At 37.9% G+C, this 72,089-nt stretch overlaps 1 long non-coding RNA gene across 1 annotated transcript; it reads right to left on the bottom strand.

Moving 5' to 3' along the window:
* Nucleotides 1-49,767: 49,767 nt before the first annotated feature.
* On the bottom strand, nucleotides 49,768-70,802 carry LOC140600282 (uncharacterized). Its single transcript, XR_012003518.1, has 3 exons — nucleotides 70,695-70,802; nucleotides 62,669-62,817; nucleotides 49,768-50,140 (listed from the first exon to the last, which is right to left on the bottom strand). It is a non-coding gene; the product is annotated as an uncharacterized lncRNA (long non-coding RNA).
* Nucleotides 70,803-72,089: the final 1,287 nt, after the last annotated feature.

Below are 72,089 nucleotides of genomic sequence, written 5' to 3'. Positions count from 1 at the left end.
AGAGAGTGAATCTGTCAACCTAGTTTAGCAACCAAAAATCAAGGAAAAATTATCCTTCAGGATAGTAGCCCCTGAACATTTTTAAAAAGTTAATCAGCTCCAAGAATCAAAACTGCAAAATGTTCTGAATTCTTGGAAACATGAAAATTTCTAAATTCAAAGAAGTAAACTTGTGGTTATTTTATTACCATGGAGAGCATAACATTTCAGACATGACAGCTCCATTACCAACAAGTATCATAGCAAGGTTTTTAAAAGCATGGAAAAAGAAATTCTTTTTGAAAGTCATGAAAAAGGAACATAGTTATATATGATCAAGAGTCAAGATCATTTAGAGGACAGTAGAGTCCAGTACAATCAAGGTGTGGGTTTGACTCTCACCATTTGCTAATTATGTGACCATGATCAAGTCATACAACTTCTCTGAAACACAATTCAGTAAAATGGGATTAATTTTACAGGCAAAGATATAGTTACCTAGAGTTTCCATCTCAGATCTGTTCAGGGGAGAAAGTTAGTCCTTGGGATTCAAGTTATTTCTTAGCCCAATGCCATAAATATTCTTAAAGTAGAAATATATGCAGGGAATTTCAAAGAACAAGCATCGAGTATTTTTGGTGCATAAGATAAGACCATGTCTATGTGTGTATGAATATATTAAATATACATTAAAAATTTCCCAAAGTCTACATATGAAATGATTGGTAGTATTTCTTTCTGGGAAGTGAGACTGGGAGTTTTAAGTGGAGGAAGAGCTCAGCAGTGAGATTTTAACTTTCATTTTATTCCCTTCTGTAATGTTTAAGTCTTTAACAATGTCATATATTATTATATGATTCAAAAAATAATTTGGAAGACAAACGAATTATCTCAAACATCAGCAGGAGGTAATACATCTTTTTCAGTATATGAAAGTAATTAATCCATGCTCCTTTTCTCACAGACTAAATGCTCTATGAAACTTAAAGTATAAAAAAATTACCAAAAATAATTCATTTTTAATAGGAGATTAAAATGACAATAAATGATTTTTTTAACAATGCCTTGTAGTACATGATACCTTTGGGCTAATTACTAACATTTACATAGTAAATAGTACAAAATGTTCTCAACATTTGGTCCTTAAGACATAATCAACCAACACTATCACCATCATGATGAAGACTGTAAACATCTTAGAAACAATGGAGCCATTTTTAGGATTAGGGAACACAATCATTCGTATTCATCTTCATATCTCCCTTGTGTACTACAATGCCTGACACATGACAGATCTTCAATAATTAATTGTCGAGTAGATACACAAATGAAAAAATGAAACTAATTGATGACACAGAAGTACGTCCATTCAATACTTGCCCATCTCCATAATTGGTGTTGGAGATGTCCACCTTTTCATTCTTAGCTCCACCCTGCTTAGAGAACCTGCCCTAGCCCCTTAGAGTAAATCTTCCCTGCTAACTGGCTAGTTAGTGGCTCCTTCCTCTGATCTAAGTTGATTGGACCAGCAGTGGAGAGTGACATAAGCTAATAGATTCCTTTGTAATTAGCTTCTCTCTGTTGGACACTTGAACAGGGAAGTTGAATTTGAGCCATGTGAAAATAGAGGAAAGAAAGTCAGTCCTCAGAGGTAGAAAAGAGGATTTCTAAAATTCAAGAAAGAAGAGACAAGTTCCTGTCATGAAGCTCAACTGCAATTAGCTTCACTGGGTTTTCTGAGATACTACTATATTCTTCCAAAATTTTGCTATTTTTTTTTTTAACTTTAAGTAGGTTTCTGTTTCATGCAACTGAGCATAGAGACTATTCAACCACAACTATCTACAGTCTTCACTATATGCCCTGGCTTTTTCCACTATTAATATAGATGAACTGTATATATTTTTATCTAAAGCCAATCCCCCTACTTGTGCACCGGATTACATTCCTTCTCACCTACTCTGGAATATTTAATGCAGCAACTCACTCCTTTCTTGACTACATCAGCAATTTTCAGCTATTCACTGGATTAGACCCTTCAGAGTATACAAAGTAGCTGCCATTTTTCATCTTAAAGCAACATTTCTGTTGACCCAGTGGTGTGCTAGGGTTGGCTCATGCCAGCTTTCAACAGCCATCTCCTTCCATCTCAGTGAAATCATCCATGATGGGAGTATTTACACTACTGAAATTGGCAAAAGCTACAAATCAGAACTGTTTTTTTTCCCAGAGAACTAGACTCATGGCTTCAAAGACTACCTAAAGGCTCTATGTTGCTGGCCGACTTGTCTACTGAATTCCACAGTCTTAGATCCAACTGACTACATCCCCACTTGGATATTGAAAAGATATTTCAAACTCAACAAGTTCAAAACCAAACTTCCGATCTTTCTTCTCAAACCTGGCTCACCAGCACTCGTACATCTAAGATGATGGCAACATCACTTTTTGAGTTGCTCAAGCAAAAAACCTTGGAGCCATCTTTGATAACCGTCTCAGTCTCACACTAGACACCCAATCCATTAGGAAATCCTGTTGGTTCTACCTTCAAACTAGTTCCAAAACATGACGTTTCTCACCCTATTGCACTGCTGCTAGCCTGGTTCAAGTGTATAGTCTGGATTATTCTAAGAGACTCCAATAAGGACCTGTACTGTACTGTTACCATCATCTTCTCCATATTGTTTATTCTCAAAATTATTCTCAAAATCAAAAACAAAAGCCAGAATGACCCTTTTACAAATAAAGTCAGATCATGTCACTTCTCTGTTCAAAACAATAGCACTGTACCATAGTTTGCTCAGAATAATAGTCAAACCCCAGATAATGACCTATAGGCCCTTTATGAACCACCCTCCCATTGACTTTATGATCCCATCTCCTAGATGATCCCTCATCCTCTTCCAGCCACACTGAGGCTGCATCTTGAATATCCTAGACATGGCTCTGCCTTCAGGCATTAGCTCCAACTGTTTGCTTTGCCTGGAACCATCTTCTCCTACCTATGAACCTGGCTGACTCCCTTACTACTTTCCAGTCTTTTCTGTCATCTTCCCCTATTTAATATATTGCAAATTATCCACCAACCTCCTACACTCTTACCCTATTCTTCTTTTTTTATTTTTTATTGCACTTTCCACCTCTCAATCTACTTTATAATTTACTAATGTGTTATATTTGCTGTCTGCCCTTCCCTACAGAATGTAAACATCATGATGGCAAGGATTATCATCTGGCTTGCTGATGAACCAGATATTTTGGGTAGTCTGGCTCCTAGTAAATTCGTAACACATACTTGTTGAAAAAATTAACAAACAGCCAATAAAGACCCTAAATGTCAAGATCTTAATGAATTTATAATAGAGGAGCAAATCTATGGTTATAAAAATTAGAAGTTTTAGAATTGTTTCTCTAATGAAATTTTTGCTTCTACAGTTTCCTGGTTAAAATTTAAAATTTACAGAAGAAATGTAGCAGTATTCCCACAACTGTACCTAAACCTCTCTCATATCTGGGACTCAAATCCTGGCTCTTATAAGAGCTCACAGCTCCTATAGGAGTTGTGCATTTATCAGTGGTGACACAAATGAGCCCGTGTAGTATTTTGTACATATGGTGTTAACTTTTATGCTTTAATATATATGTGCAATATGTCTGAATTATACTTGCTCTAGGAACCATCACTTTTATTTTACTGACTTTTGTGTATTTAAAACCTCAGGCATAATACAGTATTGAATTAAAGTTTTTTCATCTGCTTAATTTCCACAGAAGTAAGGGAAATAAAAGAAAAAGAACAATTGTTTTAACATTTAAATTTCTTCACGGCTTGTACAACGCAAAATTCTCCCAAGTTTAGGAAGTACCCGAGAACCAAGTATTGGAAAATGGATGTGAGATCCCTCAACATCTCTGCATTGACTTCAGTTAGGTTTCAAGCACATGCTTACTAGGCTTAATTCATTAAAAGTATGTTAAATAAAGGAATAATGTATGAAACTATAAAAATACTGATGAAATGTGAATTAAAACCTCATTGTCATAGGTTGCAGTTGTTTCAAACTGAATCTCATTTTATCCTCCTCAGTTTAATCTGATTACAATGCAAAAAATTTCTAAAAAAAGAGGGCTTAATTAATTTTAAATGTCATATGTTCATTCCAACAACAACAAAGAATGACCACAAATATAATGAGGCTAAAACACTGATTTTGAAAAGAAACATAAAAGTCCCCAACACAAAATAATAAAAATTAAGAGTATTGTGAATGTATCATGATTGATTTGTAATAACTAAATAAATAACTAGGTGGAATAATTTTTAAAAACATGTATAATTGTTATGTAAATATTATATAAGCCCATAGATATATCTAAGGAAGACTTTGAAAAAGTTAGCAAATATATCAAAGTGAAACATAATTCTACAAAATAGGGAGATTGAATAAATAAAACATTTTCCACTGTTGGGAGTAGATTGTATTCAAACTTACTTTTGACTCTAACAGAAAATTTATCATAATTGAACTACATCATGTCCCTGGCCTCAGTTTCTATGCCTGAGGACATGAAGAAGTCAGCCCCGGCTATAACCAACCTCAAGCTTTATAGTCAGTGTAGTGGCATGGCCCAGATTTTCTAAAACAGTTTCAATTTCAAATATTTTCTCCCCATTTTTTATAGGAACCAATGGGATGTTCCAGTATGTAGTTTAAAAATTCTCTTTGCCTACTGTAATTCTAAACTTGTAAAAATTAAGAAATAGCTTGGATTAACATGTATCAATCCCCAAAATAAGATTTTAGGGAAAACATATATATTAACCTCCTTAATTAAACACAGCTTCTTTTTTTAGTCCTTTGGCATCATCATTTGTATAGAAAAAATATACAAATTGTTATCTTTAATATAATAAATTATTCTTGTTATAACAATAACCAATTCATATCTCTTGTATCTGGCGGACTCTTTCCTTGAAAAATATTATTAGCTTCAAGTTTTCGTGAGTGAAAATAAATTTCATTTTTATTATTATTTTTTTTAATTCCATTTTTAAAGAAAATGTTCACAGTTCATTTTCATGAACTCGGAATGGCCTCTCCACCAACCCCTCACATTAGTTTGAATTAAATAAAGATTGGTTTTTAAAATGTAGACAGTTACTTCATCAAATAGCAAATACCTGAGCAGGCTGCTTGAAATCAAGTTCACTGGTGCTCCCCAAGGAAGGAACAGTTTCTCTAGAACTTATCAAGGTCCACTTGATAATATTTACAACTCTCTTTAGAGAAAGTCCTAATAGCAAATAAACACAAAGCATAAGCAAAACATCAGGAAAAAATTGACCCTAAAGATATGATTATTTTAGTTGTTGCAATTTACTTGTACCCTGGGGGACAAAACCAAAAGAATGTACTACAATGACTTGTCCATCAGTTCAGAACCCAGCACAGGAAGAAAGTGAGACGACAGCAGGTGAAGTGGGGATAGGGGGAGACCAGCTGGGAGCCAGGAATCTCGTCTGTGGTTGTTGGAACACTAATACTTGGGCAGCTCACCCCTGTCCTACCATCTTGCTTTCCTTTCTCACTTGATTTTTTTTATCTCCATGATTTTCTGTTAACTTTCTATTAACATCCTGTAGAGACCTAGCTCCAGTTCTGACCAGCCTAAGGGCAATAGGTTGAATTGGGTCATGGAAAATATGAAATAACTGATCTAGTTTCCACAAGGTTCATGGACCAAATGGAAATTATTCAGAAGGCACTGAAGGATATAAATATTCATATTCTGTCTTTCTGTCTGTATTTCTCTCCTTTGTGGTCTTTTTGTATTTGGTTTGATGGGAATTTGAGTCTCTAAGGAAATCTTTTTTTTTTTTTTTAAATTGCTGCCAGTATCTAAATTATCTTGAGCTAATGATCATATGCCAGGCAGCGAGTATGAATGGGATGAGATTTATAATTTCCAGTGAATATCTTCAAAGTTTCTCTAGATCATCTATATTGCTTTCTGGTTAATGTAACTTTTTAAAAAGTCACCTTCAATAGGGCATGTAGTGTGGTTGAAATATGACAATATGAGGAAACCAGAAATAGAGAAAACAAGGGACATAAGAAATTAAGTAAGATCAGGTGTCAGGTTGCCTGGGTGGCTGAGTCAGTTAAGCAGCTCACTCTTGGTTTTGGCTAGGGTCGTGATCTCGGGGTCATGAGATCCAGCCCCATGTCGGACTCTGCACTCAGCATACAGTCTGCTTGAGATTCTCTCCCTCTCCCTCTGTCCCACTCCCTCTCACTCTCTCTCTGATAAATAATTCTTTATAAATAAATAATATCAGGCTTAACAAATAATTTATATTTGTTATAATATTCGCTTGCTCAATACTGAGTGCTTACCATGTGCTGGGAACAGGGAAGTAAACAAATAAATCCCTGCCTTCATATGATAGTAGCAAGAGAGAAAATAGACCAAAAAAAAAAAAAAAAAGTGGTGGTAACTGGTATGGTGAAAAACGAAGCTGGTGAAGAGAGCAGTGTGGGGTGCTGGTTTCAACAGGGCAGGCAGGGATGTTGTCTCTGAGGCAGTGACCTGAAAGTAGAGGAGGGGATAAAGGGAGGGAGCAAGTCATGGGCCAGGGTGAGAGGGGAGCAATTCCACGAAGAGGGAGCAGCAAGTATAAAGCCTGCAAGGGGCCTGAGGAGCTGCAGAGAAACCAGTTGGATGGGGCAGGGGTGTTGACAGGAGGAGAAATAAGCAGTGAGGTTGGAGAAAGAATCAAAGACCATATCATATGTGGGCCATGACAGGTCTTTGGGTTTATTCTATACGTGATGGGAGCTCATTGGAAAATGTGCCATTATTTGCATCACCCTCTTACCATGTCACTGGTTTGATGGGTTAGAATACCCTGTAAGGGGACATGTTGGAAGCAGAAATACCTGATAGGGGGCTAATGCAGGTAGATAGCCAAGAGATGGTGGTGACTGGGACTAGAACAGAAGGCAGAGAGTTGATAGGTTTGGACGTGCACTCTGAAAGAAAGACAGGAGTCAAGGATGAAGGAAGGATTTGGGGGCCTGAGGAACCCACAAGTGGTGAGGTGCTGGCATTAACTGAGATGAGGAACACTAGAGGAGGCCTGCAGACGTGAGCCTAAATGGAAACCAAGTGTTCTGTCTTAAACATGTTAATTTGGGGTTGCCTATTAGGTGATGATGCGCAGTTGGAGCTGAGAGGAGAAGCAGGTGCTAGAGATAAACATTTGGGGTCATTGGTACATAAATGGGATCTGAGCCGCCGGCATTAAAGCAATTGCTTCATGAGTAAGTGATAATCCAGACAATGAGACACGAATGAAGACTGAGCCCCAGGACATATCGGTATTTTGAGGTAGAAATGAGAAGGGAGATCCAGCAAAGAAAACTCTGGAAATGCAGTGAGGTAGGAGGGCACCAGAGGTGTGATGTCCAGGAACACTAGCCAAGAAAGTGTTTCAAGTGTATCAAACACTATTAATATGTCAAAGAGGAGCACGGGAAATTTCAATGAAATGACAACTGTAAAAGCCCGGCTGGAGTGTGGTCAAGAAAGAACAAGAGGTGAGCGTGCAGAGAAAACTAGCGCCGTAGCAACAGGCTCTTGCCAAATGAGCAAAGCACCACTTGGAATTGTAGTTCATGTTCTTCCTTAGTTCTTTGTGGTTTAATTTTCGTCATGGCCTCCAGTCATTTTAGTATTGAACTTCTGAGTTCAGTGTTTGGTGTTGCAGTAAAGCTTCATTTTGAGCAGTTTAAGTAAGAAATAAAAGGAGGCAGAAACCATGCAGACATTTCAATTTAGGATTCTTCTCTAAACTAAACTATGTTGTTAGCACTATATTACACTAGTTAATCATCTGATGTTAATATCTATGTAGCTTTTTTCCCTCTAAATCTGTCAAAGAGAAGTTAAACGGCAAAACATCCAAATGACAGATTTTTTTTTTTTTAAAGCCTATGTTGGATTTAATGAATGTTTAGTTAAATAGAAGTAGGCTTTGAGGACATCAGGTCTCCGAGATCATTTTGAAAGGGAGAGAGGGAAACGATAGACTTCGTGTGATTGCTGCAATGATTTTTCCTTTATTTTTCCTTTTGGTCTGGAGAGAATAGATCACAAAACGAAATGAGCCATTACCCAGGTGAAAAGTATACTCTCCTACCAAAAATAACTTCACAGCAGTTTCCCTATTTCTCTATGCACTTTCTTTCTTTAATGTGACTCTTCACACCTTTAACAACAGTATTATGAATAAGAGTTATAAGACAATATTAAAACAATGAGTAAGAGTTTTATCTAAATGTATTTGATGTATCCAAATCTTACTCCAATGTAAGAACCAGCTCCAATAAACCTTCAATGACTTTTCCAAGCTTGTCCTCTTAGAAAAAAATCTTTCACCTACAAATGTAATATTCCATCTGTAAATCTTATTCATTTTTAAAAAATTATTTAATGAATATTCACTGAGCGTTTATAATGGGCTGGCACCCTTCTAGGTGCTTCAGATGCATTAGTGAACAAAACAAAGATCCCGGCCTCCTGGAGCTGAGATTCTAATGTGGAACAGAGCCCAAACCATAGACCTCATAAACAATCACCTAGTGTTTAGAAGGTGATTGATTCCTTGGTAAAATGAAATGCAGAGCAGAGAAGGGGGGGGAGGGGATTCCAGTTACTAAAAATAGAGGTTAAGGTAGGGCTTCCTAAGAAGGCAAAATCTATGCAAATCTGAGGACTTGGAGGGGAGGGAATTAGCAAAATGGTTAGTGGGTGAGAGCATTCCAGGCAACAGGAGGAGCCAATAGAAAGAGCTAGAAGATACACACCTGACTCTTTTAAGGATTAGGAAAGAAGTCAGAGTGGCTTGAGGGAAGTGAGGGAGAGGAAGATCAGTAGGAGACAGGTCCCAAGTTCATAGTGTGGAGCTTGAGGGGCAGATTATGACTGTGAAATGGGGGGCCATTTCAGAGCTTTGAGCTGAGGAGTGACATGATCTGACTTCCTGTTTAAAAGGATCTTCTGGCTGCTGAGAATCTAGCTCAGAGGGGGTTAGATGTGAGTGGGGAGAGCAATTAGCAGACCCAGGCAGTTACTTGAGCAAGAGATGAGGGTGACTCAGGCTCCATGCAGATGGTGGAGCTAGTAAGAAGTAGTTGGATTCCTTTAACATAGGACTTTAAAATTTTTGTTCTATTTATGTACACCTCTTACCACCTTTTCTAGACTATACACTCCTTGAAGCCAGGATTTGCGTTCGTGTTTAGGTTTCCAACAAGGGGTGCTCAGTAGTATTCTTAATGACTACATGGTTACTAGACAAAGAATCTAGCTTATCGATATCTCTGGAACATACCCTGTATTTCAAGGCATATTTATGAATGGACAATAGCACCACCAAGAGCATCAACTTTGAATAAGAAGAGAAAAATATCTACATACTGCTTAACTGGGCAGAATAATGTGAAGAGAAAGATGTCCTTCCTATATATGGGTTTTATTTAATTGCTTACAGGTTTCTAGAAGTAATCTACTGCTTCTCAATTTTCTCTGCTTTCTCCTTGATGTAAAATAGTAGCTAAGGGAGAGAGAAATTTCTAGAGAATTCAGGTTCATAGTAGGTTTTGTCACGGAAATATTTATTATAACAGCCAGTTGAATCACATTCTATAATGCTAACCCTTACTATAGTTAACCCTGCAGGGAAGAAATCTCTCTCTGTCTTCAAATTCCATTATAATAAAAAAAATGCATATAAAATAAATAACTTCTCTAATACATACATATTTGACATTATAATAGCCAAGCGATGCAATCTTTTGCTAGTCAATTACAAATTTCCGAAACTTCAATATAGCAAGAGGGAAATTCCTTCAGGAAGAAAGTACCCACAATGATGTCCATTCCCAGCTATGGAATACAGCTAAAGACCTCTTCTTAAATGGATTCAGGTTTTTAAAATGCAACATCCAATGCGGGTAAAGAGTTCAAGAAAGCTGCTACATGCAATGTGGAAATAATTTGTGTGCATATAAAAAATCCAGGAAGGGAGCAGATTTCAATCTCTCAAAAATACAATGTCAGTCTGGGTTCTAGGCTGATACAGTTCCTAATTGGATCTGTAATCTGAAGGGGACATTCCATCTCTAAGAAGTGACTCCTATTTCCTGTGTCCCCTACTTCCACTTTCTTTAGTTGCCATTGAGAAGATTAAACTCAGCTTAGAATCTAATTGAAAAACACCAGCCTGAATTGGACATTACTATTTGAGACAGTGGTTCTTCCATCGAATCACATCACAGGTATAGATTGAGCACTTCATACTTCCTGGCAAAAAGTTTAGTAATTATGTTCTGAGAAATTAAAATTTTACGAGGAAGAGAGGCAAACATGCAGTAAAACAGTTTGACCATGCTCAGATAGAGCTGGGCCTAAGGCGAAGATGCCCTGACCACGCCAGCGGAGCTGGGCAGCCATACTACGGTGCGGGGAAGGATGGGCAAAGCTGGCCAGAGAAAGCAAAGGGAGGGGGAATCTTCAGCAGAGGGCAGGCGTGATCATAGTCTGATGTTTAGAACAACAGGTCCAGCAGCAGTGTCAAAGACGAAGTGATAGAGGTGGTCTGGAGGTAGGAAGATTATTCCAGAGACTTAAAGGAACTAATATAGTAAATAATGAGGGTCTGAGCATAGAAATGGCAGTGAGGATGGAAAGGAAGGGAAAAATTGAAATCTATATAGGAAAGAGGCCATAAAAAACATGGTCTTGACTGACCAGGGAGAATGAAGGAGAGCGAGAGGCTAAGGACAACTGCTAGCTCTCCAGTCTGAGAGGCTTGGGGGATGGAGGGCTGTGCTCTAAAGAATGCAAGAGAAAAAGCAAATAAGGCATAGGGAATTGTTCTTAAAAATGAGAAATAGTGGGCAGCCTGGGTGGCTCAGCAGTTTAACGCCCCCTTCAGCCCAGGGCCTGATCCTGGAGACCAGGGATCGAGTCCCGCATCAGGCTCGCCCCATGGAGAGCCTGCTTCTCTTTCTCTCTGCCTGTGTCTCTGCCTCTCTCTCTCTTTCTGTGTCTCTCATAAATAAATAAATAAATAAATAATAAATAAATAAAATCTTTTTAAAAAATCAGAATTAGCTATCTGACATGGTGCATATTTGAAATTATGACTAAAGTTACAGATCTATACTGGTGGTCTGGAGGTCATTACCTATTGAGCTTATCCAAAGTCCTGAAAATCAGAGAGATCATTGAGGAATACTTACACAAATTTCCTTCATTCTCCCTTCTCTAATGTCAAGTATCAACAAGGTAGAAACTTGTATCCAAAGTATCAGTTTTGGATATTTGTGTCTGGTGAATATTTACCCATGTTAGACCTTCCATTACATAGTTAAAAGCATGGCTTCTCCTGAGCACTTCTTTCTTCCCTATATTCCACAACAAAATCTTAGCATACTGTATTTTAGTGAACATTGACACAAAAGGAGAATTAAAGAACAATTTTCTAAATACTTAAGTTTATTTACAAATTAATAGTGGTGACTTTTTCATTTGGGATCCTAATTTCAAAGTAATTCACTAATTAGAATTCCAATACATTTCAATACCCTAGGAAATTTCATTTTTCAAGGGCTTCCTTTCCATAAAAAGAAGATGAAACTCTTTCTGATCCTTTGTCACATTTGCAGTGGTATATCCCTTTCTGCTTCCAAATCGTCACTGGGACCATCAACAATGCCCAGAAGGGGTGCTTGGGTGGCTCAGCTGGTTAACTCATGGTTTTGGCTCAGGTCATGAGCTTGGGGTTGTGAGATCGACCCCTGAGCCCCATGTTGGGTTCCATGCTCAGCAGGGAGTCTGTTTGAGATTCTCTTTCTCTCTCTCTCTCTCTCTCTCTCTCTCTCTCTCTGCCTCTCCCCCACTTGTGCATGTGCTTGCTCTCATTCTTTCTCACTCTCATTCTAAAATAAAATATTTAAAAGATGAAAACAATATCTACAAAATGAATCCCTTCTAAAACAAGACCTTCTGAGACAAATCTGTTGTATCTCCCTGCAGAGCTTGCATTAAATAATTTTTTTAGTTTCACCAATAACCAAAGCTCTTGACTAATGTACTCTAGGATGCTCTATTTCAAGATCTTTAACCTAGAGACGCAAGTGAGAAAACTTTATATCTTTATTATGTATTTCTATGCTCATAAATAATGAGTCAACATTTCACTATAATCCACCAGTAGAATGCTTCCATTCCAAATATAACCAGATTTTATCTATCTTCTATAAAGTAAGAAAGCCCTGTGTACCCTAGCAATAAAAAGCATTGTCTGAATCCATGTTTTTCAAATTGCAGGTCATGACCCATCTGTGGATCATGAAATCAATTTGGTGAGTCACAATCAGTATTTTTACAAAATAAAATAGAAAACAGTGGAGTACATAATATCAGAGTGCATTACATTTGCTAAGGGTATGTGTGGCTTTGTGAAGGTTTTGTATGTGTGTGTATACTAGGTCCTAATGTAAATTATTTCTTACAAGAGTTGCATTCAAAGAAATTTGAAAGCCAGTAGTTTAACCTCATCGGTGGATGTTGTTGAGAAATGTCAGGAGTTTGTAGCTCAAATATGAAGTGAAAATAAATTTTATGAAATGTGAAGATTTATTTTTGTACAACAGCTCTCTATCGAGCACTCACTTATTTCAAGCTGTCAAATATCTTACAGAATAATACCTAACAAATAGGATCAAAGGTTTCTCCCATACTGTGTTTTGTTACTAAGAATATATGGTACAACATCACTAAATGACAGATTCTCACTTGATTGATTTAGCCTTGTTATTTAGTAGTAATTATGGACAGAAGTCTCATTTAGTTGCATTGATCTTGTATTTAACTTAAGAATAAAATCAGAAGTTGAGAGATAAAATGCACTGTATGAGTCCTTAATCCACGAAAGGACTTAAAAGATAAGAAATTGAAAACCTACAAATGTGTATGTTATCATTATGTATAACCTATGTACACACTCCCAAACATCATATTAGTATGTACAAACTAAAAGATATTCTAAATTTAAAGAATAAATGAGAGACATAAATACAGAACTAATGACTGGGCTTCACTAGGATTTTATAAGAAGCCTAACTAACATAAAAGTTACATACAGTGCTTTATTTATGCCACCAGGATTAACTTCTATCCAAGGAAATAGTGGAAAAATTAGATCTAATATCACACTACTTAGTTATTCCTCACCCCGTGATGCCTAACTTATATTTTGGCAAATATATTTTAAGACCGTAGTTTCAATAAAAGTATCAGTCATGAGTTTACTTGAACTTGAAATAGTCCTCTTTTGAGACAGCTATAGTAACTGTGAGTTTATATTTTATTTCATTTCTATCATTCCATTCCTTAGGTTCTTTATGGTGTTTTTAAAAATCCATAATATAATTCTATGAGAGTTAACATAATAGACTGTAACAGCTGTTATGGTCTATTGTGTAAATAAGTAATTACAGAATTTACAGACTATCATGTAAATATGTAATTATGGACTTTTTAAAATGTGCATTATTTACTCGATAGTCTATCGTTTACATATGTAATTATGGACTTTAAAACATGTATTATTTACTCAGTCTGTAACAGCTCCTTGGGACAGAGTCGTTCTGGCCTATCGGGTAAACATGTAATTACAGAAATTTTTTAAATATGTATTATTTATCTGATAGTGCTGCTACAGATTATCACATCCATACGTAATCACAGATTCAAAAAAAATGGTTATCATTACTTTGTATAATGCTTCCACAAGTCAACTCAGAGATTTTCGGTTTGTGGTTCAGTTATGGAAAACGATGCAGTGATTCCGTCACGTAGGAGGTTTGCAGAGTATAGTGGTTTTCTTCAAGTCACCCAAGTAAATTTTCAAGTTTCCTAAAGAAGTTAAAGAACTGATCCCAAAAATAACAAGTCATTTTGAGAGAAAGGATGCTTTTAAAGCAGCCTCTAGCTTAAGGTTCTAGATTTCATTTTTTCCATAGTTATCAACATTACCATGGTATCTATTGTAAAATGCCAGAACTTCTTAACATACCTGGTTTCTTTAAAGCAGCATATCTGGCATGCATTTTACCTGTTGTCTTCTTTCACATTCAATTATGCATAACTCCTCAGGAGGACAATTTAAACCACTTGCCAATTTCTGTGGTGTAAATACACCCACCAAAACTGATTTCAAGCTACCAGAGGGATATCACTTAACTTGGACTGTCACTTAATTACCAAACCATAATTGCAGATAGGAACCTGTTTCAGCATACCACTGCACTGCCTTTTAGGTCATTTCAAATTTCAATTGCTGATTGTGGTATCTGAATCTTATGTGAGGTAGATTCCAAACAAGTCAGAAAAAAAAGCCAATTGCTAAAGGCACACGTCAAGTGTTTAAAACAATGAGTCACTAAGTGACCCCATAGAGACCTATCCCTGGGCCAGAAAATGCTGCAATCATGAGTGTATTACACAGCAATTTGAGGATGAGAAGGCATTGTTTGGTATTTTGAATAGGAAACCAATCTTGGGGTGACTCATTACAATTGAGGTGCACCTATGAAAATCGGTTTAGCAATAATGTTCTAGAAGTGATTAAAGTATCAGAAAGGTAAAAAAAAAAAAAAAAAAAAAAAAGTATCAGAAAGGTGATTGGGCTGGAGAACTTTAATATCTGTTCTAATTCTATGATGCTGTGCTTTGTGATATAATAAATAAGTAAAGGTTAAATATATCACATTTCAAGAAGCCATCCATAGTTCCACAGTTGTTACTATCAGATTTAATTGCCATTTTTAACTGAGTAATAAGTTGTAAGCTCAGCTGGACAACTCTGGAAGACTGAACCTTCAGAGAAATGCTATAAAAATGAATGTCAGGTACTGAAAATAACAAAACTAGGGATGCTACAGTATGTCTTTATCTTTGAGTTGTGTCTTTTAGCAAGAGACTTAAACATTGTTCTGAATTGAAATTTATTAATTAAAAAAATTATTTGAGAGACAGAGTGCTCACAAGTAGGGGGAGGGGAAGAGGGAGAGCAGGGGATGGGGGAAAGAATCCTCGAGCAGACTCTCTGCTGATCTTGGAGCCAGAAGTGGGACTTGATCCCAAGATCTTGAGGTCATGACCTGAACAGAAATCAAGGGTCGGCAGCCTAACTCACTGAGCCACTTCAGTGCCCCCTAAATTGAAATTTCCATTTGCCTTATTTGTTCCAGTTTTTTTTAAAAATCTGATGAATATCTACAGATAAATTGTAAAGATGAGCAGTAGTATATCCAGTGGTTATTAATTATTTTAAATATCCCTAATTTCAAATTTAGGGAGAATATACTGGTGTCCTTATAGAACACAGACAGGGGATCGGTACACATACATATGATAAATTCTCTACACAATGGGTAATCATATTGTGTGGTCAGTTTAATAGACTGCCGCAGTGAGAGAGATTTCAAGTAATTCCATCCAAAGGGAATAAGTTCTTATATACATTTGTCTAAGAATGCTCATAAGATTTTGTTTCATTTTACCACTTGCGACACCCTGCGGAATACACATTAAATTTTAGTTGTGTGGAGCCTTTATCAAGACTTGACACCATGGGTTGCGTACCTTCAGGGAGAGATTGTGTTCCCAAATGTTTAAATCCCCACGTAGAGCAAAACACAAAATATACATTACATTAGAGTATCACATGGCCAACAACTGACTAGAGCATGCCCGGAAGAGGGCAGGTGCTACCTGCCAGAGGCTGCAATTTAATATCCTGCTATAAAAGCAATAGGAGGCTCCTGTTCATCTGAAACCTAGAACCTATAATAAAAACAGTGAACAATTCAAAATTGGCACGTTAGTCCTACTGGCTGTTTATGTGCCAGGATTTTTTTTTTTTTTTTTTTTTTTTACCACGCCAGAGCTGCAAACTGTGTACAGTACCCTGAAACAACTGAGCTCTTCTTATGTGTAAGGTGGAATTATGGGTAGTGAGGGATTTACTATATAGGAAATTCTGTTTTCTTTGTTTTAAGGAAATCAGTGTAATATATGTCCTAATGGCTAGTTAGGGAAATCACTTATTCTGGGTTTATTAAAAGGCTGAACTACATAATTTTACCTAAAGTAAGACTTGCAACAGTTAATCTGAGACACAGGAATGGCAAAGGTAAGCCAGAGCTTATAAATGTTCATTTCATCCAGGTGCACCTCACTTTAAACAATAAATGCATCCCAGGAGTGAAGTGAAAATAAAGTACTTATAAATTGAATCATATTTTAAATTAACTAGGGATACGGTTACTTAAAAGAGGCTTCATCTGGTTCTTTAGGAATGTGGATGACCGATTTGCAATTTATCAGTTTATGAAATATGAATTTTCAGATGTCAAATTTGAAAGCAGAGTACATACATACACATAGTTACATGCGGGTATATATACTTACAACTATATGTCCTTAGAAATATTCTAAAAGTCACACAGTTAAAATCAAAGTAGAGCAAAGACACTAATGTTTAGCTTGATCCGTATGGATTTTCTGGGTTTAAAGGAACATATAAAATATTTGCTTGAATAAGGCTGTGTTAGAAAATGAAAAACAAAGGTTTCTGGAATTGCAGTTAGTTATCTGTGAAGTGGGAGTGCCGAGCAGTAAAACTCTGTGTCCACTTGGCTGCGACAATTAATATGGAGCTATTTTCAAGGTGGGATTATGGGCAATGGAACCTCTAGGGATGGGCTGTTTTGCCCATGCGTTAAATCCTCATTTTGTGTGAACTTAATGAAAAGATTGCAATATGTTCTGTCAATGGTTCCTAGAGCATGGAGATGTCTCTTTCTTTTTCCCCTGAGTAAATGTAGTGAGATTTGTGCAGCATTTTATGGATGGAAATGTAAAGAAAGTGTGTGCTTTTTACTTTGTTTAGAAGTCCTGAAGATAGACTTAAAATCATGTAGGGAAATGCAGTTGGTCTAAGGATGTAATATTGACTGGATGCACAATCAGTGGATTTGTAAACTTTGCTGTGTTTGGGGAAAACCTCTAACATTATAAAATATCAAGAAGAAAGAGTTGAGTTTTTCTATAGCATTTTAAATTAGGCATAGCTATTTTCAACAGAAGCTTGTTGGTCTGCTCTAAAAAAGTTTTTATTTATTATTCTAACTAATTTGAATTCACAAGTGTGGTGTGCTATAGCCAGAATAAAGACTTGCTTTGCACAGAAATGCTCAGATGCTGTAATACAGTCAAGCATATGCTTATCTTCTTTCGATAAAAGAGAGACTATTGAGGATAGCAAATGCACAATATTGCTAATAACAAAAAGCCCAGGGTAGAGTGGAAAGGAACACAAACCAACAGGTGAGGCACATTTGGCGTACCTGCCACTAGGTGCCCAGTCAGCTTCCAGGCGACGCTGGAAGCCCATATACCTTAGGTCCATCAGTGAGGAGGATCTGACTGGACCTAAACTATGTGAGGACATCTGCATGAAGCCAAAGGCTACTCAGAGGGTATACATGGCTCAGAGGTCTCACTCCCTTCACACCTCCCCAGTCCATAGCTTAGACAGGACCAAATTTGTTTTTCTTCAAGATTGTTGAAAGACACAGCACCTTGGGATTCCTGGGACCATAGAATTTCCAGGGTCTTAGCAAACAACTCAGAGGCTCTTCATAATTTGTACCAATGACCCAGCTACCTCACTGAATTCTGTTCTTATGTGGAATCCAGATTCTGAAATTTTGGAATTAAGTGGGTCTTGATTCAGTAGACCAGAGTTTGTTTTTGTTTTTAACACCATAGAATTCTTTAGGTAGAAGGAGATCTTAGAGATAAGCCAAATCCCTTCACATGAAGGTTAAGAAAGCTAAGGCCCAGAAAACTGATTTGACAGACCGCTGGCCAGTGGCCCAGCTATCGGTGGATCTTCATTCCAAGAGAAAGTAAATAACACAGTTAAGCTAAATGTTAGGTGCTGTACACGTTACCTCATTTCATCCTCACAAAACCCCCAAGAGGAGTTTATCATCCCCATTCAGAGTAACACAAGTGAGATTTAAAACAGTTGACTACCTTGCCCCACATCCCATATCTTTAGGGCAGTTTGCTGAAAAATCCAGTCATCAAAATGGCCAATTTACCAAATGATGAATTTGAAGAATGGCCAGTTTTCTGAATTTACCAAGAACTTATTTCCTTTATTATTTTTACAGTAATTAATATTATCTGTAGTAGTTAAAGTTTTAGTCAACTGTTTGTTTTTACTTTGTCTTCATGACATTTTTTTAAATTTAAGTTTATATTTGTAACTGATATAGATCAAATTCGAGATCCTAACTACCCAATTCCTTATAAAATCCCTTCTGGGAATTTGTACTCCTTTCTACTGCTTATGATCTCTGCTTTCATCCTGAATCTTCCTGCAAACTAGTATTGAGTCAACATAACTTTCTGCATTCGATGAAATTTCTAGCAAACTGAGTTGCATGAAATGGTTCAACAGTCTGTGACGATGCCTCCAAGATTTCATTTGTTTAGTTTTAGCTTGGGTTTACTAGTTTGCTATATCATTTATGTCCCTGCAGTCCTGCAGCTCATTCATCAGCCAGACCTGCCAAATATCTTCCTGTTTGTTGCACATCTCAAGGACTTTAAAAATATTTAAACTACATGGCAAGTAATCCATTTAATTTATCTAGGTAGCAAATTTGTGAATCAAAAAGGGCAAAAAGCAATGGATCCAATTAAGTAAGTTGGGTGATAGAAACTTATCCTCATGATTTATAAAAATTCTTGAATTTAGAATAAGCACAACACTCTGATATGAAATAAATGAATGATAATTCCCCAAAGTCAGGGACCATATGAAAGAAAACATGGAGTACATTGAATTTTCAGAGCCTATCAAAGAATACAATGAAATGGCCCTGGTGAAAACAAAAATGAAGAGTTCAGACTGGAACTAAAACTATGAAATGGCCTCTCAAGCTGCTGTGGTCATCTCACTCCATGAGATCTGTGATAAACTTTAGAGAAACTTCATTGAAGGAAAGTGTTGATAAATCTGTGATTTTATAAATTGGTCATTCTGTGAACTATTTGATAGGGGAATTGGATTGTGGTGAAGAAATGGTTTGGGGGGAAATAGCAATTCAAGGAATTAGTCCTTTAAAATGTGGTGTTTTGGGGGGACACACTGATATGCTTCTGATCACTGGATGGTAAATCATGGAAATGGAGTTTTGACTCCAAAACTAACATTCTAACCTCCATAGCCTTTCCAATTAACCACATAATTGGATATAAAGTGGAAAGATTTTTGAAGTTCCTTAAAGCCAAAGAAAAGAAATGTGGACTGAAAATTTTACATCACTGAAGAAGTTCTCTTGAAAAGTATTATAATAAGTATATTAAATCAAATCTCATAGTTGAGTTCAATGCAAATCCTGTACTATAGGTCCCAATAGTAGAGTGAGATATGGTGATTTTTGACTTGCCTAGTGAGAAAGCATTTTCCTTGATACCAAGAACCTTAATTTGAGCAAGACTCAAACATTTATATTCATATCATGTGGATCTGTCTGGCCACAGTTAATTTGAGCATGTCACTTTATTCCCTGTACAGAATATCTAAAGCTTTAAGGCAGATTCAGGGAGCCTTTTCTTCCTGAAACACAAACACTACACAACTCTCTCATTAACTGGAACTTTCACATCTGCACTGAAGTGAAAATAGAACCTAAAGCTCTGTCCTACCTCATGTATGTCAAACAGCACAGATTAGAGAAGGTGTGTTTGACAATGGCATTTTATTCGGGCTTGAGAGGGAAAGAGTTGGACAAGTGACAAATCTGCATAACCATGCAATAAAAATAATTGCAATGATGTTTAAAAGACACATGAATACTGATAAAGGTAAAATTTTGCCTGTTATTCATTTGACTTCACCCCAATTTGTCACAACCATTGAAAAGGTATGTCTCTACAACTTTAAGGATAAAACCAATTCCAAGTCTTCTGGAGCCACAGGTGGAATTGGGGGTGTGTTTCCAGGGGTAAGGGGAAGAGAAAAATAACTATTTGGTAGTATTTTTCAGGTTGAAAGGGTCTAGGCCAGTTCTGCTCACAGAAATATAATGTGAGCCACATATATATTTTTGAATTTTCTAGCTACATTTCAAAAAGTAAAGAACAGGTGAAATGTTAACCCCCAATGTAAGCAAAATATTAGCATTTTAACCTTATAATCAATGTAAAATATTAGTGAGCTATTTTACATGTTTTGCAGTAAGTCTTCAGAAATCCAGTATTTTACACTTATAGCACCACTCAATTTGGACTAACTACATTTCAAGCACTCAGTAGCCACATGTGGCTGTACAGTTACTGTATTGAACTGCGTGGGTCTGAATCCACAGTCTCACCTGAAAAGGGAAGATAGTGGTATTGGGTGATTCGGTCTGAATTGGACAGTGGTTTGTTTATTGCTGACTCTGAATGTTAGACTGCTGGAGGCTATAGACCAAGAGAGCACAATTACAGGACCCCTGAACTCTGGGCTCTAATGCAGACCTCGGTTAACTTGGAATTAACATTGCCAAGTTGTAAAATGTTTGGGCTATCCCCTAGTTTTTCTAAATACTTTCCTTTATATCTGAAGCCAAGTAGACAAGAAATAAAGGAACCTTCTTCTCTTCCCTGTACCCCAACTTTGGTCATCCTTAGTATTCTGCTATCTATCTGCCAGATTGTCCAGAACTGCCATTCCTGAGTGTGGTTATTTGCCTTTGTATTTTGACACACAGGGTAGAGGTGTCTCTACTCCAAACCTCTTGCTAGGCAGCTCTCCTCATAATACCCACTGAACAGTACTCCCTGCGTCCCCACACCTCCACCACCTGGCTGACTCCTGATTGCTGTGCGGAGTCCACTTCACTTTTACTTGCCCTGAAAATCCCAAGGCCACACCAAAAACCATCCAAGACTATCTCAGAGACCCAGACCCACTGCTTTTTCACCATGTCCTCATAACAAACACTGTGAGCTCTTATGCCACAATATTTGACTGTGGCTCTTACCCCCACAGTATTATCACATCTGCTTATTGTCCCTCTCCTTCCCCAAACTAGACAGTGAAAAAAAAGCATCTCCTTTACCTTTGTAGTTACACTGCCCAGTACAGAACCAGGTACTCAATAAAAGATGAAATATTGGAGAGTATATAGAAAATATAATCAAGTTCATTTATTCAAAGAATGTTATTTAAAAATGTACATCTAACATATTTTACAGCAAAAATGAATGTAAAGTGCAACAGTTGCCTTCAAGTTCCAGGTGATGCACTAGTCGTTGAGGCCACAGAAGTGTGATACTGCAGACTCTCAGAGATGGCAGTGAAGTAATGGTTAAGATGAAGGCTTCTCAAAGCCCTTACCTGGGGACAATATCAAGCAGCTGGGGAAGTTATTTTAAAAGCAGACTCTGATTCTGGTGGTCAGGGGCATGGCCTCAGATTCTGCATTCCTAACAAGCTCCCAAGTGCACTTCTAGTCCAAGGATCCCACTTTATTTATTTATTTATTTATTTATTTATTTATTTATTTATTTTTTAAGGATCCCACTTTAAATAGGAATGGATTATGGCCTAGGAGTCAGGAGACCTGAAATTTAACTCTGACTCCTACTGTATGGATATGAGTCATTACTCTCAATATTGCCAGATCTGCTTGTTCAACTCTTAAAGTGCCTGGGAGTAGAGAGTAGATGATTCCTGTCATAATAAACTCTGCATTCCACAATATCCTTAGTTTGGTCTGCCTGCAGAGGATGACACGGTCTAAAGTAGTAGTTCTCAGTTTGGGTTGCTCCTGAAAATCACCTGGAGCTAATTTCAAAATGCTGACGCCCAGATCACCACCCAAACCTATCACCTTAGAATCTGGCAGGCAGGGGCCAGGCATCAGTATTTTTAAATTCCCAGGGCTGAGAACTACTAAGGTTAGTTACTAGCGGTATGTTGATTATTAACTCAATTGATTGGTGTTAATGAGGTCAGAGATAAGCAAATGATGCTCCCTTGCCAGATAACTTTTTCTGTTGGCAGTACTCCATGCCATTATTGGTACAAATACTATTTCCAACACTAAAAAGGCAACACCGAACACAGGCCTTGATGTGTATAATTGTGCATAGAAGAAAAGCTGGGCCAATACCATAAAGAAGCCAAACTTCCCAACCTCTGCAGTCACCCCCTTGACCCATGAGATCAAAATGAAAACAGGATTTTTTTCCAATGGAAAATAGCAAAACCAGTGTCCAAGAAGCCACTGGATATTTTTGCCTTGCTAATGCAGTCCTATCCTAGGTTCTTTTCAAATTAGTTTTTAGATTTGAAAGTTTTAAATGAAAAACACTTTAAAACTATACTTAGTCAAAAAAAAAAAATCCTTTATAATTCTCACCACATCTCTTTGGGCTAGGTTAAGAGAGAAACATCCAAACTTGTAGTCTATACTTTTAAGATATCTTAGTTTCAAACCTGTTGGTGTCTTTAATTTTTTTTAGATTGGTTGAAGTAAGAAAGAAAAAAAGAACTGGATTCTTTTATTCAACTCAAGTAATGAGTTGCTTTGTAGCACAGCAGTAGCATTTGTCACTAAAATACTGATTTTTTTTTTCCCCCTTTAATTAGTTTTTTGCTTTGGTCAAAGTATGTTGCTCATATTAAAAAAAAAAGATTATTTGTTTAAGAAATTTATCAACAAATAGCTAAGGGGTACATACTACATCCAAAACATTCTTGGACTTGAGAGGCAAAAATATATGATGTCCTATTATCTTCAAAGGCCTGAGAACCTGAGGGGATTAAACTTACATTCTATGAAAAAGATAGCAAAAATTATGGACAAAAAAATAAGAAAAGCTAAAATAGTAGCTTTTAAGTGTTCAGAGAAGAGAGATTCCCTCACTTCCAGCAGGGATGGGCTATTGCAAAGCTAAATAGAGAAGGGAAAGATTTTACCTAAACCTTGAAGGATGAGCAGAGATTAGATCATTAGTCCAGGAAAAGAAAATCTGTGACCAAGAGCATGAAGAAAGGAAAGTATAAGATGGGCTTAAAAATAGTAATGAAAAAAAAAAAAAAAAAGTAATGAGACCAGTAAAGAGATTAATGAGACAAGAGTGTTTGACCTGGATCAGGTGAAAAGTTCCACATTATCTAGGCTTAGACTGAAAGGGTTAAAAAGACTATCAATTAAGCAAAAACATAGTTAAGCAAATTGGATTAGTTCTTCTGTTCTCAAGGGACGGGGTTAAGTTGGTATGAGTTGACAAAGGTGAGGTGATAAGGGGCCACAATGAAGGCACCTAAAGGCTAGAGTAGGGATTTTTATTTTAAAATTTTCCTATAGGTAATGGGAAATTGATAAAGACTTTTGTCTGTTTGCTTGCTTACTTGTCTGTTTTAAGTAACACAACAAAAGCCATGCTTTCCGGAAGATGAACTTTGAAGCCATAGACAGCGCAAACTGGAGTGGAACAGAACTTGAGGTGGAAGAGTGGGTTAGGAGTAGCAATGTGGAGAAGCTGATCTGAATTGTAGCAATAGAAAGGGGGAGGTACCGGGGAAATTATGGAGAAATGATAAAAAGTAGAACTTGCTGACGAATAAATCTGACAGGTGCCCCTTGGTGTTCCATACATAAACTCCCAACATTCACTTCACTCTGAAGCCTGCTTGCTGTGAACACCTGTGATCCTGCTTGAGGTCTTCAGCCTGGCTGGGAGAACATGGGTCCCCCATGTGATGGACGTGCCAGGAGCAAAGAGAGAATATGACGGATGTGGTGGATGAGTGCTACAGATTCCTCACCCCTCCACTGGAATAATTCCTAGGTCTACACTATCCTTCAGAGTAGCCCCAATGGGATTAAACTTCAATTCCCCAGTAGCAACTTGCTTGAGAAGGTACCATTTCTTGCCTTTCTTTCATTCCTTATCCCCTTTCCCCACTCCCTCCTGGGCATTTCTTGGTGTCACTCCCGGATAAACTTGTGGCACTGACAGCCTTGCCTTGGTTTCTGTTGCAGAGGTCCCTAAATTAACAGTTAAGAAGAAATAGAATTAAAAACTGGCAGATTGATGCCCCCCACCCCGCAAAGATGTTCACACCCTAATCCTAAGAATCTGTGAATGTGATCCTTTTTGTGGCAAAGGGAACTTTGCAAATGTCTATGAAATGGAGACTAGCCAGGCATGCCCAATCCAATCACCTGGATCCTTACAAGCAGAGAACTTTTCCCAGCTGGGGTTAGAGGGAGATGTGACTTTGGAAGAACAGTCAGAATGATGCAACATTGCTGGCTTTGAAGATGGTAAAAGGAAGCCAGGAGCCAATGAATGCGGGTGCCTGTAGAAGCTGGAAAAGGCAAGGAAATAGATGTTCCCCTAGAGCCCTGAGAAAGGAATGTAACCCTACTGACCCCTTTGACCGTGGTCCAGTGAGACCCATGTCAGAATTCTGACCTATAGAACTTTGAGAAAAAAGGGACGCCTGGGTTGAGCATCTGCCTTTGGCTCAGGTCGTCATCCCAAGGTCCTGGATTCAAGTTCCATACCAGGCTCCCCGCAGGGAGCCTGCTTCTCCCTCTGCCTATGTCTCTGCCTCTCTGTGTCCCTCGTGAATAAATAAATAAAATTTAAAAAGGAACTGTAAGATAATAAATTTGGGTCATCCTAAGCAATGAAGTTTGTAGTCATTTTTAGGAATAGCAATAGAAAATTAATTTTAAATTACCGGCTACTGAAATTTTGAAGTAGTCCTAAAAAGTGAAATAAAACAGAAGACATTGATATTTTTTAAGAGATGCTTGTTTGAATGTTCAATATGTTGAGTTCTCTGTGTGTTCTTGATACTATGATATTCTTAGATATTCACAGAGACTCTTGTATATATGTAGTATCACTCTTCCACTAATTATGAGAGGGGAAAGATGTTTGATATTTGTTGTGGGGTTTTTTTTAGCCAGGAAGTTGTCATTTAATCAGTTCTATTAAATTGTATGTGATGCCTTCAAGAAGATATAATTTTCAAAATGTGTTGGTAATAGGAGAAATGCTGGCAATTGATAATAAAATATCATTGTCAACCTCACTTTCCAGGGCTCAGTTTCACCTGGGCTAAATTTAGAAGCTTTCATTTGGAAAGGATGATTTCCGTGACAAATGTGTTATATGAGTACATTCTTTGAATTTAAAAATTTCATTGAGTTGTGGCAACACACACAAGGGCTTGAATTATGAATTTTGACACATTAATTCAGAGCCACTTAAAGTAGCTTCCAGTGCATTGTTCAAAATGCATAACCCCGGACACACAGTTTTATTTGAGCATATAGTTCTTGCTTTCAAATGCTACACCTTTGGAATATTATGGATGTTTTATTACATTCTAATCCTGTAGTTTCTTTGGGTCACTCCATGTTTTAACAGCCCTTGCCTTTTCCCACTCTGTCCCATCCAGTCTTTGCAGCCGCATCCAATCCTTAGCCCTCCCCACAAGACGTGCATAACAGGGACACGATTGATTGTTAAAAACTCTTAAGCCACTGGTGAACTGGATTTGGCAAGGGGGTTGGGTCTGCCTCTACACAGAGTTCTGGGGTAATGTCCACACCTTCACCTGGTGTCCTTCACATAAAACCTACCTACTTTCTGATTCATCTTCTGGCTGAAGGCTGGTACTAATGGAGCCCAGTGGTGACCCAGGCTGGAGCCTGGGTTGCTCCGAAGAGTTCCTCCAGCCTCTTCCCCTGACAAGATTCTGCTTCCACTAGCTCTTCTACTAACTGGCACAGAGCTTTCTGGTATGTGCATCTGGAAGTCCAGAGATGATGAGCCCTGCTGCTGCTTTGAAACCCTGCCTTCCCTTGATGCAGGGTTAGGCTTGCTCTGTGGCCTTGGTTGCTTACATTGCTGCTGCTTCGGAGGTGAGTGGGTGTGAAAATGGGGAAAGGATCTTTTCTGCTGCCCTACTTTGCTTTCCACAGCCTCTGACTCATCACAGCAGCCCCCCCCCACTCCAGCTCCAAGCACAGAGCATACCTCCAATCCACCTTAATTAAATTAAATTCTTAGTTTCTTTTTTTAAAACCTTATCTATCTACAGATTGTCAATGCCAAATGTTTTGCTTTTACTTCTCCCTTGCTCACAATATACCATTCATAATAAAAATAAGCTCTTGCCAAACAAATTTTAAATAACTCACTTTATATGTATATGTTACAAGGGCAAAGCCAATCATATTTTTACCTATTACAGATTCAGTTCAATCACTTCAGTGACAGGATAGGACAATAAATGTTGCTGCTCTCTCTGGTGGGCAATGTAGTCCAGTGTTTCAGAGAGGAATCTGCTTTCGAGCACATCCTCTAACTACAGATATGACACCAGATGCACAGCCCCCCTCCAAAAAAAGAAAAAAAAAAATCCTCTAAATACCAAGATAATTTGTAGAAGGGCTATATGGTTACAAAAGCATTTTGGCAGGGCTTAAGAAAATGAAATAAGGGAGAAAGCAAGTGCAAAAGACATTGAATTTCAAGTAAGAATGGGCGCAAACACTTTAAAGCCAAAAATAATCTGTGTACCCTGGAGCTTGGGGACCGTCTGCCTCGGCAGATCACAATCCTATAGCCATGTGTCCCCAGACGACTAAAAAAGATGATTCAAGAGGATTACCTATTGGTGCAGGCTTTTAATGCTGACAAATGTGGCTCATTTTGGAGGCAGGTGCCCTCCACGGCTTTTATTTGCAATGGAGTTTCTAAGGTAGTTAATGCTACTTTAATTCCATTTCTACTAGGATCCTATTTTCTCAGGGACTTGGTCTTGCAAACCAAAGATATGCCAACCATGGTGCCTTTCAAGAATGTCATTTCTGAGACATTCTTCTTTAAAATTATCTGCGACACCCTCTTCTTCCTTCTTCACCCTCCTACAAGCTTGCCTTTCATTCCTAACCCCTGATCAATGCTACCCACCTAAGGTCATCAGTGATCTCCTCTTTTCCAAATTCAGTGGCCTCTCGATTCAGGGGACCAATGCTTTGATTTTGAAACTATCAGGCTTCCTTGAGCCTTCTTAGCATTGATTTTAGAGATTAGAGAGATAGATAGATATCTCTATATATATCTCCTAATTCTCCTATTTTATCTATAGAATAACTCTTGGGTTTAAGTCTTTTGGTTTTTTATTTCATTTCAATAAATGTTTACCAAGTATTCAATTCAAAAACCTCTACCAGAAAGTACTGCTCCTTTTGCGACAGCTGACAGGACACTGAGTTTTGAATAAAGTACCACATGAAAGAAACAATCTATACAACTCCTAATCTGGCATGGGATTGGGAGTATCAATTTTGCAAGCGTTTTAAGCAGTTTTCCCAGCATTACTGACACACTGATTACCAAATAGATTAAAGAGTAATCACTGATTCACTGATGATACCCCATTCTATCAGGATTCCAGCTACATTGGAATATTCTAGAAATTTCAGGAAGGTCAAGGAAAAAGAAACAGCAGGGATTTAAAAATGCAAATTTTAGACTGATTTCTAACATATACCAATTACGGATGCGTGCCTCCTGGGGGGCCTAATATTCACACTTTCCAGTAGGTAAAGTCTAGGCTTAGGCATTGCCTACAGAGAGAGCTATTCCTAGCCTGCAAGTTATGAAAATCATCACTGGAAGTCTAAATATCATGTGTTAAATTTGACCGTCACTCAAATGCACAAAGAAGAATAAGAGGGTCACGGTCCTAGCTACTAACGAGAAGGATGTTGATTTTAAGTCTGTAATGTGTAGATTTATATGTACTTTTCCACTTGGCAATAGTGCTTCTAATTGGATATTTTTGTGTAAGTTGCAAAATCTTTAATCAGATAACGTTTTGCATCCCAAAATCATATACAGTTATGGTATTGAATTTTCTTTTCTCTACAAAAGGGTTTATTTAACCTCTTTAGTTAAAAATAATTTAAGGCCATGATGAATATTGATTAACCTTGGGAACCAAAGAGTAAACATAAAAACAATTCCGTACTCTAAAGTTCAGGTTTAACAATGTGCTAATAGCCCATAATGAAGATAGCAGCCATCAGTTAATCAACCCATTAAGTTGGGATCAGGAGTGTCAACTCAAGTGCAATCTACTAATTTACTGACCCTTAATGGGTCAGCAAGATCTATAACCCAAAGACTGATCTTTCTGCTTCTGTTAAAGTCGCTTTGGAGGCCAATCCACTTCTTTCCATGATTATGATCTCTGACCTGGTTTGGGCAGGAAGTCAACATAAAATCCATTTATGAGAATGTGCCTAGGGTTACTGAGTAATGGAATCTCAAGCTAACTAGTGAGTTCAGTGTCCGGGTAGAAGCTCTTTATGGAAGCACCAACTTTGTTTTTCTAATGTCCACACAAGGGTGAAAATAAACATGTACACTCTTGAGAACTTCTGACTCCAGTAAGTTCTAGGTTCTTCAGTAAGCTAAGTCTTTCCACCCACTCTCCTTGCTGTATTGCTGTGTGAGTAAATTTCAGTTTTTTTGAAATGTCAACAGGTTAAAAAGAACTGAGTAGCGAGATGGCATGGTATCAGGCTATGCCTGCCCAATAATAACTGCAAAAATAAGTACTGCTTTATTAAAGATGTAGTGTGTTGTATTGAAAGTTGCTTTAGTGATCAACAAGCAAAAGATAGGTATGATTTGGCTGATTCTAATATATGAGAATCCATGCTCCAGTGTGCTACTTTCAAGGGGAAGGAGATAAAAAGTAGAACACCTTCTTCTAATTGGACCTTGCAGAGGGTGTAACAATAATTATGAATCAACAAATTCATTCACTTGAATTGTATCTGTACAGAAAAGATAGAATGACTGCTATAATACAAGAAGGGTTTTTTTTTGGCTTCTTTTAAACATCAGCATTTTCTTTCTCAGGTGATAAAGTAATTTATTTTACTACGCATTACAATGTCCATTAGCAACCTGCCAGCCCTGTGATGTCAGAGACTCAAATGGATGTGTGCAAGAGATGCAACTGGGCTAGGTTCTGATGCCCTGGTCCCCAGCCAAGCCTGTGCCCCGGCTGCTTAAATGCGACCAACCCCAGTCCTGCTCTGGCAGTCAGTCCTTGGCTGTGAACTCCGCCCCCCCCCACCCCCCGCCCCCAGTAGGACACAAACATAAAACATGAGATATTCACTGAGGTTCTGGAAAGGGGAAGCAAGAAAAAAAAAAAAAAAAAAAGAAAAAACTGAAATGCACTAAACATTGAAAAAAAAAAAGTTTTATTGAAAGGAAAAGTGAGATGAACTTGGCGACCTAAAGACTGGCTTTTCGCTCTGCAAAGGAAAATGCGTCCGCTGCATGGCTGCAAGCCGGTGATGCTCCAGGGATTCCCGCAAAGGGAAACCATGTTTCCTGGGAGAAGAGGGAGCCTCCTCCGTAGTTGGTGACATTGCCCCCTCCCCCCTCCCCATTTGTTGCCTTTGTTTTCCTCCCCTGTCATTAGCCAACCTCCCCGTACCGCGGTGCCAACCTTAGCACAAAGACACTCTAAAAGCCTCTGTAGGGAAAAGACAGTTCTCCCCGACGGGGGAAAGGGAAGTGCGCCCCGGGCCCGGGGCCGAGGAGCTGGGGCCGCTTGGAGCCCCTGGGGGGGCTCTTCCCCGGCGCGGGAGGCTCCGGCCACTTCAGCCTGCGGAGGTGACCTCTGGCTCGGGGTCCCGACCTCAAGGCCGGCCAGTCAGAGAGACGCAGGGAGAGAGAGATCGAGAGAGGGAGGGAGAGATCGAGAGAGATCGCGAGGTCAAGAGAGAGATCGAGATCGAGAGATCAGGAGAGATCGAGAGATCGAGAGAGAGGTCAAGAGAGATCGAGAGAGATCGAGAGATCAGGAGAGAGCGAGAGAGCGAGAGAGAGCGAGAGAGATCGCGAGGTCAAGAGAGAGATCGAGAGAGATCGAGAGATCAGGAGAGATCGAGAGAGATCAAGAGAGATCGAGAGAGAGGTCGAGAGAGATCGAGAGCGATCGAAAGAGAGAGGTCGAGAGAGATCGGGAGAGATCGAGAGATCAGGAGAGAGCGAGAGAGAGAGCGAGAGAGAGCGAGAGAGATCGAGAGAGATCGAGAGAGATCGAGAGGGAGGTCGAGGGGGAGCGCGAGGGCCGGGGGCCGGGGCGGGAGAGCGAGGGCGCCCGCGGAGGCTGCGCAGGAGGCCCCCGCCCCGGCCCCCGCCCCTGCCCCTGCGGAGCGCCCCGGGGCCGCCCTCCCGCCCGCCCCACCCCTCCCCACCCCTCCCCACCCCTCCCCTCCCCTCCCCTCCGGGCGGCGCGGCGGAGGTGCGGCGGGGCCCGCGGCGGAGGTGCGGGGGCAGGGGCGGGGCGGGGCGGGGGCCGCGGGGGGAGGGGCGGGGGCGGGGGCGGGGGCGGGGGGCGGCGCGCGGCGGGAAGGCGGGCAGGCGGGCGTCACTTACCGGCCGGGGCGCGGGGGCAGCTCGCCGACTCCTCGGGCCGCGGCGGGCGGGGCGGGGCGGGGCGGGGCGGGCGGGGCGGGGGCGGCGGGCGGCGCTGCCAACGTAAACAGTCCGCCATGATCTCTTTGTTTCGCTAATTGAACCTGCCGCCGCCTGCGGTCCCGGCGCTCCGCGTCTCCCTCCCCCCCTTCCCCCCGCGCTCTCCGGCGTTGGCTTACTCGTCGCCCCCCCCCCCCCAGTCTTTCCCTCTTTCTCCGGTCCCCGAAGCGGCCTTGGGGGAGGTCGAGGCGCGGGCCGTGGGCGCGGAGTGCGTGCTGGGCTTTAGGAGCACCGGGGGGCGCCCTCCCGACGCCCGGGCTGCGGCGCCGCCTGGGGGTGCCTCGGTCCCCCCGTCCCCCCCGTCCCCCCCGTTGGGCTCTCCTCCGTGGAAGGCGCCGGACAAACGCGGGCGACCTGCCGGTGACCGTCCTCGCCGCCGGGCCGTCGGGTCCCCAAGTTCGCGGGCGGACTCGGACACCTGCAGCCCGACCGGGGCGCGCGCCTCCAGGGAGCGGGGCCGCCGCCACCCGGGGGGACCCGGGGCCGCCTCAGCTCCCCTAGGGAGACACCTGTGTGACACGCGCACACGCACACGCACACGCTCCGAACTAGCACCAACACGGCGGACAGCTCCCGGGAGGCTGCGGCTCTGCGGCCTGGCCTCTGCGGGAGCCTGTGGTCCCTCTTGGGGGGCGGGGGTTAGACGGGCTCGAAACTGGGACTCCTCCAAGTAGTTGGGTCCCGGCGGGCGGGAAGGCTCGGCACCCCGCTCCTGCGTGTTTCTGTGGGTGCAGCTGCGTTCCGTCGCCAGGTTGCATCATAGTAGGGGCAGGCATCCTTTAAGGTCTGTTCTCAAGGTGGATGGATGTTGAGACTCGGGGGTAATCCAAGACAGAGAAATTCTAGGGTTATGGCTTCACTTATTAAAAAAAACAAAAACACCAAAAACCTACTCCTTCATTCCTATTTATCACCACCATATCGCCGGCACCAAAGATGATTCGATATTTTAATTCATAAAGAGGATCGAAAGGCATCTGCATCTTGCAGTGAAACTGTCTCCTAAGTTATCGTCAGAATTAAGCTCATTAAAAGAAGTTCTTGCCTCACCTGCGCTTATCCCGCGTGGGGAGAGCGCTATTGAATAAAGTAACGTCACCCTCAGAGGTTGGGGCCAACTGTTTACAGGTCACATACTATATCGATTATACGTGGAAAAGGACCACCTGATCCAACCCTAAGAGAAGTGAACTATAGGCCAGTCACTGTGGTGGTTTTAACCACTAGGTCAATGAATAAATAGGAGTTCAAGCATCCTGATCATATAGAAAGAGAAAAAAGAAAGGAATTGTATTGCCAAGCAATGGAAATGACCCCCATCAGACTCCCTATTTACACATGGCTTTAGTCTTATTTCCTCTGGAAAGTTCAACAGAAGTTATAGTCATTTTTTTCATACATGTGTTACTCTCTCTGCCATGCTGAATTTTACAGATTTCCCCCAATTCTAAGTTAAACTTGATCTTATGAAACCCACCTTGATATTTACCCTCTCCCAATGATTGTACCTTCTCTTGGCATCAGATATCAAACTCCTGAGCTTCGGGACTGTGTGATCGAGGCCTTTGAATAGGGGACTCTGATACTAAGTATATGAAAAAATCTTTTTTTAATTGATGTACAAAAATTAGACTTAAGGAGCCATAGTTTCACTTTTAACAGGTCAGATGGAAAAAACAAATATGCTTTGCGTTAATTAATTTAATAATTTTTAAAGAAGTATTGATTGATTAGAGAGCAGCAGCCCCATGAGCAGAATGAGGGGCAGAGGGAGAGGGAGACAGAGAATGTCACGCAGACCCCCTGCTGAGCACAGAGCCTCACAACCCTGAGATCATGACCTGAGCTGAGATCAAGAGTTGGGTGCTTAACCGACTAAGTCACTCAGGTGCCCTGTTTTGCATTAATTTAAAGACCTGGCCTGCTTAGGTAGAATCGTTGATCCTTATTGACATTAATTTTTCCTAATACAGTTGAATTTTGTATATTTGCACTATTTTCCTGTCTCCTCAGATTCATTTCATGGGCTGCTTGCCATGAAGTGAGATTTGCCTGGGAAGTTGGAGGGAGAGGGTCAAGGGGAGCTGTTCTTGAGTCTGTTCCAAATTCTCAGCTCTCTCCTTAACCAGATGTATTAGAAAAACTCAGCCTTCCACTTCCACTTCACTCTCACAAGGCTACCACACTCACAACACTTCACTTCTGACACTTCTGGTCACCAGATATGTATGGGGTTTTCCCATACCAAGCAATGCTTCCGTGACATCAGCTGGGTGTTCTAAAATTTCAGTCAACTCTCATACTGTCTACCTGGAGATAGCATCAGGTTCCCCCACAGATTGAGGGCTCAGTCCCATGAGGCTGCCTCTATCCCATTTCAGATGCCCATTGCAAGTAGTAGGTTCCCTGGTTACTCACAATTTCTCTCTGATTTGGCTACAAATCGGAGGTTCCTGTGACCTCCTTCCCCTTTGGATTCAATTCATTTACTAGAGCAGCTCACAGAACTCAGAAAAATGTTCTCTTACTTTTAGCAGTTTATTAAAGGATCTACATGAATGGCTAGATGAAGAAATACATATGGCAAAGTCCTAATTGTAGTAGTTTCTGTCCTTGTGGAGTTGGGATGTGCCATTTTCCCAGTGTAGTTGTGTTTGCGAACCTAGAAGTTCTCTGAACCCTGTACTTTTGAGATTTTAATGGAAGCTTCATCACAGAGGCGAGGCGGATCATGAACTCCATTTTTTTAAAAAGATTTATTTATTCATGAGAGACACACAGAAAGTGGCAGAGATATAGGCAGAGGGAGAAGCAGGCTCCATGCAGGGAGCTCGACGTGGGACTCGATCCTGCATCCCTGGATCATGCTCCGAAGGCAGACGCTCAACCACTGAGCCACCCAGGAGTCCCGATGAACTCCATTTTCATCCCTTCTCGAGAGAATGAGGGCAGCACTGAATGTTGCAAGTATGTAATCATGGCTTCATCCTTCCAAAGAGTAGCCCCTATGTGTATCCAGGAGCCCACCCAGAATCACCTCCTCAGTAGGAGAGAAGTTGCTCCTAATCCTCTTGTCACTTAGGAATATACAGGTCAGGGACAAAGTCAAAGACCAAATATTTTAAAAAAAGAGATTTTTCCTAGTGCTCTTTTCGCTTAAGGAGTTTAGGTGCCCTGGGTTGGGAACAAGAGTCAGAGACCAATATTTATATTTCTTAATATTTCATCCCAGGTAAGGTCACATTATAGATTTGCACATGTGTGTCTTCACTCCGTTATTAGTTAATAGCATTCTTTAAGTCTTCATGCCTAATAAACAATGGTATACCAGACACTTGTTAAAAATGATGAAATTATTGAAAACTGATACATAGCTGGACTCTTTCGTTTTTTATGGTAGTCTGTTACATTGCTGGCCTCCAATTAATCACATCCTCCCGTATCCACACCCTTGTATAGTCCTGCCTAACTATGGCTTTAGCCATGTGAATTGCTTTGGTCACTGGAAAGTGTGATATAAGTAGAATCTCAATAAGCCCTTGCATGTTGGGGCTTATCCTTTTGGAATGTTCCATTGTGGAATTTTTAAACCTTGAAAGAAACATATTCTGCTAAAGAGAGAGGCCACATGGAAGAGAACCGAGACACCCCAGCCCAGTTACTAGCTAAATTCAGTGACAGGAGTGATCTCAGCCAACAGTACATGGAGCAGAATAATTGTCCAGTCAATTCTTGGAATCATGATGATAAATAATTTTCTTTTCAAGTGACTAAGTTTTGGAGTGGTCTGTTACGCAGCAGTTGATAACTGATTCAGCTCTTACCAGCTTCAAAGACTACAGTCGTGGTCATGTTACTGCTGGAGCAAGAATTTGTCAAAAGAATGTAGGGTGGAGGGACAGAGGCTCTGAACAACTGGTAGAGTTTTACAGAACTAGAACTTCATTTGTCACCTCCTGGAACTCTATGACACCACAATGATGTAATAGCCAACTGGTGACTATCTTCATGTTCTCACTTTAGAATTAAGATCTTTGAGGCATTGAAGCTAAGAGGTCAAAAGGCACAACTCTCCTGCATTCAAATCCCAGCTCTGCCCAAGTGACAAAACAGGGTCAATGAAAAAATAAAAATATACGTTTTTTTCCACCAGGAAATTATTCAGATGAGACCAGGAATGAGAAGAGATAATGAGTAACGTTTGGAAATTTTGGACTGAGACACAAACCAAATACATGCAAGTTTTTGACCTACGTGTCAAATTATCTCCCCATATACGAGAGTCCTTGGTTGTGAATTAGGCACCTAAAGATCTGGGTCCTATCATCTTTGAGTTGGTTTTCTGTGTTTGCTGCTGATGCAAATCCACACATGCCCGTTATCTGGATTACAAATGCAGATGGGATTGAACAAGAGAATAACGATGTCTCAGCATGGCAAATGACCAAGTTTGCTAAGCTTGAGAATTTGGAGCAATGCTTTGTCATCAAAAGATGAATTTTCTCAAACTTCTAGATGCTCAAAATTGTATATAACCATGAAATAATGTGCACTTATAAATTAATCAAATCTATAATGTCAATAAGATCTAAATTGACCTATTAATTTTGTGTGATAATGTTTTGCCTAAACTGACTTTCCTCTAGCCTCCTAAAAATGGTACTGGTGATTACTGGCATTTCTATAGTACGATGGTCAGGTGGTTGAGCCATGAGCCCACCATTCGGGGAATTCAAAGTTCTGTGACACTCTCCTTCGCATGGTGCTCCCTCATCTCATTTGGCTATCACTTGGGATGTATTAAGTTCTTATCTGTTTCAGTCCAAGATAATTAAAGCTGAACTTCTTAGCACCAGCCCTAGACACAAAACAAATATGGACATTAAAATACTCAAGGAAATGCTTATTTTTAGGGTGAACATTAGATTAAAAATCTCATTTTGAGGAAGATCACTATGAGGTAAATAGCACTTGGGTGACACAGCAGAGATCTTGGGTTCAAATTCTGTCTTTGACACTTAATCACAGTGTAACTTGACTAGGACTCTTAGACATTTCAATTGAAAAGAGAAAAGATCTGAGAGCAACAAAGGGACTTTTGGTAGAAATCATAAAGTAATAGATTTTTATGGTGGAATCAACAATGTGGCAGAGATAAGGATACTTTTTGTGGCAGAGTGGCTCTGCAGTATCTCTCCTGCAACGTCTACCTTCTAATACCTCCTGATCCTCACCTCTCTGTCTTTGGTTTAATGTTTCCCTCCTCTCATTTTAATTCTATTAAATATTTTTTCCTAAAAATGTAGGCATTTAGTAGTACTTTCATGGTTTCCTTAAACTGTTTACTTCCAAAATATGTCCACTAGAGATAAAACAGCTCTTCTATTATGGCTCCTAAATGGTCATTAGGTTTTCAGGAAATTTATTTTCTATTTCCTAGTCTCAGAAAAAGTTTTGGCTTGAAAAAATTATTTTTCAAACCCAAGGAGAATAAAAGTTGGAAAACTCACACATGCTGTAGTTTTTGGAATGAGTGTAAGGTTCTAATATGCAGCAAAGTTATGAAAAGATCAAATTCTCCTAACAGTTTCATTATCCTTTGTTTTTTGGAAGCCTATAACCATAGCCTCCATGGCAAACCCAAAGAGAAGAATTGTAGAGTCTTGACAATGCTTCTCCCTGCACTTGGCGCAGGTAGTCGGGAAACATGAATTTCCCACTTCTAGCCAGGCACTTCTTGGAATGGGTGCAGGATCATCTATGGGCGCAGCTGCTGCTATACTTGAGGGGTCCCAGTACCCAGACACAGCTCTTTGAGCAGCCAAATGAGTATCTTCCCAACCACTACCACCTCATTCACTTTTTTTTAGCTTGAAATATTAAAATTAGCCCAAAGTGTTTTTAAAATTTAATTATGCCCTTTGGAATCCATGCTTTGGAAAACTGTTATTTTTCCTTTAAATAAACCAATATCTGGAATACAAACACACATACGTATATTAAAAATATGATCAGAAAGCATATTTTACTACAGCACAAAGCTTAGTAGGAAAAGGAGAGAAATCCACAGCTCACTCTTTCACATTTTTAAAAAGATTCTAGCAAGCTGTTGTCTGTTCAGTGATGCATACACTCCATCGTAAAGCAAATCTTACCGTAGCTTGTCTTAGTGGTAGTAACCTGTAGGGGGGAGGTGAAAGTGATTGCCACCTTTCTATCCTTACGTTGGATGGTCCTTAAAGGTGGATCTAGTAATGTTCTCCACTTCATACAGAAGTAATAAATACTATCTTGAGAAGATGGTAATTATAATAATGATGCTCCCTTGACAAAAAAAAAAAAAGTAACAAAGGTATTTTAAATTGTATTTTTATTATGATAGGGAGATTTCAAATAATCTAGCTAATTTTGACTAATAACTACTGAGAATTAACATTATTATTTAATGCAATCAGGACTTGAATAGAACATAAATCCAGGAACTAAGCACCAGGGAAGATATACAATGGATAATGCTTAGAGATTTGTAATTCTCCAGGATAGAAAGGGAAGAACCCAAAGGAAATTAAGTGCTGGTTTTCTCAAATACGGAGATTAGATTTTCTTATTTCTTAAAATTACCCTGAAAAGCATATACTTTATGACATATGTATACTCTTGTAATCTTCCCGAATCTGCAGCGTAGATGATAGCATTCTCTATAGCAAGACTTTTAATTTTATTTCTAGTTTCTTTTCCCAAACATCAAAGTAAACTGTTACTTTATCTTGTTTTCATAGATTATTTGAAAACATAAAATATAATTTAAATGTTTGTAGATTATAAATGCTATGTCAACTTTTTCACTGTAATAAAGGCACTTAGCATTGTAGCTGCATCTGAGAAATATACAAGCACAGTAAAACTTCACTTAATATGCTCTAGCATTTCTTCAATAAACCGTGTGAAGTCAAATTCCTATGTAATTTAACAGTTGCTAGTAGCAGCTCTCTGTGATACTAGTTGAAAATAGCTACTCTGAAACATGAAGCACAGCACAGAAAAATAATTCTATGGGTTTGCTCATTTCCCAAGGTTCTGTCCAGATCGAACCAACTGGTGCAGAAGCATGAACTTGAGAAAGAACAGTATGAGCAAGCTCAGGTGTTGAGCTATTTTAGTTGTTTCTCGCTTCCCCTCCTTCTGTTCCTCCCCTAGGGTCACTTGAAAACACAAATAAAAATGACTAGCATTTAAAAATGCCAAATAAAGTAGAAAATTATATAAAACAGGGTGCTGAGAAAAACAACTATTTTGAGTTGCTGCTTAGTTACAGTCTGACAGCCTGCTCACACCCAGAGTCTGGCCATTTGGATTAAGACCTGAGTTTAGGATTTCCCACACCCCCGCACTCCCCTGAGTTCCCACTTTGCTTTTTCTGGGCTACCATTTAAAATAACCACTTAGGCATGAATTGGTAAAAAGTTAGTGACCTCTGCCCCAATCACTTCCTAAGTAATAGGTGCTTGCTGCTTTGCTCTCTATCTCCTGAGGCAGAAGACTGTCCTTCCCCAGCTCATTGCACCCACCCCCCTCCTCCCCTTTGCCAGGATCTGTAACAGGTCTTGTGACTTTAATTCTTTTGTGTGGGTGTATTGAACTGTGCCTTTACAAAAACGAACCACATGGTTTGTGCTTCCCCAGAGTGGGAGTTCTGAAAGTGAAGGAGCTACCTGCCAACCCCCTGTGGGTGGCTTATCCCTCCTCATCCAGCAGGTCAAAGTCCGCTTAATCTTAATGCACCAGCCTCAGCTTCACAACACAAACAACACTCTCCAAAGTAAAGTACAAGAAACAGTTATTGGGACTTCTACCGATAGGCACATGTTACTACTTTATCATTACTTTTTACTATTTTCACCTTAAAATAACAATAAATAATAAATAATGCTTGACCTCTAAGAAATGTATGCACACCGGTGTTCTCAATGATCTGTGTGACCTGTAGTCACCTGTCCAGAACAGTGCCCATAAATCCTCATGGAAGAAATGTGTACACAGACAGACATTGTTTCTACGGACATTGCAACTCTTTTAACTAACTGATACCATGGATTAGCCCTATTCTTTCATTGATTTGAACTAGGAAAAGATGAGAACATAGGGTGCTAAGTCACCTTCAGGAGGAGCCACGTCCTCTTTATTTTTGTTCATGTACCATCTGAATAGATTTCCTTCCTTCTTTACTTCCTTTCCTCTAGCTCTTTCTCACTCTTTCATTCCTCTCATTTGTTTCCCCCTCCAATCTTAGCTTAATCTATTTGAACCATGTCTAAGGAAAAATGAAACCTGCCCGCGTAAGTCACATAAGTCCTTCTGTGACACTATATTAACATGCTTCTATCACAAATTCTCACAGGACATTGCCTGTTGTGGAGATGCTAATGGATCATGAGTTTTGTTCGTATTATGACACCAACTCTATGTATTTTTATAGACTCCAAACTTCTCAAATGAATGCCCCATCAGTAGAGTCTTTGAGAATGAATGTCTTAAAATATATATTTCAAGATATGAACACATTTTTTAAAAGATTTTATTTATTTATTCATGATAGACACAGAGAGAGAGGGAGAGAGAGAGAGGCAGAGACACAGGCAGAGGGAGAAGTAGGCTCCATGCAGGGAGCCCGTCGCGGGACTCGATCCCGGGACTTCAGGATCATGCTCTGGGCCAAAGGCAGGCGCTAAACCACTGAGCCACCCAGGGATCCCCTTTTTTTAAAAAATATTTTATTTCTTTAGATATGAATACATATTTTGTATAATTTGTATATATTATGTATTTATACATGGTACATATAAATGTATACAGTACATAAATACATATCTTACATACTTACAAATGCTACATAAGTACAAATACATTAAATAGATTTCAACGATATATATATAATACCCTATATTGATTCACATGCCACTGCACTAATACAGTATACATTTGCAAAACATAAAGTAATTTTTTAATAAAGAGGAAATAATATTATTAACATGTTTTACTTTGCTTTATTCATCAATGATAAGTTCAACCTTTCCTCTCTCATATGGTGAATATACTATACTTTTCCCTAATATTCTGAGTATACCTGTCAATGTTTAAGCACAAACCGGGAGCCTAGCTAAGACTTTTTTTTTTTTTTTTTAGAAAGGGAATTTAGTACTAGGGGTTGCTTACACAGGAAATAGTAGAGCTGAGGAACTTGGCAAGGGCTGGTGAAGAACTCAGAGGTTAGCAAGTGCAGGACACCTAGCATACCTGGGTTAAGGGATCCGTGGGAGAAGAGGGGGACCAGGGACAGAGTTGTCTGGCAGAAATTGACCAGAAGACCTAGCCACTACCAGGGGCACTGCCACAGACAAGAGTCTGGAAGAAATGCTCTGTGCTGCCTGCTTTCTGGTCTGCAGTGTCTGGCCAGGACTTTCATTGGGCAAACCCAGCCTCCTGCAGATGTCTGGACAACATAGCCCACAGAAGCAGCTCCAGGGAAAATACAGAGTAGAGCAGGGCAAAGGGTGAGAATGGAAACAAGGCAAATAGGCATATTACCTGCCACAGAACTCCCACAGTCCCTAAATAGTCCCTCTTCCTAGCTCCACATCTTGGCATGTCTCCATCCATCTTACCAGGAATGCCCTTCTTTCTTTTCTTTGCCTAATCAAACACCTGTTTTTCCTTCAAGAGCCAAGACATTGATTTCACAAACAGGGAGTTCCTGTCACATGCAATGTACTGAGTGCTGGTTCATCAGAACACAACAGAACAATCCATTTCTTTTGGATAGAAGTCTATTTCTTAAACTTTTCTGATCATTAAATGTACATTGAGTAAGCATAGTCTGGTAGTTCTGAGCAAGGATTCAGGACCCAGACAACCTGGGTCAAATCCTGGCTCTGCCACCTACTAGCTGTGTGAGCATGCCTCAGTTTCTTCATCTGTAAACTGGGAATAATAATAAAAATAATATATAATAATATTAATACAATAATAATATATAATAACATAATAAGTATTTTGTAGTACCTTGCACTGCAAGATTGTTAGATGGATAAATTAATATTTTATAGTATTTGGAATAGTTCCTGGCAAACAGTGATTTCTTTATCTGTGTCCATTAAACTGAATATATGAATACTCCTCTTTCTGTGCTTCCACAGCCCTCCATCCATATTCATTATAGAAATTCATTATATTGAGCTGTAATCTGCACATCTGTCACTTCTGGTAGAACATGAGCTCTTGCTAGGGAGTTCATGATTAATCATCTTTGTATTCCCAACACAAAGAACATAATAGATGCTCAATAAGTGTTTGCTTAATTAATTAATCACTTTATCTAAACCTCCCCAGTGTCACGAATCATAAAATGATGAGTGCCAAAGGAAAGATATTTTTAAGAGTGTAGAAAAAAGACGGATTAGTCTACTGGACTTGACATTCATAGATGAGGTGGCATCTAAGCTTTTAAAAATTGGCTAGGATCGGACATTCAGCTAATTAGAAAAGCTGAGGGACAATATAAACTAAGACCTGGAAGAGGGAAAGAATGGAGGCATGTACAGAGTTTGAGTAGACATGATTCAAAAAGGTAGGTAGGAACTAAATTGTGGAAGGCATGTAGAAAGATCTACTTCCTACTGTAGGCCAAGGACTCTTAATCTCTATTTCAACACGATACTCTTAATAGATAAAAATGACACAAAATTACAGAAAGTGGTGTGTCACTCACCTGAGCTAACTCAAGATTACATATGGCACATGCTCTCTCTCTCTCCTCTCTCTTTTTTGCTATTCAAGAGAGCTCATCTATTTCTTTTTTTATATCTTAATGGTTTTCAGCATGAAGTATACAGATGCCTCGAGTTATTCTATAGTTAAGAATTGTTACGTCAAGTAATGGGTAACAATTGGAAAAATGAATTGAGTATGTTCAGATTAATCTTCAGGGAGATTATTGTAACAAAATCTATAAAATACTTGTTAATAACAACGTCTAGGGTTGTATCATGCATGCAAGTTCTCAAAAATGGATGGATGAAGGAGGACAATCAAGCTAGAGGATAAAGTGCATGGCCAAAGTTCTTAACTCAATAATTCAATAAGTGTAAAAGGATTATTCTGTACTTCATTACAGCTAGAGAACTCATTCTAAAACCTGGGTATTGAAACTCTTCTGTAAGCAGCTTTGTTTTTCTTCTTTTCTATGCATGGTGCACTGCAAAGCTCCTGAGAGCTGTCATTTGGCTCTGACCTACTTTGAAGCACATTTCATTTTTGGCTGGGAGCTGTGAGAATGTACACTTCCTCAGGACAGTAAGAAATGCCCATCTTTGGGATTAAATCAAATTTCCCACAGAGGCACTCAATGGTGAATTGGACTCAAATAGTCTAAATCCCTTGCCTTCTGTGATGAGGTTGTTCTTATTGTTTGGTTTGGTGGTAAGTAGCTTCAGGGATCTCTGGGTGAGTTATCATCTACCTTTTGGTCCCAAATACCTTTCTGCCCTTTTACAAAATTCCTGCATTTCTCTGTCCTTCTGCCTCCTTCATGGAACTTCTCTTCTCTATCCAGCAGTGAAACTTTGTGACCTCCTCTGACTGTGTTATCAGCATCTCTCTGTGAATTGGTCAGCAGGATGGAGATATTTTCAGAACAATTCAGCCAGCATATGTAGTCCCTTCTGGGTACCAATTACTTCAAACCTCAAACATAATATAAGTCCCCTAATACTAGAAGAGAATGTTTTTCTGCATTTTATGTTTTCTTATTGTGCATGGTTTTGCTTGCTTGTTTGCTCAAACCTAAGTTGAGAAATTTTAACAGCTTTTTTTTTTCTTTACAAAAGTATAAACAAACCAGGGTTTTATTCATATGGAGAGCTACTATAAATTAGGTTTTAATTTATAAATTGGGTAATATAGGGACTTTCCTTGCACTCTGATCTTAATGTCTACTTGTTTTCCTCAAACAGCATGTGATTCAGGGTTATTTTGTGGCTAGGTTCCAATATGGTTCCCTCTGAGTCTTGTCTCCTAGTATTTATGCCTTTGCATAATCCCTTTCCTCACTGAATAACATCTAAGAACAAATAATACTAAAATATTTATAGAACCACAAAAGATCCTGTAAAGCCAAAGCAATCTGAGACAAAACAAAGCCAGAGATATTACAATTCCAGATTTCAAGATATACTACAAAGCTGTAGTAATGAAAACAGTACAGTGCTGGTGCAAAAATAGATCAATGGAACAAAATAGAGAGCCCAGAAATAAACCCACCCTTATATGGCCAATTGATCTGTTGCAAAGGAGTCAAGAGTATACCATGGGAAAAAGACAGTCTCCTCAATAAATGGTGCTGGGAAAACTGGACAGCTACATGCAAAAGAATGAAACTTGACCACTTTTTTACAACATGCACAAAAATAAATTTAAAATGGATTAAAGACCTAAATATGAGACCTGAATCTATCAAAATCCTGAAACACAGGCAGTAGTTTCTTTGACATCAACTATAGCAACTCTTCTAGATATGAGACCTAAGGTACAGGATTCCCAGCTCTTTATCTATTAATAATAGCAAAATTTTTATAGATAATGTAAGATATATAATACCCATTGATCAATGACATTGTGGATGAGACCAAAAATAATCTCTAGAGATTACTATTTTTTCTCAGGAGGAAAAAAAATCAACTTTGCAGTAATATATTGTATGTATTATTTTTCCTTTGCAGCAGGCTGAGATTAAATTTCTTCCACATCAATTACCTCCTCATCCTTCATAGAGGTTAGAGTAAAACTTAGTAACCAAGAAAAGTGTGGGGCATGGGTACCAATTACTGTCAATGGACGTTAAAGTTTTTGTAATAGTCAAAAGCAGGGTAATAGGAGGAATATCATTTTCTCAGGTAAAGCAGAAAAGGTTTGGGTAGAAAGTTCATTCACATAGTGGTTTTTTTTTGTTTGTTCCATTTTTGTTTTAATGTAGATACTTTCAAAATAAAACAGTTGCAGCTAAGAATAGAAGCCTTCTGTATTAGTACATGTTTTGCATATGAATGGAAGATATTTGCAAATTATGTAACAGATAAGGAGTTAATATCCAAAATATATAAGGAACTCATACAACTCAACACCAAAAAAAAAAAAAAAAAAAACCCCAAACAGTCTAATTAAAAGATGGACAGAGGAACTGAAAAGACATTTTTCCAAAGAAGACTTACAAATGGCCAACAGACACATGATAAGATGCTCAACATCACAAATCATCAGGGAAATGCAAGTCAAAACCACAATGAGATGTCCCCTTACAACTGTCAGAAAACCTAGAATCAAAAAGATAAGAAATTGCAATGTTGGTGAGGATATGGAGAAAAGAGATCCCTTGTGCACTGTTGGTGGGAAATGTAAATTGGTGCAGCCACTATGGAAAATAGCATAGAGGTTGCTTAAAAAATTAAAAATAGAAACACCATATGATCCAGTAATTCCGCTATTGGGTATTTACCTAAGGAAAATGGAAACACTAATTCAAAAAGACATGTGCACCCCTATGTTAATTGCAGCATTATTTACAATAGTCAAGAATATGAAACAACTCAAGTACCCACTGATAGACAAATGGATAAGGAAGATGTGGTATATATATACACAATGGAATATTACATAGCCATAGAAGGGATGAGATCTTGACATTTGCAACAACACGGATGGACCTAGAGGGTATTATGCTAAGTGAAATAAGTCATACATGAGAAAGACAGATACTATATGATTGCACTCATATGTGTAATCTAAAAACAATAAAAATGAGCAAACAAAAACACAGGATCAGACCTATAAATACAGAGAACAAACTGAGGGTTGTCAGAGGGAAGAAGGTAAGGGAACTGGGCAAAATGGGTGAGGGGGGTTGGGGAACACAGGCTTCTAGTAATAGAATGAATAAATCATGGGAACTAAAAGCACAGCAGAGGAATATAGTCTGTGGTACTGTAACAGTGTTGTATGGTGATAGATGGTAGCTACACTTGAATCACTATGTTATATACCTGAAATTAATGTAACATTGTATATCAAGTATACCCAAATTTAAATTTTTTTTAAAGAGCTGGAAATCCAGTGTTCAAAATTTAATTGTGCTACTTTTAATTGTGCCAATAGAACATCATATGGTTCTACTCTGCTATATGCCAGGTCCTGTGCCAGGGGTGAAAGTCCTTGGGACTTTGCAACTTACATGACTTCATGTTTGGAAACATCACATGACTTCATTTTTGGAAAAAAATTCAGGCTGGGAAAGGGTCTTAAAAGGAGTCAATTTAACACATAATTTTTTTAGCATCTCTGAACTAGATGTTGATACTCAAGAATCATAATCAAATATCCCCAAAATAATAATATGAGATCATATCCGGTTCTTTATACTTTTCATGGCACTTTCATATTATCACATGTGAGCCTCTCTAGAACCATTTGTGATTACTAGATTTTATTACCTGGATTGTCCATTCACCCACCTTGAACATTCTCTTTGATTATATTAGATTCCCCTGCTGTACATTCCCAACTGCATTTCTCCAGTGCATTTACCCCCACCTCTAATTAAATAATGAACCAGGGAATTTATCATGGTCTGCTTTCCCCTCAAGATTGAACCCTAATCTAGCTTATTGCTCTATCCTAGTATTTAGAACAGAGAAAGTATTCAATATATATTTATGGTGTGAATAATGATGAAGAGCTTGAGTTAGCGAAGTTAAGTAACTTGCCTAAAGTCACATCAAATTTCATAAGCACCAGAATTAGGCCAGGACCTACACGGACGGTTTCAGTGCTACTTGGGTTAGACAGAATGGGACTTCACCATTCGTCCTATGCCTTCTACCTTGATTCATTAAAAAACAAAACAAACTCCACTATTTTTTAAAGTTTTATGTTCACAGGAAAAGAGAGGAAGGTACAGAGATTTCCCATACACAGCCCCCCAATACACACATGAATAACCTCCCCAATTATCAACATTCCCAACCAGAGTGGTACAGTTTGTTAAAACTGACGAACCGCATTGACACATCATTATCACCCGAAGTCCATAGTTTACATTATGGTTCACTCTTCCTTGATTCTTTTTTTTGATTTTGGTTGTAGTCACAGCAGGAATAGTAGCACACCATGACACAGGTGTTGAAAGACAAGAAATAATCCGGTACCAAATCCTTATTGTACAGGGGTCCTGTTCCATCTGGCAGAGTTTCACATTAAAAGAAAATTTGTTAGTGATGAGAAAGGAAAATTGAGCCCCAAATTTTAAATTTTCAGATGGAAGTATTTTTAAATTAACTTGGTAGATAATTCCTTTGAAAATGAGTTGTATTAAATTTCTTTTAAAATATTAGAAAATGTGAAAAATGAGATGTTTGTCTTAATATCTTGTAACTTTTATTATTTTTCCCTTTCCCAATTATAGAATCCTAATGAGTAGATTTGTCCAAATGGAAAATATGTCTGTATAATAACAAAATTATATATCTCTTTCCACCTTCAAAAGCAGACTTCTTTGTCAATAAAACTGTATTTACTAACTTGCATTTTGTGTTTTTGCTCAAGTGTCAATTTCCCTGTAAAGTCCAACTCTATTAAAATATATTTGCCTGTGGCCATGCCACCTTTAAATTTTCCTTAATTTGCATGCACTTCATATCTTAATGCAAAGTCTAAAATGTCTGACACAAAGTCTATACATAACAATACTTTTGATTGACAGGAAGGTTTATTATGCATTGATATGACATCACATTTATGTATAACAATGACTTTTTGACTGACAACTAAGCAATGATAGAATTCTGGACACCTCTACACACCATATTTTAAAAAGACAAACTAAAATATCCAGATAATTGGCTGAATTTTTCAGTTTTCATGCCAATAGCTTCACATGGAGTTTGGGAGGACACAGTGAGCCAGTGTCTCATTCTTTACCTTTTCCAGTGGTGAAAGATGATATTTTTGTGCCAGTAGAATATCATATGGCTCCACTCCTTTACTTTTCTTTCAATGATTTTGCGTGTTAGAAGTTGGCAATTCTGATATTAAATAAATTGATTTTTAAAAATAGGCATGCTTGCCACTAGTGTGTGGGATATTTTCAAGAATCTGATGGTGAGGATAGAAAATTTTTGTGGGATTCTACATTCTGGTCTTGTGAGAAGGCTCGGTCAGGAGGCATGATGCACATCAGTGCACATTGATGCCAATCAATTAACACATCTTTCTAGAACATGTACCGTGCAGTCAGCATTTGGCACAAGGTTCAGACACAAAAAAGGACTCAGGGAGTACCACCAGGCAATACATATTTAAGTGTTAAACTGGGGCACCTGGGTGGCTCAGTGGTTAGTATCTGCCTTTGGCTCAGGTAGCAATCCCAGGGTCTTGGGATCAAGTCCCACATCAGGCTCCTCGCAGGGAGCCTGCTTCTCCCTCTACCTACGTCTCTGTCTCTGTGTGTCTTTCATGAATAAATAAATAAAATATTTTTAAAAATAATGTAATAGACTGCAGGAATCCAGAGAAAGACGAAGCCAGAGTGTGGAGGGAAATGCAATGCCTTGCACTGTGAAAGATTTGACCCCCTAACCAGCTGCAAGACCGCAGGCAAGCCGCTCCACAGCTGTGTGTCCCAGTTTCCTCATCGGCAGTAGGAGCTAGAGTGATCTCCCAGTTCTGTTGTTCTACAGCTTTATGTAAGACAGGATTCAGAGAACAAGCAAGGTCTGCACTGAGCCTGGAGAGCAGATGTGAAAAGCCAACCCTGGGGAGTGGGGTGGGAGGCACAAATGAGTGACGGAGGGTGCCCATGCCCGGAAGAGCGTCTGCAATAAAATGAGTCAGCTCTTCACAAAATCAACATTTAATTTATCTCAATGAAAAAGTAGAATAATAGTAGCCCTACAATAGTGAAATGCTTGTTCCTTCTTTCAAATAAACAATACAACTTTTTAAAATAGAAAATCTCTAGCTTTTAAAAACTGAGGTAGGCACTGGTCGGCATCATAATGAAATGATTGGAGTGTCTGTGTGACTCCGTAGTTTTGGATTCTAGTCACCAGATGGGGGCATCTCACTCAATCACTCCTCTAGGAAAAAGTTGCATATAATGTGTTTATGTTGCAGTCATGGGTTGCTGTTTGCCCAATTCTACAGGTTCCCTGAATTATGCACATTTTCCTGTGCTCTTTACAGAAATGAACTAAGACGGCCAACTCTAACAATTTTGGAAATAATGAAGTGGGACATTAGATTTGGCTCTGGCCTTGAGACCATCTGGAAAGGATCAGATTCTCCACTAACTGGAGGCAAAAAACATTAGGATGTAAGCAACAGAAAATTTTTGACCCTCTTACAAAAATGACAACACTGCGCTTTTTTTTATGTTGCCTTTTCTTATACCTTTGATAAGTATAAACTTAGACTCAGGTACTCTGCTTTTACCAGCAACTGTACATGGAGCTAAAAAGAGGCACAGCCAAGCAATTTGTGTTTGGTAGTTACTTATGATGCACAACTTTTTTTACTTTTGCCAAATTAAAGCTACATTAGAATAATTCTGCATTATTCTATTTGGAAACATTGGGCCCTCCCTAACTGTGGCCACTGGCAATCAAAATTCATCTTCAGGGCAGCCCGGGTGGCTCAGCAGTTTAGCGCCACCTTCAGCCCAGGGCATGATCCAAGAGACCCAGGATCAAGTCCCATGGTGGGCTCCCTGCATGGAGCCTGCTTCTCCCTCTCTCTGCTTTTCTCTCTGCCTCTCTCTCTCATGAATAAATAAATAAAATCTTTAAAAAACAAAACAAAACAAAAAAACAAAATTCATCTTCAATGGTAATTAACAAACAAAACAACTCTGACCTTTTTCTGAAGAGAAATTAAGCCCACTGTTATACCCTCAGAAAAGATGACAAAACAGATTCCATATTATGTTTCAAAGAACAATGGATGGATATTTCAGGCAAAATTCATGATATCTATGGCTATTCAAATAGGAAGTAAAATATCAATAAATATTGTAGATTTTAACTTTTTTTCATGAGTCATAATACAGCTTGGGTGGTGCTGGTGCTGGTTTTGATTTTTGTGGGTTTTTTTTTTTGGTTTTTTTTTTTTTTTTTTTTGCATCGGCATTAAGAAAAATCGCTTGGCAATTAAAGTAGCCCTACAATAGTGGAGGGCAATTAAGTTAAAGATGTTACATATAATTATTTATACCCATCAATAGCTGGGGCTAAGATATTTGCAAATCTAGTAGTTCCTAAAGGTAGACGACACTAACTTAGCACCTCAGAAATATATGCTGCCACTGTCTGCAGTTGAAAATTGAACAACTGTAAGCAAAATAATAACATTTTACAAGCCTAAATTTCTGCAACAAGCACCAAGGGGACATCCTGGAAATGCAGGGGCAGAGCACCTGCGTCACTGCTGGCTGTCAGCCAGAGGTAGGAGGCGGGGTTGTGCAGCAGCCAACAGGCACAGACTTGTTTGTGTACCCATGAGACACCCTCTGAGGACTTCCAGAAATACTTCGCAGAAGATCCTTGCCAGGTGCTAGGTCCTGTGTGACCAGGTTTGCTGTTGTTTTTTAGGGAGGCAGGAAGGGGGTGTCAAATGTTCACCAGCAAAATGTGAGCGTACATTCTAATGTAATCTAATGATTTCCACGAGCTGCTGAACTCTGGGTGGGACAAGGGGATAATATCAATGAGGATTAGAATATGTTCTTAGACTTGAAGGACTCCAGTCTACAAGGAGGGTCACTTCAAGAGGGAAAGTCAGAAAAATGCAGAAATCGTGAATGCACACATCATCAGGGAAAGCATAAGAGAAGAGTAGACAACAGCTGAACTGCTCGCATCCCCCTTCCCCAGATTTTCTGCCCATTTTGGAATATGTGAATGATTCACTTTCATTGAAACTGGGGTCTTTTAGGAAGTATATTTAGAAACATGGTCTTGTACTAATGTTGGACACAAGGAGAGAAGCTGGTAGGAGGAAGGAGGTGGCTCAAACAACTTGCAGGTAGAAATAATCTTAAGGTTACATACATGGAACTCGTGCTCAGACTCCCCCCAAAAAGATGAAGTTGGGAGAAGTGGAAATGAAGGTCACGGAAATACTGGCCTTGGGAAATCCTAGAAGTATTCACTCTCCATATTTCCATCCAAACCTCCATTCTTGGCCGCCATACAACAATGGGCAAGCTCCCACGCCGCACTGCCTTCCAGTCAGGGAATGGAAGGTCTTGAGAAGGTTAGACATTGTGTCATCTCCAGTCAGCACAGTGTCCGGGCACTTCAAAGAGACTCAATACCTATTTAGGGAACCAATGGCAAATGAAAGAGGAAATGGCACTATTCCATTTTCTTTCAAATTGTTTTTTCTCTTATACCTAAGCTTTTCACTATAAAACAATCTGTGTAACATTTTTGTTTTTCATAATTTGCTGACTTTTTTTATTATATGCATACGGAGTAAGACTGTATTTGGTTTCCCGCTTTCCTGCCCCCCTCTACCCCATCTGCCTTCATTAGGTTTAAACTAAGAATGACCCTGCCCTCAGTTTGTGGTCTTCTCATTCCTCTGTTTCTATTCTCTCTTAACTTAATATAAACCCAGTTCTTCAGTGTCTTTTTATTCCAGTGAGGTAACCTGGTTATTTTATACACACAAGTGCACACATAACCACATGCATGTGTATGCATGCACACACTTTGAAATGAGTTCTTTTTTTCAACAAGGCAAATTAGAATCACATCAAATTTAAACTCAAGTATATTTCTATAAAAATTGAAAAATGAATATGTCATTCTGAGTTCCAGAAAATGCAGAAATGGTTGAAATATGGAAAAAAATCTGTAGCTCCCAAGAGGCTAAAATATTATGATAATAATTTTTGTAATTCAAATGAATACATAATTACTAGACATCAACAGGGAAGATTTACAATTTGCTAAACTAAGCCAAAAAAATTATTAACAATCAGTATAGGAAAATGTACCCTCTTATATCTGAGGTAAATTAATTTTGTAACTGAAATATCATTATGTTATATTTCCACTCTTATCACTTATTCAAACATATCCATTTTTCCTTCCTAATGTTTCATTGCTAAGATAATTGAACTTTTCAGTTTTTATCTCAAGCTTATATTACTTAAAAATCTCCGTGTGCATTATTACAACGAAAGGGCAAAGGTAGAGATAGGAGTTATTTAGCTCTCATGGTTTATGATTGCATTGAAGCTCACAATTGATTATACCTTCCTAACCTCTCTTTTCCTACTCATTACCCTCTTCATTTTATACCAGTATTTCCAGCTATCAGACTGTCTTTATTTAGGAGGCACAAAAGGAAAAACCAAGAAGAATTTGAAAAATAATATATTTTTGTTTTGATGTGTCAATTTAATGCAGGGTTGAAAATGCTGAACTGTCTAAGGTATACTAAATATTCATTAGGCAGTTTAGCTTTTACTAAGTTCTAAATGAAAATGACCCAGCAAAATCAAATTGAAATTTCATAGAGTACTTTTCAAGTATGGTTCTAAAACATGCATTAAACAAAATGCATTCATTTGAATGCAAGTCTCTCTCTTTCTCTAGAATACATACACACCCTAGGGTCTATTATGCTTTCAGTTCAATGCTTCCAAAATGTGTGTGGTGTGGATCAAATAAATAGTTCAACAGCTTTCGTAAGCAAACAATCTTATGGTCTGGTATATCTACAAACCTCTTGTGCTATTTCTTTATGCTTCCCCACTTACAAAGGTTAATGCAAATTTCATTTGAATTCAAGCAAAATATTCTGCATTATTTTCTACATAGACAAATCTGTTCAGAAAGAGCCCATCAGAATTTATCCATGTGAATCCAATAGCCCTTTATGGACTTGTAGACGCAGAGCAAGATGTGCTCACTCTTAGAAATCAGACTTGCCACTGGCCAGCCCTAGAATCACAATACTTAGAACAGGAAGGATTTTAGAAATCATGTAGCCCAGCCCTCCCTTTAGAAAAAAAAGGACTGTAGAATGTAGCGTATATTTAAGATAGGCTGTTTTGTCACTCCAAAATGTTCTTCTTTCCCTTTGGTAATATTCCCTGCTTTGGGGCATGCTTTATTTCATATTGATATAAACACTCTAGCTTTCTCGTGCTTACAGGTTTCATGATATATCTTTTCCCATCTTTTTACTTTCAATCTATTGGTATCCATATGGTTAAAATGTACCAATTTTAGAGAACCTAAGTTGAATCCTACTCTTTGATCTAGTCTGACAATCTCTGCCTCTTAACTAGAGTTCGTCCTATAAACAATGTAATTATGTTATTTTTGTGCCATTTGTCCATTTCACTTTTTCCAAGTATTTTGTTCTTCCTTTCACCTTCTTCTGGTTTAAAAAAATAATTTTTTAAGTGAACGTTTTTATTTTAGGACAGTTTTAGACTTAGAAAAAAATTGTGAAGATAATTCAGAGAGATTGTAGGTATCTCACACCAATTTTTTTTTATTATGAGCATGTAACATTAGTATAGCACATTTATTATTAATGAACCAATACTGATATGTTATCAAATCCACACTTTATTCAGATTTCCTAGTATTTAGGAATAACGTCCCTTTTCTGCTCCCCGAATCCGTCTCGGATACCGCATTACATTTAGTCATCATGTCTCCATAAGCTCCTCATGACTGTGACAGTTTCTTAGACTTACACTTTTTGGCATGACCTTGGCAGATTAAAGGAATCAGGTATTCTGTAGAATGTTCCCCAATCGGGATTCATCTAAGGCTTTATACATGGTTACACACGATTAGATGTGTTATATATATTTTGGAAGGAAGATGATAGGGGGAAGGTATTTTTTCATTACATGTATCAAAGGTACATAGTTTCAACATGACTTATCACTGTTGATGTTGACCTTGATAACCTGGCCGAAGCAATGTTTGTCAGTTTTCCCCACCATAAAGTTTCTCTCTACTTTTTTCACACTGTACTCTTCGGAAGAAAGTCAACATATGCAGCTCACTGTTAAGGAGGTAAGAGTTTATGCTCCATCTCCATGCAGGCAGGCAGTCTACACAAATGATTTGGATTTTTTCTTCCCTCCCACTTATTCAATCATTTATATGGTTATGAACTCACAGATAATTATTTTTTACCTCAGATTATAATTCAATACTTTATTATATTGCTCAAATTGTTCCAGTTTTGGCCATTAGGAGCTCTTCCAGATGACTCCTGTTTCCATTTGACATACCCCATCATTGTGGAAGGTTTTATTTTTATTTATTTCATTTTTTAAAAAAGATTTTATTATTTATTCATGAGAGACAGAGAGAGAAAGGCGGAGACACAAGCAGAGGGAGAAGCAGGCTCCATGCAGGGAGCCCGATGTGGAACTTGATCCCTGGACTCCAGGATCATGCCCTGGGCTGAAAGCAGGCGCTAAACCTCTGGGCCACCCACGGATCCCTTGTAGGGGGTTTTATTGTTTGCTTGTAGCATTCCTTTACTCTCTGGCAAAAGAAGATACTCCAGATTCATCTTATTTATTTCCTTTCCCTGACCTAATATCAGCCATTTTCCTAAGAAGCCCTATTTTTTTTTTTTTTTTTTTTTAAATCAGAGAGTGGTATTAGAAACCGAGATCTGGGTATTAGGTATACTCAACTGCTACTGAGGTATCATTGCTTCTAGATCCTCTCAGCTGATACATCAAGGAAATATATGTGTATTCTAACCCAAGTATATAAACACATATTTATACTATTTCTACACACACACACACACACACACACACACACACACACACACTAAACATGAGTTTGTATTGCTGTCCCCAGTTCTAATCAATTATTATGTAGATCACTATACCCTTTTCTTGCAATGCGTAACCTCCTACTCCAAGAGTGAGAAACTTGGCTCCCACCCTCTGCCATCCAGTTACTTAATTTTTGAGTTCCAGTATTTGTGTAGAGTAGTATCAAAAATTTTACACACACCTCCAAGGGAAACAACTTTATCAACTGGAATATAACACTTATTTACAGATTCTTTTGCCTTTTGTTTACAGACTCCATTTATTTCCAAAGTTATTTAGGTCAACAACTCTTTCCCATACTTCCGTCAGTGAAGCTGTTTTTAATATTTATAATAAAGATAAATTGTTTTGTTGCACTCTGCATTCCACACTGGGACTCCATAACGTTCTCAATTTTTTTTAAATATTTAATTAATTTTTTTTATTTTAGAGAGAGAGAGAGGACAGGAGGGAAGGAAACGGAGAGGAAATTTGAAGGCAACTCCGTGCTGAGTGCAGAGCCCCGCATGGGGCTCAATCCCACAACTGTAGGATCACGATCTGAGCTGAAACCAAGAATCCAGTACTCAACTGACTGAGTCACCCAGGCACCCCCTAAAAGATTTTTTTTTAATTTGCATATCTTAAAATTTATTTTCTGTGCTATGAAGTTCTACAGGGTTTTTTTTTTCTTCTCCTTAAATTGAAATATAATTAACATACAGTATTATATTAGTTTCAGGTGTGCAATATAATGATTCAGCAATTCTTTATATTACTCAGTGCTCATCAAGATAAATGTACTTTTGATCCCCTTTATCTATTTCACCCCTCCGTGTTGGTTCTGGCAACCACCAGGTGTCTGTATTTAAGAGTCGGGTTTTTGTTTGTTTTGTTTTTAAAATTCTACATATGAGTGAAACCATATGGTATTTGTCTTTCTTTGGCTGATTTATTTCACTTAGCATAATACCCTCTAGGTCCATCCATGTTGTTGCAAATGTCAAGATCTCATTCTTTATCATGGGAGAGTAATATTCCATTGTATATATTTACCACTTCTTTTTTATTCATTCATCTATAGAAGGACACTTGGGTTGCTTCCATATCTTAGCTATTGTAAATAATTCTTCAATTAACATAGGGGTGCATATGTCTTTTTGAATTAGTGTTTTCATTTTCTTTAGATAAATACCCAGTAGTAGAATTACTGGATCATGTGGTGTTTCTATTTTTAATTTTTTGAGCAATCGCCATACTGTTTACTGTAGTGGCTGCACCAATTTACATTTCCCACCAACAGTGCACAAGGGATCTCTTCTCTACATCGTCGCCAACATTGTGATTTCTTATCTTTTTGATTCTAGACTTTCTGACAGTTGTAAGGGGACATCTCATTGTGGCTTTGACTTGCATTTCCCTGATGATTTGTGATGTTGAGCATCTTTTCATGTGTCTGTTGGCCATTTGTATGTCTTCTTTGGAAAAATGTCTTTTCAGTTCCTCTGTCCATCTTTTAATTAGACTGTTTGGGGTTTTTTTTGGTGTTGAGTTGTATGAGTTCCTTGGATATTGGATATTTTGGATATTAATTCCTTATCATTTATATCATTTGCAAATATCTTCTCCCATTCGGTAGGTTGCATTTTGTCTTGTTACTGGTTTCCTTGGCTGTGCAAAAGCTATTTTATTTTGATATAGTCAAGTTCTACAGGTTTGACAAAAGCACATTGTCATGGTTTTACCATTATAATATCATACAGAATAGTTGCACTGCCCTAAAATATCATTGCCCTGCACTTCATCTACTCCATCCCCCAAACTCTTAGCAAACACTGATCTTTTAAAAATCATCCTAGTTTTCCCTTTTCCAGGATGCATTTAATTAGAATAACAGTGCCTACCATTTTCAGATTGGCTTCTTTTATGGAGCAATGTGCATTTAAAATTCATCCATGTCTTCTCATGGCTTGATGACTCATTTCTTTTCATCATAGAATAATAATCCATATATGGATATACCATAGTTTGTATATCATTTCACCTATCAAAGGACATCTGGTTTGCTTCTAGTTTTGACAATTATTAATAAAGCTGTTACAATCATTTACAAGCAGGTTTTTGTGTAGACATGTTTTCAGATCAGTTTGGTAAATAAATAGAAGTACAATTACTAAACTGTATGGTAAGATTATGTTTAGCTTTGTAAGGAACTGTCAAGCAATCTTCCAAAGAATCTATATTATTTTGGTTTCCTACCAAGAAAGAATGAGAGTTCCTGTTGCTCATCCTCAACAGCAGTTGATATTGTCAGGTTTGGGTTATTTTGTTTATTTGTTTTGCTCTTTTAATAAATGTGTAGGAATATCTCCCTTCAGTTTTAATCTGTAATTCTTGAATGATAAATAATGTTGAGCATATTTTCTTTGCTTATTTGCTGTCTATATATCTCCTTTGGTTGAAGTTCTGCTCAGATCTTTTGCCCATTTTTAAATTGGGTCATTTTCTTTTTGTTGAGTTTAAGAGCTCTTTGTGTGTTTTGGATACAAGTTCTTTATCATATAGATGTTTTAAAATATTTTCCCTCAGATTATGGCTTATTTTTAATTTTTTTGACAGTGTTTATGCAGTGCAGAAGTTTTTCATTTTAATAAATCTCAGCATATCCATGTTTTCTCTTGTGATTCATGCTATTGGCATTTTACCTAAACCTCATCACCAAACCCAAGGTCACATAGACTTTCTTTTACATGTTCTTTAAGAAGTTTTATAGTTTTGTATTTCACATTTAGGCCCATAATCCATTCAGATTTATTCTTGTGAAGGCTGTAAAAAAATCTGTGCTAGATTCACAGTTTTGCATATGGACATGCATTGTTTCAGCACCATTTGTTGAGACCATTCTTTCTCCACTGAGTTGCAGTGATAGGTAGAATAATGCCCCACCCCCACCGAAGATGCTCATGTCTAATTACCCAGAAATTGTTAGGCCCCATGGCAAGGGGGAATTAAAGTTACAGATGGAATCAAGATTGCTATCCAGATTATTTTGAGATGGGAAGATTATCTAAGATTATAGAGGCGGACCCACAATAATCACAAGGGTCCTCAAGTGTGAAAACAGGAGGTGAAGGAATCAGAGTCAGAGAAGGAGATGTGTTGATAGAAACAGCATCAGACTGGCACAATATGAGAAAGACTTGGTTGGCCTTGAAGATGGAATTGATCCATGAGCCAAAGAATGTAGTGCCTCTGGAAGCTGAAACAGGTAAGGAACTGGGTTCTTCCCTATAACTCCTGAAAGAACTGTCTTGCAGGCAACTTGATCTTAGTTTAGTGAGATCCATGTGAAACATCTCACCTCCAGAATCATAACATAATAAATTTATGCCATGTAAGCCATGAAATTTATGGTATTTTGTTACAATAGCAACAGTAAACCAATACATATAATTGTCTTTGCTCTTTTGTCAAAGATCAGCACCTATATTTCTATGGGTCTATTTCTGGACTCTGGTCTTTTCAGTTGATCTGTGTGCCTTTTATTTCAACAATACCATGGCTGTCTTCATTACTGTAGCTTGTTAGTAAGTATTGAAATTGAATTGTGTTCTTTTTGTTCTCTGTTGGCTATTTTAGATCTTTTGCCTCTCCACATAAACTTCAAAATAAATTTGTTATTATCTATGAAATAGCTTGCTGGGATTTTGATTTGAAGTGTGTTGAAAATCAAGTTGGGAAGACAACAATACTGAATCTTCCAAACCATGAACACAGAATATCTATTTATTTAGATCTTCTATAGTTTCTTTCATTAGAGTTTTGTAACTTTCCATAGGTAGATCCTTTGCATATTTTGTTAGATTTATGCCTAAGCATTTTCTTTTGGGGTGCTATTGTAAATGGTTTTCGTAAACATTTCAAATTCCAATTGTTCATTGCTAGTATATAGGAAAGCATTGACTTTTGTATATTAATCTATACCCTGCAACATTTGTATATTTACTTATGGGGTCCATAAGTCTGTTGTTTTGTTGGTTTTTGTCTTTTTTTGGCAAATTTGTGGGATTTTCTATGCATATAATCATTCTGCAAATAAAGTCATTTTATTTCTTCCTTTCCAATTTGTATACTTTTATTTCCTTTTCTTCATGTAATTAAACCAGCTAGGTCCCCATTAAAATGTTAAATAAGAGTGATGAGAGAGGGGATGCCCTTGACCTATTCCCAATATTACGGTTAAAGCATCTAGTTTATCACCAGTAAATAGAATATTAGTTGTCATGTTTTTTTTATAGATGTTCTTTATCAAGTTTAGAAAATTCTCCTTTATTTCTAGTTTACTGAGTGATATTATTATGCTAGGTATTGGATTTCTTAAATGCTTTTTCTGATTCAATTGATATTACCATGTGTTTTTTGTTTTGTTTTGTTTTTGGTCTTTAGGCTGTTGATGTAGTGAAGTACTTTGATTAATTTCCACATTTTGAATCTGGAACAAATCCCACTTGGTCATGGTGTATGATTCCTTTCTATACATAGTTGAAATGGATTTGCTAACATTTTATTGATGATTTTTGTATGTTCATGAGAGATATTGGTTCATAGCTTCCCTTTCTTGTACTGTCATTGTTTGGCTTTGAAATTAGATTAATTCTGGCCTCGGAGTTTAGGAGTGTTTTCTAAGCTAAGAGTTTTCTAAAGTGAGCTTAGAAGTGTTTTATGTGCTTCTGTTTCTGGAAGAGATTGTGGAGAATTGGTACAATTTCATCTTTAAATATTTAATAGGATTCACCAATGCAACCATCTGGACCGCGTTCATTTTTGGTTTGGGTTTTGTTTTATTTGTTTGCTTCTCTCTCTCTCTCTCTCTCTTTTTTTTTTTTTTTTTTTTGGAGGGGGAGGTTATGAACTAATGATTCAAGTTTTTTGAATAGGTATAGGCCCATTCAGATGATTTATTTTTGTGTGTGTATTAATTTTGGTAGTTTGTGTCTTTGAAGGAATTGGTCTATTTCATTTAAGTCATCAAATTTGTGGAGATAGAGTTGTTTGTAATGTTCCTTTATTATCCTTTTAATGCCCAAAGGATCAGTATGATGACCCCTCTTTCATTGATATTGATAATTTGTGTCTTCTTTTTTTTCCTCATTAGGCTGGCTTATTGATCTTTTCAAAGCACCAGCTTTTGGTTTCTATTGTTTTACTCTTTTTAATCTCATTGATTTCATTCTAATTTTTTACTATTTCTTCTGCTTGCTTTAGGCTTAAATTGCTATTTTTTTCTAAAGTAGTAGATGGAGGACTTTTTTTTAAACCAGCATCAACATTCAAAATTTTTTTCGAAGCATTCAGTATATTTATATTAGTTTCAATTGCTTATATATGTAGACTTATTTATATGATCTTATAGATAAGCAATATCTATATAGATAATGTCTCTTCTTTTTTGGTTTTCTTTAGACAGATTTTTTTTCTCATTTTATTTCCCCTTTACTAGTTTGGATTTTCATTTTCTATTTCCATTTTGTAGTTCTTACTTTAGAAAGTTAAATTTACATACATTTACATATATTTAATTTATATACATAAAGTTTCATTGTCTAAAATTAGTCAATATTTCTATCCTCCTCCTACAATTCAAGGACTTAGAGTGCTTGATTCTAGTCACCCCTCCATAGTAAATGCTATTATTTTGGGGAATTTTAACTCTACCTTGTTTTTGTTTCTTTTTTTTTTTTTTTTACATTGTTGTTATTTTGTTTTATACAGTTGATTTTGATTTTTTATTTACTCTCATATTTATTATTTTTATTGCTTTTTTAAATCTGAGATCACTTTTTTTTCATCTAAGGGTATATCCTTAGAATATTGGTGAAGATGAACTGGTGGTAAAAATCTACCAAGGTTTTGTCTTGTTCTGTTTTTTTTTTTTTTTTTTCTGGGAAATGTCTTCATTTTACGTCATTCTTGAATGCTATTTTGCTGGCTATGGGAATGTAGGTTGGCAACTGTTTTTATTTAACTCTATTAAAGATATTTTCCTGGGGCACTTGGGTGGCTCAGTTAGTTTAGCATCTACCTTTGGCTTGGGTCATGATCCCAGGTTCCCTGCTCAGTGGAGAGCCTACTTCTCTCTCTCCCTCCTCTGGCCCCTCCCCCTGCTTGTACTTGCACAGGCAGGCTCTCTTTCTTTCCCTGTGTTAAATAAATGAATAAACTCTTAAAAAAAAAAGAAAGATGCCTTCTCTCTTCCATTTTTGCTGTTAAAGAGTCAGATGTCAGTCTAACCAAAGGTCAACAATCTATGTATAGCCTGTCTGCCAAATCTGAATCACCACCTGGTTTTTTGTAAATAAAGTTTTATTAAAACATATCCATTCTTATTCATTTACAAAGTTTGTAGCTGCTTTTACTATAATGACAGAACTGAGTATTTGCAACATAGACCGTACAGCCCTCAAACCCTAAAGTAATTACCATCTGTTCCTTTACAGAAAGAGTTCATTGATCCCCAGTCTATTATTGCATCTGTTAATACAAAGAGTCTTTTAAGATGATATCTTTGCAGTTTACTGCTGTACAATTTCAATATGATTTGTCTAGATCTGGACTCTTTTATGTTTGCAATATTTGGGGATTCTTGAGAGTATGTATGCATTATTGTTACTGATTCTGGAAAATTTTCAAAATGTTTTTAATTTATATTTTGCTTTTTATTTTTTCTACACATAGGTTTTATTTATTTATTTTTTATAGTTAGCATACCATGTTATAGTGGCTTCAGGTATACAATATAGTACAATTGTATAATATAGTACAATTCAATAATTCCTTATAGCACCCAGTGATTATCATGAGAAAATTTTCAAATCTTGCCCTACTACCTTCTCCCTCTTTTCTCCTCTTTAAAGGAGAAATTGTCTCACTCTTTGCTCCATATCTCTACTATTACTTTTGTATATTTTTCCATCTCTTTGTCTCTCAATCTACATCCAAGTAGTTTCTCAGATCACCTTCCAGTTCACCTATTATTCCTCTAATTTTCTACTGGGAGGTTTATGTGATCCACAGAATTTTTAATTTAATTATTATAAAATTCATTTCTAGAGGTTCTATATTTTTTTTTTGCCAAAAATGCTTGTTCCCTTCTTGTATCTTATTTTTTTCCTGCTCATTTTTCTTGTATTTCTGAAACATATTAAATATGGTTCTTTTGTAAACTATATTTGATAATTCATACCCCTTTGTCCTTTACAGTCTTTTTCTGCTGTTTGTTATCTTATGTAGAACATTATCTATCAGAATTCTTTAAAAAGTGTGATGGAGGTAAGGTCCTCCAAAAAGCATCTGCATTTGCTTCTGTCACATTTTGGAGGGACACAACCAGGCCAGAACTACTTGAAACCACAGTATTATTGATTTAAGGATTTTTCAGAGAATCTAGTCAATGTAAATTGAAGTATAAACCCTGAGGGTATGCATTTGTTTCACAATTTTCAAGAGGGATTTTTTTTTTTTTTTTTTTTTACTTTTACATTAAGCACCATAGTTTAAGGTAGGAAAATTTCCTGGAATTCTGTGTGGTGTTGGGTATTGGATGGAGCATTTAAGAAAGGATAATTTGGATTTGTTTCTAACTTACCCCTATCCTCTTATATAAGAACACTTCTGGGATCCTGACTTCACTGAGTTTTTTATTTGCCTTGTAGTTATCCTATCAATGCATTTAAGGAGGTAGATAAAAATTTTCAACATTCATAGTTGTTTTCAGCAGAAGGGTAAGTTACAGTACCTAGTCTGCAATAATGATAGAAAAGGAAATCCATGTCCCCTTATTTAAACATAGGCATTTTCAAGTCAAAAGAAGGTAAGTGATGACTGAGGTCACATAGTTCTGCCCAATGAAGAATTTATTATTTTATTATTATTTTATTTAAGAATTATTTTTTAAAGAATATTCTTTAAAAGAAAAATATTTTTAAGAAAAAATCTTTTAAAAGAATATAGGATTCAGAAAATAAAAATTACTGGAATAGAGGTAAATATCCATCAATATTCCATAGGGTAGACCAGTTATTAAATAGATAGTCAAATAAGTACATTTCAAGTCATAGAAAATTGTCATTTGATTAAAGATTTTAATCAGATTTGAGGTCACTTCCACTTCAAATCAGTGTGCCTCAGACAAATGTCTTTGTTTCATTTAAAATTTTCCCAACTGCCCTACTTCCTAAATACCAAGGGAATCACCAGCTGCTATCCTGGTACTTAAGCCCAAATCTCTGGCATTATCTTTACTTTCAAATCTTTCTTCTTTCACATATACTCATTTATCAACTTCCTTTGCTCTGTCAGTCCCTTGTTAGGGCCTGGCTAGTTCCTGATTAGAATATTGTCAGTTTCATTCTGGCTTTCTAGTATCCCACATCTACCTATAAGTTTTCCAACCTTATTTGAGATACATACATAAATGACACACTCACCACACACACAACTGGTCTATGTGTTTTATTGGGGCATCTTTTTATATAAATAGGAGGTCTAGATAGTGGGTGCTCTAGAAGAAGAATGTTCTGAAATTGGTATAATCAAAGGGGTTTTAGCTTTAGATGTGATATTTTGATTTTTTACAAAGAAATGTACCTTACACTACTTGGTACTATCAATAAGAATACACAGAAAATGCTTGTGCTTACAATCACAACAGTGTCTCTGCACTTCAGCCTTTTGTAGTGACTCTTCTCCATCCTACATATTTTAAGTTTGTCACTCCTTTCCTGTTTAACATATTTAGCCCTTGAATTTTGTGGCCTAGTTCATACATAGATCAGGACATTCCCTCTGATTTTTTTTTTAATGCCATATATTCTCTGACTTTAAGCAGAGAAAAATGCATATAAGGTACATTCTCTCTATTCACATGCCAGGGTGGGAGATTGAAATCAATTCTTTAACATAGGCTTCCCATTATTTTCCTTTCAGAAATAATTTTCTAAACGTTATCTTGAAAGTTTCTACATACCTTACCTTCCTGTTCTCCATACTTTGTTAATATTTTCCACACTGCATCTCCTCTTCTACTTGATCTAGAATCCTAGGATTTCCAATGCTCAATCTTCGCATTATGGCCTCTAACCTTGATGACACAGGTGGTTGTCTCTGTTCAACTGTATCCACTTTCAAACAACCACCAATAATGAATTATCCAGAATGAAGTTCAGAAAGACATGGAAACAGAAAATATCAAAATCAGGTTAGGAGATAGAGTGAGAAAGTTTAACATATAGAGTTGCAAAAGAAGATAACAGAGACAATTGGGAAGACAAAACATTGGAAAAGATGAGGAATGTGAAAGACATGGATCCTCATACTCAAGAAACAAAGCAAACACCCAGAAAAGGTTTAATTAAAAAAAAATACATTTAGGGCAGCCCGGGTGGCTCAGTGGTTTAGTGCTGCCTTTGGCCCAGGGCATGATCCTGAAGACCCAGGATCGAGTCCCACGTCAGGCTCCCTGCATGGAGCCTGCTTCTCCCTCTGCCTGTGTCTCTGCCTCTCTTTCTCTCTGTGTCTCTCATGAATAAATAAAATAAAATCTTTAAAAAAATACATTTAGATGTATTACAGTGAAGCTGAAGAAAACCTCAGTCAGAAAGTTTAAATGTAGCCAGAGAGGAAGGACAGGCTACCTAATGAAAGACAATCAAATAGTCAGATACCTGATTTTTTTAATAAGACAGTGGAGTATCTTCAAAGGCCTGAGAGAAAATAACTGTCAACCTTGACTTACATAGTCAGTAGAACTTTTTCAAAAACAAAGACAAAATAAAGGGAAGCAAAAACCTGAGAATTCCGTAAACAGACTTTCAGTGAACTACTCTCTGAAACTTACTTCAGAAAGAACGAAAACAATGCCAGGAAGATGGTCTGTCATTCAGAAAGAATCATTAGCAACAAAAATTATTAATATACAGATAAAGTTGAACAAACTCTAATTATATAGAACAATAATAATATTGTATTAGTTTTCTATTTCCACCATAGGAAACTTCCACAAATCTAATGGTTTTAAAAAACACACCCTAATTATCTCAGGGTTCTGTGAGTTAGAAGTCTGATGCCGTCTTACTGGGCTAAAACCTGGTGTCAGCAGGCCTGAATTCCTTTCCAGAGGCTCTAAGGGGAGAATTTGTTTCCTTGCCATGCCCATCTTTGCTTTTTAAATTTTTTAAAAAGATTTTATTTATTCATGAGAGAGACAGAGAGAGAGGCAGAGACACAGGCATAGGAAGAAGCAGTCTCCATGCAGGGAGCCCAACGTGGGACTCGATCCCGGGACTCCAGGATCATGCCCTGGGCTGAAGGCTGTGCTAAACCACTGAGCCACCCAGGGATCCCCAACCATGTCCATCTTTAGAGGGCACCCATGTTCCTTGGCTTTTGTCCCTCTTCATTTTCAAAGCGTTTTTCTGAGCATACTCTATCCATAGACAAACTCCTTCTGACTACAGCCAGGAAAAGGGTTCTTTGCTTTTAAGGATCTCTGTGATTAGATTGAACTCAGGATAATCTCCAGGTAATCTCCCCATTTTAAAATTCTTAGCCCTAATAACATCTACAAAGTCCATTTTATCATATAGGTTAACATATTTGTAGATTTTTGGAATTAGGACGTTGACCTTTGAGAAAGGGGGTATTCTTCTGCCTATCACAAATAGTATCTAATATTTGGAGTTAATGCTTTTCTGGATAGAATTAGAAAACCATATTGAAAAATACCAAGTACTAAACTAATGAATAAGACGCCTAAATATTCTGAGGAACTAGGTTCTCCTTTAGTTTATCTACTGCTTCAAAGAAATTCCAGTAAAAATCTCATAAAGTTTTTCCATAAATTTATGAGGCTGATTCTGAGCTATATATGGAACAGTTAAGGTCCAAGAAAAGCATAGAAATTCTCCACAAAGTAGAATAAAGTGAGAATTCTTGTCTTACCACATCATGAGATTTATCCTAATGCTATAGAGATTAAAGCCATGCAGTACTAATGCAGGAATAAAATTGAACCCCTCAGGCACATTTCCACACATATTTGGAAATTTGACATATGACAGATGTGGCAATGCAGGTGAATGAGGAAATGGTGGACTTACTCTATTACATAAAGCTTGGACTATTGTTTATTCAAATGAAGGCGATGAATTGGACCCTTCCTTCTTACCACACAAAAAAATGAATTCCCGGTTTTTATTAGTTGGATATGCTATTTTCCTTAACTTTCCAGATTATAATGGATTAACCCTAAAGAGGTTTACTTATTTGTGCCACATTCCAATGCCTGTTTAGAGGAGAGATGTGTTGATGCCCTGATGCTCATTATCATTCACAGACCCAGCATCTTTCTAATTAGTGGCTCTGTCCTCTCTTTGGTTTAGTTCTCTGCTTCTTCTGTATCTGTGGGCGGAGAGGGAATGACAGTGAGCACTGAGAATTATACAGGAAATTTTTAGGGCCCAAGATATATTCCCCATGGCTCCACCAAACTATAAGGCTGGCTGGAAATGTAGTCTTTTTTAATGTCAAATAGAAAAATGAAATGTGTCTCTATTACATAAGTGAATTAAATAACTCAATGTGAAAGGCAATGCTAAAACTTATTGAAATAAATAGAATTTTTTAAGAGCTCAAAGTAGGTAATATTATCTTAAATAAGACAGAGAAGCACAAGCCATAAAGGAAAGATTGATACATTTTAAGCATATTAAAATTAAGAACTTTTGTTACTTAGCATAAAGAAATCTAAATGATTAGCCACAAAATGGAAAAAGTATTTGCTGCACAGAAGAGACAGGGTTTAGTTTCCAGAATATATAAACAAGTACTAAAAACTCTTTAAAATAGGAAAGGAAAAAAATCCAGTAGTAGAAAAACAACAACAAATATGATTTTAAGATGAAAAACAAATAAACATATGAAAAATATTCAATCCTTTTATTTATCAGGAAAATGCAAACTAAAGCTCAATGTGGTTTAATTTCACACCCACCATATTGGCAAAAATTTAAAAGCCTGACAATGCTAACAACTGGCAATGATGTAGAGAAAAGGGAACTTTTTATTTTATTTTTAAATTTTTATTTTTTAAAGGGAACTTTTTAAATGATACTGATGGGTATATATATTGGTGCAACTGCTTTGGGAAATATATAGAATTACTTTGTAGAGGATAACCAAATCCGGCAATAATATTCACAGGCAAAAGAAAATCACTCACATGTTGATCAGGATATGTTCAACCATGTTCAAAATAAAATTAGTTACTGTACCAGAATGGTAAATAATGCACAGGTCTATGGAGAGGTGAATGGATAAGGTGGGGTACAGCCATAGAACCTACAACAGTGAAAATGAATTAACCATAACTATACACACACACACATACAGAGCATGGATTCATTTCACAAACATAAGGTTGAGTGCAAAAAGAAATCATATGCAATTTGATTTAATGCAATTTGATTCTATGCTATTTGATTTTACTTATATGAAGTACACAAACAAAACTAAGTATATTGTTTTAGGATATATGAGGCCAAATTCTGAGGAGGGCTAAGAAATGAGACAAACAAAATGCAGATCTGTTAGCTACCTCTGGGCATAATGGAAATCAGGATGATGTATCAAGAAGGGAAAAGAGGAGACTATCGTATGTGCTTTTAAGAAATGTTCATGTATATCCTTTTATAACTCTACCACTTGTTCCAGCATTGGTTTTGGATGCTGTATGCAACCAGTCAGTGTTCTATTAGACAGTGTTCAGTTTGCTTGGAGGTAGCTGGGTAATCAAAAATGTCTACTCTCTGATTCAGTGTGAACCATAAGAACTTTATGACCAAGAGTCTGAAAAAACTTTCTGTTAATGCTGTCTAGCATTTGTTTGATATCATTACTTTTCACATTTTGAGCCTGAAAAAGAGCTCTGGATTGATGTAATGGCAACAATAAACTTGCCACTTAAATTTATTCAATAACCCTACATCACCATGGGTCAAACCTGTGACTACTCTATATGCACTTTGTTTACTCTTTATACAAATAAATATACTAGAGACTTAAAAAAAAAGTTCTGTGTCTTAAACTGGGTGGTGATAACATGAGTGTTCATATTTTTTATTTTTCTTTGAAGTTTCTTGATTGTATTTATTTGTATAAAATAATTTATAATAAAAGATGAATAAGGAAGAACTTATTCAGTTCTTTATTGATTCTGAATATTGATTCAGAAAATCAATATTTTCTGGTAAACTGAATATTAAAAAAAAAAAAAGCATAGCACACTGCCTAGCATACAATACATGTGAACCAAGTGTTAGGGATTTATTTTTGTTGCTGTTGCATCTTCTTTAAGTCTTCATTTTTGCCTCTGACTCATCTTCTTTCCTTTGGCTGTGTTCTCCCTCATTCCTGCCACCACTTAGTATTTTATTCTCCTACTCTTCTGATGGGAACCAGTAACATCTAAGGACCAGGAATCCTGAGATGAAGGAATTTGGATTGCAGGGAAGTTTCATCAAGTATGTTCCATAGGAAGACATAGGACTACAAAGCAGGCTGTAAGTCTATGGTCTGAAAGTAATTGGCTTTGCACTGTAATAAACTGACTGCAAGACGCAAAGTAAGCTTGATGGGAACTGTTTAGTGAAAGTATGGGATTGTAAGGATAGAAACAAATAAAAGAACAGAGCCAAATAAGATTACAGATTATATATAATTGTTTGTATTGAAATAAATTTGTGTTATGGTTATGTTAATAAAGCAGTATATAGAAATCTATGCATTCTATAATTGGAATCTCTCTGAATGTGAGAAAGATAATAAGGAAGTAATTTGGTACAATAAACTAACACTATGCAAAATTTGTTTCCTCAAAAGTCTTTGTTGAGTTTGAGACAATGGAATTTCCTTAACAGTAGACACAGATTTTCACTGAGCACTCAGGGTAAAGACAACATACCAAACTCAGGATTCTGAGTTACAAAGGCTTACTACTTGCTAGTTCATTTAGTCTGGGATGGGAATGGTATAATAGCTCTTAAAGATAGACTACCACTAAGTAATAGGGTGTGCCAGTCTGAGAAGCAATGTCATTTGGAGATTATATATTTATATACACACATACATATATGTACACATAATTACACACATATATGTGCATATGTATGTACATACTTTAAACAAATATTTTATTTATTCATGAGAGACACAGAGAGATAGAGAGGCAGAGACATAGGCAGAGGGAGAAGCAGGCTCCATGCAGGGAGCCCGACGTGGGACTCGATCCCAGGACTCCAGGATCGCGCCCTGAGCCAAAGGCAGGCACCCAACCGCTGAGCCACCCAGGCATCCCCATAATTTTTAAAGGAATTTGACTTTACACAATTGTGGAAGCTAATTGGATAGTATTTAAGGCTTTTGCCTTTGCAACTGCTGCTGAAATTTAAAGTCTGCTGGGAAGGCAGAGTCAGGAAGAGAGGATGTGAAGTAGAAGACTACAAGAATAAGCTGGAACCCACAAGCACAAGCCGGCAGTTCCTGTTCCTCTGATATTGATGATATGAGTGTCTGTAGGAGAAGCTGGCATTTTTCATCACCTGGCTCAAGAGTTGGAGAAGCTAAAGGAGAATCCAAGAGAAGGTAGAGCAGTTGCAGGCCTGGCTACTGCTCCATGCCATTGTAAGCCTGGAGACTAACAACATATGTGAACCTCTACAACAATGGCTGTGGCTTGGCTTTTGCCTCCAAATCTTGCCCAAGAACTTGTAGCCATTCCAACTGACAACACGATGGGAAAGGAACTCTGGGAAATGTAGTTCATTTCAGCTAAGTTGACATACTACAAAGCCACCACAGTCTACCACTTGTCACCTTGGTGCTCAAACTATGCTTAATTTTCAAATAAAAACAATAACAAGGTTGTGCCTAACATGATACACCTATTCTGCATATACATGGCTACTCTTTCCCCAGAAGGTAATACAAAATTTCTGTTTTTGTCTATGGAAAATGTTCATTCTTTTTTCTAATCTAGTCTATGGTGTATAGGCTAAATTGATCTCTCAACCTGATTTTTTTCTACCGCCTGTGAGCTAAGAACTTTTAAAAAATGTTTTATAATAATCTTATAGCATTTAAATAACATACAGAAAATATAAAATAACATCATTTATATATTTTATATTTTTAAATAAATAGTTGTTTAAAAAATGATACAGAAGAGACTGTATATGGCCTACAAAGCCCAGAAAAGTCTAAATTATTTACAATCTGGTCCTTTGCTAAAAAAAAAATGTAGCTATTCTAGTTCATTTGTACTCATCTTTTACTATGCTGTAACTTAAATATTGAGATATCAAGTTAACTACCATTAACACACCTTATATAGATGGTAAGGGAATAAAAGAGGGAAAGTAAAAAATATTTGGTCAATATACATATAAACATTTGTCACATACTTTTATATGTATCATATCAAAATATGCAAGAAACACTCATAATTGTTATGATTCTGATTTCTGCAACTGGTCACCTGATTGTAGCTAGTGTTTATAGCCATCTTCTTTCTCAATCTAGTCCATAATCCTTTGCTCTCAGCACACAGTCAGCTGAACATGGTTCCCTATCTGGTGGAATGAAGCCAAACCTTTATTCCTGAAGGATGTTGTCTCTTAAGAGTCCTGCCTGAATTGGATTGTGATATTGTTCCATTTATTCTAATCATAGGACATAAGGATTTGTGCAGATCTGTGTTCCAGAAATATTCTTCCCTATTTCCAGTGTGTAGTGACATCCCTATTTCCACCGATAGGATCTATGACCCCAGCCTGTCACCTTTGCCTGTTGATTCACAAGCATGCAAACTCAAAGTGGCTAAGCAGCAGCCCCAACTTCCCATTCAATGAAGTCATCATAGGTCCCCAGCTGAAACTATCCTCTCTCTGAAAATACGACTTCTAGAGCAGCAAAACCTGAACCTGTAGAAACAGGAAGCACAACTTGCTACAGGATCACCAGGGGTAGGAGTGAGAGGAGACACTCTCATTTTCATCTCTTGATTCCTAGACCTGTGAATTCTCTCTAGGAGACACATAGGACCATATCTTGGATGCTTAACCACATCCTAGAGAATATTCCTTCAAATCCACAAGGTCTTACCACCCAACGACACCATAACTGAGTTTCAACATGCTATTCCACCATTCTATCAAATCAGGTGCTCAACCAGTGAATTCCATCAGCATGGCTTCATTCCTACATTTAATTTGCTGTGAAATCACTTCTTTGGTCAGAGGAGACACTATGTGGAATCCCATGATTGTAAGTAAGGCATTCTGGTAGTTTTGCCTAAAGATGTGCAGGTGGGGGAGGTAAGTCCACATCCCGAGTAACTGTCTGTTCTGCCCTTCTGAATAAGTGTTGCCGCTTCCATTATGGAAGCAATTTAAAATGATCAACTGTATGCCACGTAGCTGACTACCTGAACCCCAGGAAGTGCCACATCAGCGTTTCTTGTTGGTATTTGCTATTGGTTGACCAGGTACTGAGGAATACTTGTAGTCAAATTGGACTTGATGAATGAAAGGCCTTGCTGAGCTCACATAAAACCTTCATCCTTGCTGCTTTGTTCACAAATCCATTGAACAATGGCAGATGGCTGGAGAAGGAGGCTATTTGACATCCATATTTTGTGGGCATCTTATCTACCTGATTATTAAATCCCTCTCTGCTGAAGTCACCTTTTGATGAGCGTCCACACGGGATGTAAATATCTTCACACTCTATGCCCATTTGGAGAAGTCGATTCACATTATCTCTTTCCCAGACCACCTCCTCCTCACCAATTTTCTAATCATGTTCCATCCAAGTCCCTGGCCATCCAGCCAAACCATTAGCCACAGCCCATGAGTCAATGTATATCCATACCCCTGGCCATCTCTTTCCAGGCAAAATGTACAATAAGGTATAATTCTCTCCCCCTTAAAGGATTTCCCTTTACCACTCTGCTTGAGGGCCATCCCAGAGTGAGGCGAGCGTGCTGCAGCCATTCATTTCTGTGTACTATCTGCATATCATGCAGAATTTGTGGGATGTAAATCAGCCTGAGTTTTTTTCTTCCTTAGTCAACTGGTTATGTAAGACTTTATGAGGTCATAGGTATGGGTTGAGAATGAAAGAGAGCCCAAGAGAGAAGCAACAGTCTTTTGTAAATTAATCTTGGAAGTGGCACACTATCACTTCCAGAGAAGTCTATCAGTCACACAAACCTGGATTAATATGGGAGAGGACCACTCCAGAGTGTGGAGACTGGCAGGCAGGGATCATTGAGGGCCATCTTGGAGGCTGGCTGCCGAACAAGAAGAAAGCAAATTTAGGGAATGTGGCCTAGAGTTGTTTATTGGAATATGAGATGTGAGAGATCTCCAAACTGCAGCTGAGTAAGTTTTAAAATGCAGAGACTATGGGAACAGTTTGGAGTTAAGTCATTTGGAGTGAATGATTTTTCAAAAAAATTTGGATTCAGGTGCTGAATACTGATTCAGGTGTACTCCATACTGATTTTTTTTTCCATACTGATTTCTTAATATGAAGTGTATGTTCTTATCCCCTTTGAGAGTTTGGACTCACGGTTGAGGTCCATCTTCATATCCCTTAACAGATTGCCAGCAGCTGATAATGAGCTTCTTCAAGAGGCAATTCCTAATTTAGTTGGAAGGAAATATTCTAACACTGTTGGTTTACTTTAAACTACTCACATTTCAAACCACACTCACTGGCAAACTTAATCTTAAAAGAGCTTAATGATACATACTTCCATATTTAAGTAAATTAATTTTGTTTTGAAATAGTCCTTGCATTTTTTGAAATAGCTAGAAACACCCTATATCAAATTCAGTTTTGGAAATTAATGCACAAGATCAGAGTTTGGATCTATTGTTTATTCAACCATCCATTCAGCACCCATCCATCCGTCCTTTAAGTAGTACTAATGCTTGAGCCGATACTAATGTTTCCTGCAGTTCCTCTAGTGATTTCACACAATTCTGCTAAGGACTGGACTAGAATGGTAGTCCTGGATTAAAAATAAGGAGAGAGATGGTAAAGATATTTTAAAAAATAAAAGGAAAAGATTTAGCAGATAAAGAAGATAGAGATGATGACAGATAAAGGGACTCACAGGTATTAAGAAAAGGAGAGTAGTCTAGGCAAGGACAGAACTAAGGCAAAAGAAAGGGGAAGAGAGGACAAGATGGCATCCTGGATGGGATGTGGGAAGTCTGAGATAATGAGAGGTCACCTGCATTGAAATTAAAATGTAGAAATGAACCCTATGTGAAAGATTGGAATCACAAAGCTATCTTTTAATTTGATTTTTTTTCTGCAAATATTTGCC

The sequence above is a fragment of the Canis lupus genome, chromosome 11 (genome assembly GCF_048164855.1).
Source record: "Canis lupus baileyi chromosome 11, mCanLup2.hap1, whole genome shotgun sequence".
Taxonomy (NCBI): domain Eukaryota; kingdom Metazoa; phylum Chordata; class Mammalia; order Carnivora; family Canidae; genus Canis; species Canis lupus.
Note: the sequence above shows the minus strand (reverse complement) of the source record. Positions and strands in the feature narration are given on the sequence as shown.